The sequence below is a fragment of the Castor canadensis genome, chromosome 5 (genome assembly GCF_047511655.1).
Source record: "Castor canadensis chromosome 5, mCasCan1.hap1v2, whole genome shotgun sequence".
Classification (NCBI taxonomy): Eukaryota; Metazoa; Chordata; class Mammalia; order Rodentia; family Castoridae; genus Castor; species Castor canadensis.
In genome coordinates, this window is record NC_133390.1 from 99,145,299 (window position 1) to 99,206,287 (window position 60,989).

The 60,989-nt window shown below is 40.4% G+C and overlaps 2 protein-coding genes across 3 annotated transcripts; one reads left to right on the plus strand and one right to left on the minus strand.

The window, feature by feature from the left end:
- Window positions 1–1,016: 1,016 nt before the first annotated feature.
- On the plus strand, window positions 1,017–42,292 carry Lrrc31 (leucine rich repeat containing 31). Its single transcript, XM_074075243.1, has 9 exons — window positions 1,017–1,264; window positions 12,840–12,983; window positions 15,159–15,326; window positions 16,058–16,225; window positions 16,452–16,619; window positions 17,108–17,275; window positions 20,151–20,318; window positions 24,374–24,541; window positions 41,934–42,292. Exons 1-9 carry the CDS (start codon window positions 1,075–1,077, stop codon window positions 42,290–42,292), a joined length of 1,701 nt encoding a protein of 566 aa, XP_073931344.1. The 5' UTR covers window positions 1,017–1,074.
- A 2,628-nt stretch (window positions 42,293–44,920) lies between these two features.
- On the minus strand, window positions 44,921–58,326 carry Lrriq4 (leucine rich repeats and IQ motif containing 4). Of its 2 annotated transcripts, XM_020155221.2 has the most exons (5): window positions 57,300–58,326; window positions 52,352–52,525; window positions 50,833–50,971; window positions 49,020–49,216; window positions 44,921–45,465 (listed from the first exon to the last, which is right to left on the minus strand). In XM_020155221.2, exons 1-5 carry the CDS (start codon window positions 58,308–58,310, stop codon window positions 45,310–45,312), a joined length of 1,677 nt encoding a protein of 558 aa, XP_020010810.2. In that variant the 5' UTR covers window positions 58,311–58,326; the 3' UTR covers window positions 44,921–45,309. The 2 variants fall into 2 exon arrangements, with proteins under 2 accessions (XP_020010810.2, XP_073929913.1); XM_074073812.1 differs by lacking the exon at window positions 49,020–49,216 and having other exon boundaries at window positions 45,278–45,465.
- Between the last annotated feature and the right edge of the window lie 2,663 nt (window positions 58,327–60,989).

A 60,989-nucleotide genomic window follows, 5' to 3' on the forward strand; every position in this document is an offset into this window, starting at 1 on the left:
CATGGGTTTCTATGAATATATCTCAGCAGGTTTTCAAGTAGGTCCCTATAGGTGATACCTATGTTCAAGTACATATTCATCTATGTTTTTTCTACTTTGATACAAGCACCTAATCAAATTTTTACAGAAATAGAAACAACTACTAGAACCTGATTGGTGTTTTTTAGACTATCATCTTTTCTTCTCTTTATGATTTATGTTCCTTAATTTCACAGTTTCCTAACACATCCTTCTTCCCTTTTTCTCCAGCTCCATTGATCTTTTTTAGTTAGTTCCCAGTTCTTCAAAATCCAGGCAGTGTCACTCACTGCTTGGTTCCCTTGGGGACTCCTTGACTCCTCTGTCTCTCCTCCCTGACAGCCCTCATTCCATGTACTCTTTGGCACACAGGTCCATCTTCCTACCAGGTTAAGACTCCATCGAAGACAAGAGCTGTGTCTTGTTCATCATTGAGCCTCTTGCATCTAGAGCAATAACTGAACCTGGTAGTTTCTTTAAAAATATGGAATGAATGAATCCTGTACAGCTAACATTTTTCCAATGGGGTGGTGGTGCAGGGCTGGAATGGAAAAATATGAAGATTCCACAAGAAAGGGGAGCCATATGCAAAGAGAGGGGCTGGATCATGAAAGCAGCCTCCTCTGGGGACAGATTTGCAAATGGCCAGCCCTATTTCAACACATGCTAAAATCCTTCTGTACCAACATCTCTTAGAAAGTAACTCTAACCAACTGCAGTAATTTCAAAATGTATTAGCACACTGATGCCCTTGCCAAAGTGCTGTTTAATGGCCTGTATCTCACACAATAAAGTAGGGCCAAGTTCAACACTCAACTTTGCTTTGGACTTGTATCTGTTACCATCTGTTGGTTCCCGGATCCTGGTTACATCATCCTTATTTTTACGTTAAACATTACCAGCAATGAAAACAGAATGGGGTGGGGGGGTTACTTATGTAGGGTAGGATGTTTTGATCTCCCACAGATTTGATGAAGTCTTATTGTCTTTCTTTTCAGAAATCCTAAAAAACAAAAACAGGAAGCTGTCTTATTAAGAAAGACCTTCAACTTTACCATGAATCAAACAAGGAAGAAAAATTCCTCAAATGGAGAAATATGCCCCAGATTTGATTTGCCAACAAATTCCTCAGGGGTTCAAAACTCAGGTCCTCCAAAGCTGCAAGCAAAAAAAGAGAATGAGGACCTTAAAACAGCTGGTTCTCAGCCCAGGGAAGGGTGGCAGAAGACAGCCACCTTAGACACTGGTAAACTTCTGGCTGCTACTATTTCTTTGTTTTTTAGAATAATGTTTTCTTCTAAAGAGATCTTGTGTGCTAAACTATAATTAATAATGGTCTTTGTACTGAACATATATTGTTATTTAAATGCTTTTAGAGAGTTTGCAGTTTTATTTTTAGATTATAAAAGGCAATATAACATACAGAAGGTTTAGAGAGAAATCCCTAATTTCCTTTCATTATAACACAAATAATTTTAAATAATTTTTTATTAGGATATATTCATAATATGGGAGGGGGATTCATAGTGACTATTCCGATTAGACTTATAGTGTACATTATTTACATTGCCCCCATCGTTAATCCACCTCAGCACCCTCCCCACCCCTGCTTAAAGCAAAAGCAAAAAGAGGTTTCTTAGTTCTGTTTCATATAGATATATGAAGTCCATCTACCATATACAGTCACCTTAATCTCCTTAGTTCACCTTCCACACACTGTACCTATTTTACAGTCCTGGTTTTCATTATTAATATTTAAATTGATGTTCAGAAGGCTGTCTCAATGCATGCCCTCTGTGGGTGTATTTTACTTTGGTCTGTTCAACCCCTTCCATTACTCTCCCTTACTCTTTTACTTCCTATCCCACCCCCTATTTTTCAACAGTTTTTAATACACATCCTTATATCTTCTACCTTCACATATCATGTTATGTGATATGACTGATGCGCTATCATTCTCTTTTCCTTTCCCTCTTTCCCCAAGTTCCATAGAGTAGTTGCACTGTTCCAAATATGTTCTACAACTGAGTTTGTACAGGATCATGCTTGTTTTTGTGTATATGTTTATCTTTGGATCCATCTTCACATATGAGAGCTTTTGTGTTTCTGATCCTGGTTTACTTCACTTAACATGATGTCCTCCAATTGCATCCATTCAAACCACATGTCATTATTCCTTATGGCTGAGTAATACTCCGTTGTATATATGTACCTTAATTTCATGATCCAGTCATCAGTTATTGGGTACTTGGGTTGTTTCCAAAGCTTATTTATTGTGAATAGTGCTATGGTAAACATTGGTGTACAGTTGTCTCTACTGTATCCTGTCTTATGTTTCTTTGGGTAGATGCCCAGGAGTGGCATCACTGGATCATATGGCAGTTCTATCTTTAGTTTTTTGAGGATCTTCTGTACTGCTTTCCATAGTGGTCATACTAATTTGCATTCCCACCAGCAGTATATAAGGGTTCCTGTTTTGCCACATCCTCACCAGCATTTGTTGTTGTCATTACCCTGGATTATGGCCATTCTAACTGGGGTGAGATGAAATCTAAATGTTGTTTTGATTTGCATCTCCTTTATAACCAGGGAAGTTGAACACTTCTTCATGTATTTACTGGCCATTTGTACGTCTTTCTTTGAGAAGTTCCTGTTTAATTCATGTGCCCATTTCTTCATTGGGGTGTTGATTCTTTTGGGGCTGAGTTTTTTGAGTCCTGTAGATTCTGGATATTAGTCCCTTATTGGATGAGTAGCTGGCAAAGATTTTCTCCCATTCTGTGTGTTGTCTCTTGAGTCTGGTGACTATTTCCTTTCCTGTGCAGAAGCTCTTTAGCTTGATGCAGTCCCATTTGTTCATTGTTTCTCTTAGATGCTGAGCCTTTTGAATTCTGTTTAGGAAGTTGTTCCCTATACCTATATGTTCTGTTGTATTACCTACTACTTCTTGGAGTTGTTTCAAAGTTTCAGGCTTTATATTAAGGTCTTTGATCCACTTTAAATTGATTTTGGTACAGGGTGAAAGACAGGGATAAAATTTCAGTGTTCTACATGTGGATATGTAGTTTTCCCAGCAGCATTTGTTGAAGAGGCTGACTTTTCTCCATCATGTGAATAACACAACTGGGTTTTTTGAGATGGAGGCTTATGTCATTGCTCAGGCTGCCCTTAAACTTCTAGGCTTAAGTCATCTTCCACTTCAGCCTTCTGAGCAGTTGGGACTACAAGTGCAGGCTACTGTACCTAGCTCCCATAATTTCTGCAAGATTCTGTTCATTTTTTTCTCTTTTTGAATGCATGCATTTATATTGTCAACAAACATTTAAGTTCTTACTATGTTCCAGTCACCGTTTTAAATGTTACAAATACAGCCATGAAAAACAGGCCCTTACATAAACATAAAAATAAATGCAGCTATAATTACAGGTGGTGATAAGTGATATGAAGAAAAATGAAACAAGCTGAGGAGATGCAGAATGATGGAATGGGGAGCTAAAAAAAATAGACAGGTGACATTTGAGCAGAGATCTGGCTTAAATAAGCCATGTAGAATGAATGTGAAGCCAACACATACACACTGGTGGGAATAACCTTCCAGGCAAGAGAACTGTGTGTACAAATGCCCAGAGTGAAATCAAGCCCACATTGTTTGACAAGGAGCTAGGAGGTCCCTGAAGCTGAAGCAGGATGAGAGAAGTGGAGAGGGAGACAAGCAGGAGATGGCCAGAGAGATAGCTGGGACCAGAGAGGTGTTTTTGGTCTGTTTTGAATATTCATAGCAGTTTTATTTATTTTTATTTTTACGGTACTGAGAATTAAACCTTCTAGACAAGCTCACTACCACTTGAGCTCTTCTGCTTTCATTTATTGTTTAATTTTTGGTCTATTTTTGTGGGCACAAATTAATAATGCAAAGGAGTTTCATTGTGAGATTTCCATATGTGCACATAATGTAGTATGTCAAATTCACCCCCTCCATTGCTCTGTCTCATCCCCCACATTCCTCTGCATTTTCTTTTCTTTTCTTTACAGTTTTTAGTAGGTTTCCTCACACTACTTTTTACATAAATATAATGTACTTTGAGCATATTTACCCACTCTCTCCTTTTCCCCTTCCTCCTGCCCTCCTCTCCACTCAGTCTCCCTTTTACATAAATATCAATTTTTTGGTCTAGATTTTGCATATGAGAGCAGACATATATGTTTGTCTTTCTGAACTTGGCTTAGCTTACTAAACATGGTGATCTCCAGTTCCATACATTTTTCTGTAAATGACATAATTCCATTCCTCTTTATGGCTGAATAATACTCCATTGTGTATATATGCTACATTTTCTTTATCCATACATAGGCAGATTCCACAGTTTGGCTATTGTGAATAATGCTGCCATAAATATGGGTGTACAAGTAGCTCTCTTGTATTTTGACTTACATTTCTTTGGTATATGCCCAGGAGTGTTTAGCAGGATCATACAGTATTTCTATTTTTAGTTTTTTGATTTCCATAGTGGCTGCACTAGCTTACATTCCCAACAGTGTATAAGAGTTCTTTTTTCCCCATATCCTCACAAGCATTTGGTGTTTATTTTCCTGATGATGGCCATTCTGATTAGGGTGAGATGAAATATCAATGTCTTTTTGATTTGCATTTCCTTTATGGCTAGGATGTTGAACATTTCTTCATGTATTTACTAGCCAATTTGTACTCTTCTTTTGAGAACTGTCTGTTCCATTCATGTGCCCATTTATTGACTGAATTGTTTTTTCTTTTGTTGTTTAATTTTTGGAGCTCTTTATATATTCTAAATATTGTTCCTTTGTCTGAAGACTAGCTGGCAAAGATTTTTTCTCATTCTGTGAGCTGTCTTTTATTCTGGTACTTGTTTCTTTTGATGTATAAAAGCTTTTTAATTTGATGCAGTCCCATTCCTGAGCTGTTTCCTGAGCTCTTGGAGTCCTATTCAGGAAATCATTACCCATGCCTGTATCTTTTAGTATTTAGATCTTTGATTTGTTTTGAACTGATTTTTGTACAGGGTGAGAGATAGGACCTAGTTTCAGTCTTCCACATGTGGACTTCCAGCTTTCCCAACACTGTGTTGACTAGGCTGTCTTTTCACCAATATATGTTCTTGGTACCTCTGTTGAAAATCAGATGGCTGTAGCTGTGTGGGTTTATTTATGGGTCTTCAATTCCATTAGTCTACATGCCTGTTTTTGTGCTAAAGGCTTTTTCTGCATCTATTGAGATAATCACATAATTTTTTCCTTGATTCTGTTTATGCAATGTATTATGTTTTTTGATTTGCATATGTTGAACTATTCTTGCATCCCTGCAATGAAACAACTTGATTGTGGTATATGATCTTTTTAGTGTGTTGTTGAATTTGATTAGCAAGTATTATATGAAGAATTTTTGTGCCCTTGTTCATCAGAGAAATTGGTCTATAATTTTCTTTTTTGCCATTATTGTGGCTTTCTCTGGTTTTGGTATCAGGGTGATACTGGTTTCATAGAGTGAGTTTGATAGCACTCCTTTCCTTTCTATTTCATAGAACAGTTTGAGGGGCATTGGTATTAGTTCTTCCTTAAAAGTCTGGTATAATTCAACAATGATTCCATCTTGCGCTGAGTTTTCCTTTGTTGGGAGACTGCTTCAGTCTCACTGCTTATTATAGATTTGCTTAAGTAATTTAATACTCTTTGTTCAATTTTGGTAGGTCATAGATGTCTAGAAAATTATCCATTTCTTCTAGATTTTCCAATTTAATGAAATATAAGTGTTAGGGTGAACAAAAGGAAGCCATGTTAGAACTGGACCCCCTATCCCTTTGAAGGTGACTTACTGAAAACTCTCCACCCAACCCTAAAGAAAAATAGACATCCACCTTAAGCCATTTACTAGAAATTCCCCACTTGGCGCAGAAGGAATGACCCACCCATAAGCCATTATCTCAGGAGGGTCAGAAGGGCCATTGAGGATTAGTGACCTTCCTGGGGCTTCTCCACCCAACTCATAAATACCCCTAGTCTGTAAGTGCTGTGGGCTCCAGCTCTTTTGCTGGGGGCCCCTTCCGCAGGACTACTTCTCCACAATAAACCCTGTGTTGGTGTGTGAGCCATCTCCCCACCTATCCATTCCACACTTCTTTCATTTCTAACAATAAGTTTTCAAAATTTTCCCTAGTGATCCCCTGAATTTTACTGATGTTTGTTGTGATAGCCCCTTTTTCAGCCCTAATTTTATTAATTTGAGTCTTTACCCTCTTGCTTTTGGATAGCTTTGCTGAGGGTTTATTAATCTTAACTTTTTAAAGAACCAACTTTTTGTTTCATTGACTCTTTGTATTTTTTTTAGTCTCCATTTCATTAATTTCTGCACTGATCTTAATTTATTTTTCCATTTGGGTTTGGCCTATTCTTGTTTTTCTTAGAGTTTGAGGTACATTATTAGGTTATTTATTTGATATCTGCCTGATTTTTAAATTTAGGTGCTCACAGGTATAAACTTTCCTCTTAGCACTGCCTTTGTTGTATCCCAATGGTTCTGTTGTGTTTTCATTTTCATTTGATTTTGAGGGTTTCATGATTTCTCCTCTTATTCCTTCAATGTCTCACTGATTATTCAAAAGTCTCCATGTGTTTGAATATTTTCTGTAGTACTTTTTGATGTGGATCTCTAGTTTTATTTCACTGTGGTCTGATAAAATACAGGAAGTTATTTCAATTTCCTTGATTTGTTAAGAATTGCATTATGTTCTAAAATATGTATTTTGGAGAAAGTTCTACAGGCTGCTGAGAAGAATGTGTATTCTGTGGCTGATGGGTGAACATTCTGTAGATATCTGTTAACTCCATTTGATCAATAGTGTCATTTAATTCTGAAATTTCCTTGCTGATTTTTGTTTGAATTACTTATCTAGTGCTGACAGTGGGATACTGAAGCCTCTTACTATTATTGTCTTGTGGTCTATCCATGTTTTTATATCTGCTAGTGTCTGTTTTATGAGTTTGGGTGGGCAGATGTTTAGTGCATATATATACATATATATTTATTTACAATTATTCTATCATCTTGATGACTCGTTCCCTTTATCAATACTAAATGACCCTCTTTGCTTCTTCTGGCTAATTTTGGTTTGAAGTCTGCTCTGTCAGATATAAGAATACTCCTGCTTACTTTTAGGCTTCATTTGTTTGGAATATCTTTTTCTATCCTTTCACTTTGAGCTTTGCCAGTGAGGTGCATTTCTTATGGGTAACATATGGTGGTGTCTTATTTTTCAATTCCAGATAGACAGCTTTTGCATAGTTTTCATACCTTACAAATCCTTCCTGAGCTTACATGGAGCCATGATGCTACTTTTGGAACACATTACATTGCTGAATCCCAACATTTCTATATGGTGCTCATATGCATAATTTTCATAACTGCAGAATATCCCATTGCATGCATATGCCATAATTAATGAGTTTCTTTTTCCTCCTCCATTGAATGTCTTGGCTTTCAATCTCCCCTATTCCCTGATTTGCTGAATTTCAGCTAATTTTTTAGTATAGATTTCCAGAACAGGGATTAAAAATTCAAAGATTATGAGAATAAATATTGCCAAATCTTTCTCCGAAGTTATTTGTTATATGTGGTGTCATTAACATATTGTTCATCAGATTAAATGTATTCTTAAAACATTTTAAATTTTTTGTGAATCATGCACAAAAATAGAATAATATTGTCCCCATGATCACCTTCCTTTAGCAATTATCAACTTCATGTCAGTCTTATTTCATTGTCCTACCCTCACTTCTGTCAGGTTGTTTGGCATCAAATATTAAATATAATATCATTTTACCAGTATGTAGATTAAATGTATTTTTAAACATTTAAGAGAAAGTTAATGTCTTCCTTTAAAGGGAACAGATCATCTCTATCAGAAACATGTTCATTCTTGCTCTAAAGTATGATTTGGAGCTTAGGAAAGTAGTTTATGAATACCTGCAACTATGATTAAGGTAACAAGGCAAAGCCAAGCAGCTGGTCATCCCTGCATGGAAACACTGGCCACGTGAGTCATACTTGGTGTCTGCATCATCATTTCTTCCCAAATTCAATGCCTGTGAAGTGCTGTTGATTCTGCCTCCAAATGGCCCTCAATCCTAGTTCCTCATCTCCATTGCTGCTGTCTGGTTCCCTTTGACTGTTACCTGGTCCACTGCAATAGCTCCCTCACAGTTCTCTGCTCCAGGGCTACTCCCTTACTAACTTTCCTCCACTCTGTCACTGAGAACTGTTTCTAACCCAAATATGATGGTGTCCCTATCCTGCTTAAAATCCTTCACTAAGTCTCTCTTGTCTTGAAGAGAAAGTCTGCACTCACAAATATGACTTCTTACAGATTAGTCAACTATCTCTTCTTAACCTCTGGCTCCCTCTGACCTCCCACCACAGACCCATACTCATCTTGTACTCCTGATTTTACTTGCAATTCCCTGAACCGGTCATGTTCCCCTTGAGTGGTTCCCTATGTCCAGAAAGACCTTCTCTTGTGTCACCCTCCTCCCCTGGGCTGCTCCTGAATTTAACCTCCCTCCTGTCGACCCATCTGGTTGACTTCCATGCATCCTTAAGTGCAATTCAATACGACTTTCTCTTAGAAGCTTCTCAAGAGTCACCCACTACGCCAATACCAACCACACCTGAGGTTCTCATTGTCACTAAGGCGTTCTGCCACGTGCCCTCTGTGTGGTTCCACCATTGCAACCCTATCTTTCTGGTCTGTCTCCTTCTGTAAGAGGTAGCCCTTTGAACACAGGACCTTATTATCTTGGTTCCCTGGGCAGTACTACCCATGCTACCAACATGGAGTGATGTTTTGTGAAGCATTGGGGTTCTTGGTTATTAACAACCGAAGCCAACCCTGACAGATTTAAATTGGAAAGGAACTTAATGAGAAGACACAGCTGAGCTCACAGAATCACCCAGAGAATCAAGAGTTTCGTTCAGAGATAAAGTTGCCAGGAAGAGGCTTGGAATTGCACCAAAGAGCTGCTCCCATATGGTGAATTCTGTGCCCTCCACAGTGTGCCAGCCCTCCGCACAGACTTACAGCTCTGGCCCATCTGCTTTATGTACTGAGCCTGATATCCTTTGCAGAGAGTGTTCACAGATTAAAGTAAAAATTGAAATACATTGTTTTTGAAGAGATGTCCAGGGGTCTTATAAATTAGTATTCATTTACTTCATGTGTTTCCATAAAGATTTATCATGTTACTGAGCACAGTGGCACAAGTCTGTAATCCTAGCTAGTTGGAAGGCTGAGATCAGGAGGATCATGGTTCAAGGCCAGCCTTGGCAAAAAAGTTTGTGAGACCCCCATCTCAACCAATGGCTTGGTGTAGTGGTGCATGCCTATCATCCTAACAACACAGGGGAGCACAAATAGGACTGTGATCCAGGCTGGCTCCAGGCACAAAGCAAGATCCTTTCTAAAGGGCTATCTCTAAAACAATCAATGCAAAAAGGTCTTGTGGAATGGCTCAAGAGATAGAGCAACTGCCTACCAATTGTGAGACCCTGAGTTCAACCCTCAGTGCCACCGAAAAGAAAAAAAATTGTCATGCTGATTTATTTTGGTAACTGAGGAACTGTAAAGTCAATATTCAAATGTTTGTTCATTCAACAAATGTTTACCAAGTACCTCTCAACTCAAAGACACTGCAAAGTCCCCTGTCCCTAGGAGGCACCACTAAATTTCAGTCACTATGCACCAGAGAAATGAGTCAGGCAGGAAATACATCGATTCTGTAGTGAGCAAACCAAGACTCAGAATGAAGTGAGTGGTGCATCTGACAGCCCGTGATCTGAACCCAGTCTTCTGAGTGCTGCCTGGGCCTGTCAGTCATATCACACGCTGCAGAGCACCCATGTGTGTGCCAGACTGAGAAGAGTTGTCTGAATCTGACCATTGATAGGGCATTGTTGGTCCTTTGAGAAGTGATTTATTTGGATATCTGAGTGTGGCAACCAGAAAGTAGAGGGTTGACAATGAGTGTGGTGGAGAAGTTGGGCTCCAAGTACAAACTACTCTTTCTAAACATTTGACAGTATAGGAAATGATTGGGGAGAAAACAGAAGAAAGAGAAGGTTGGTGGGGCTGTGACTTAAGCATGATTGTAAGCTGGAGATTAAAAAAAAAACAAAACCCTTAAAACTACAGGGAGAAAGCAATGAGATTCAATGCAGAGAAATATTTTCAAATGCAAAAGCAACACACATGCACACATAATGGGTGTTGGAGCAAACTGTTCTGAGTTCAAATTCTGACTCTGCTTCTTACTATTAATTATTAGTCTAAGTTTCCAAAACTATAAGATAGTTTAACTGTGACGCCTATCATTAGGTTTAGACAAAATGTTCTGTTCTTGCATGCAAGTAAGAGGCAGTCCTTGCTTGTCTCTTACTCCACTCAAAATTAGTGTTGTCAGATAAAATACATGCAATATGGTACACACTAAAAAAATGATTCTGTGTTTATCTGAAATTTTTATTTTCACTTTTTAAAAAATTATTCATATGTGCATACAATGTTTGGGTCATTTCTCCCCCTTGCCCTCACCCCCTCCCTTACCACCCACCCACCCCCTCTTTCTCCCCCCCACCCCCTCAATACCCAGCAGAAACTATTTTGCCCTTATCTCTAATTTTGTTGAAGAGAGAGTATAAGCAATAATAGGAAGGAACAAGGGTTTTTGCTGGTTGAGATAAGGATAGCTATACAGGGAGTTGACTCACATTAATTTCCTGTGCATGTGTGTTACCTTCTAGGTTAATTCTTTTTGATCTAACCTTTTCTCTAGTTCCTGGTCCCCTTTTCCTACTGGCCTCAATTGCTTTTAAGGTATCTGCTTTAGTTTCTCTGCATTGAGGGCAACAAATGCTAACTAATTTTTTAGGTGTCTTACCTTTCCTCATATCTCCCTTGTGTGCTCTTGCTTTTATCATGTGTGTTTATCTGAAATTTGAATCAAACAGGCATCCTATTTTTGTTTTTCATAAATCTGAGTGCACTACCCCAAATAAAACACCTTGTATCCAATGTCATAATAAACATTTGCAGGCCAGAGTAAAAAGGTAAAATGGTGGATGGTGCTGCCTCCTACTGGTGAAATATGGTAACACCAACCATCCTAATAGATGTGCACCACCTGTAGTGGGTTTCTTAATGAAAACAGCCACTATAGAAAAATGAAATTTTATTATTCTTTTAATCTTTTAATCTAAACTTATTGCTACTTCAATCTACTGGTACCTATGTATTTCTTCCTAGCCATTTTTTGTCAGAGTTAGTAAAATACCACCGCACATTTGGAACTTAAAATTTTCTAATGGATTTCAATATATTCTTTCTGTATGTTTAAAATTACACATTTCCCTGGGCACCAGTGGCTCATGTCTGCTCATTACTTGTGAGGCTGAGATCAGGAGGATCATGGTTTGAGGCCAGCACAAGCAAATAGTTCATGAAACCCCATCTCAACCAATAGCTGGGAGTGGTGCCACACATCTGTCATATCAGGGATGGCAGGAAGTTTAAAATAGGATGATCTCGGTTCCAGGCTGACCTGGTCAAAAAGTGAGACCCTATCTCCAAAATAACCAGAGCAAAAGGAGCTGGAGGTTTGGCTCAAGTGGTAGTGGGCCTGCCTAGCAAGTGTGAAGCCCGGAGTTCAAACCCCAGTACTGCCAAAAAAAATTATACATCTTAACAAAACCACTTTAAAGTCACTGTCAGTACATGGCTGAGACGTGTTTCACATGTGTCTTACGGAAGAACTGGTATGTAAGAGGTGTGAATGATATCATAGCTTTTGTTATTATGGTGACACTGTAGTATGGTGGCATTACAGAGAAACCTGGTGAGGTACCACGTAAGTAGACCCTACTAACAGGAAGACAAATGAGGCGTTCTGAAGGCATTTTCTGACAGGAGTTGAGAAATTACAAAAGGTCCCCACACAATAGTCTCTCTGGACTTGTGTTTGTCAGTTGAATGGTCTAGGATCTGACCAGAAAGTTGGTTTGTTGCTGTTGTTGTATTGCTTTGGGGTTTTTGTGGGTTTTTTTTATGGTACCAGAGGCCTTGCACTTGTGAGGCAGGTGCTCTGTCGCTTGAGCCACTCTCCAGCCCTTTTTGCTTTATTTTTTGGATAGGGTCTCTTGATTTTTCCCCAGGTCAGCCTTGGACCATGATCCTCCTACCTCCACCTCCTGCCAGATTGGATTACAGGTATGTACCATCATACCCAGCTTGTTTGTTGAGGGGATTTCACAAACTTTTTGCCCAGATGGCCTTGAATAGCAATCCTCCTGATCTCTACCTCCCAGATAGCTGGGATTACAGACATGCACCACCATGCCAGGCCCACAACCAGCAAGTATTTTAATCATGCCTCATGGCCATCTGAAGTGCATTAATGGTGATCTCAATGCTTCTCCTCCTTACTTGTTTGGCTTTTAGAGGCAAACACTGTGCCTTCTCCTATTAACTGCACTTACCATAGGATCTGTGTTCTTTAAGCAGCCAGCATCTCAAATACTGCTGCCCAGGCACCCAACCCCATCTTCACGCTGAGAGGCCCAGAGCAGGCCAGGTTCTGCAGTGGCCTGTGTCTGAGCACATGGCATTAGGAACTGTGCTCAAGGTTTGTCCCCAGTCACTGCTTCCCCTTCTGAAGTGAGGCTTCACAAAGGAACCAGTCAGGGTCATTATCAGTCTTCAATGTAATCTGTCACTGACAGCAAATTCTTCTTTATTTTTATATAGCTGAGGCTCTCGGTTCTGAAATGGATTTGGGATCCAGGACGGAGAAAAATGATCAATTCTCACAGAAGCTGGGCAAAAAGGCTGTGGACAAGTGTCTAGACTTGAATAACTGTGGACTGACAGCGGCAGATATCGGGGAAGTAGGTCTGTGTACAGTTGACCTTGTACAGGGAATGCAGATTAGGCATATTCAAAAGTCTTCTGAGTGGTCCTGGTCAGTCTCAGAAAAGCCAGCTGTGCCATCATTTATAATAAATAAATAAATTGATTGATTCTTCCTCAAGCTTGAGTGTAGGAGATTGATTTGTTTTTATCCTAAGCAATTTTAGCTACCTAGTAAGTGCCTCTTCGTTCTTGGGAAACATCTGTTCCTGCAGATGATGCAAACTCATAAAATTCATCCATAAAACGGAGCCCTGCTGGGAATTTGAAGGAGTATCATGTTGTTTATTATTGTGGAATGAAAAGAATAACTTCCAGCAGTTATTGCTTACACCTTTCATAAACAAAAAGTATGCCTACACTTCTTACACCTGAGCAGAAGTTTGGCTGGAAGAACCCCCCTCCCCACACCATCTCTTTTACTGTTTCTCAGTACATTAAAACTTGAATCAGATTGTACGTATCTGCCAACAGAGAGGTATCAGGAAAACTGCATTTTGAGTGAGGGGTCCTTAACTAGTTGTCTTAGTCTATTTGAGCTGTTGGAACAAAATACTTTAGACTGGGTAATTTATAAACAATAGAAGCTAGTTCTCACAGTTCTGGAGTCTAGGAAGAGTCCAAAGTCAGTTTGATTTTCTCTATTGAGGGCTCACTCTTCTTCCTAGATGGTACCTTCTGTATCCCACAGGGGCAAACAAGCTCCCTTCAGCTGCTTTCGAAGGGCACTGATCCCAGTTGTGAGTGCTCCACCCTCACAATTTGATCGCCTCTTAAAGGCCCTACCTCTTAATACTGTTACATTGGGGATTAGGTTTTGAGGTATGCATTTTCGAGGGACGCACACATTCAGACTGCAGCAGTGTTTTAATTAAAATCCACACCGTTATATGCGGGACACCTCTCTTAATATGGTGGTTCTCCAGTGTCTGTAGTAGCCAAACCACTTGCAGAGCACATGGGAATACAGTTGCCTATGTCCAGCCCAAGCTTACTGGATCAGACTCTCAGAGTGGACCCCAGGTTTGTGCATTTTAATAGTGTATGAGACTCTGATGCAAGTTGAAATCTTACCACTGAGCTGTATTTTGTGTGTGACTGTGCATTTTCTTAATGAGATTACTAAAGGAAGGAGGCTTGATTTCCTTCATGCATTAAAAAAAAGTTGGAGTGGAAGGTTACAGCTGTCACCTCAATGTTCGGTGCTAGAAAAGCAAGCTCTAGTTTTTTCTTTTCCTTTCATGAAATTTTTGCCCTATGTATTCAATAGAGTTTTGTCCTTTATAAAGATTTGATTTTGGTGAATGGGGTGCAGTGGCTTAAGTGCTTTGAATACTGGTAGGAAAATAACACCGTTCTCACTGGTCACATGGTTTCAGAATCTTGGAGGGCTTGGAATTATGGTGTGTGGATCTGCAGGTGCCCAAATGCTGTTTCCAGGGCTGCCACCATTTTAGCCTTCAAGACTGGTGTTCAGAAGCAAGCAGGCAAAAATGCTTTGTCTCCTCTACTTGGGCATTTCCACTCTCAAGCCTTGTTGCTTCAGGAGATAAAGATGCTCTTTGAGTATCTTTGCCACAGACAGTAACTTTACTTTGAATGAACAGAGACTCAGACAAGGCGCCTTTGAGCTCTGAGCCTGGATCTTGGTCCATTCAAGTATAAGGTCCCAATGGCCATGTAAACAAGATAAAAAAGAAACAAAAAGGTACGGTTAGTCCACAAAGCATGTGTTAGGCCCTTCAGGATCCAATAGGGTGAGAAGTAAGGATTTCAGAGCGTTTTCCAGAATTAAAGGGGTGGTATGCATATCACAGAGCAGTGGTAGGAGCAGAAGCCGAATTATCACCACTACTATTGGGTTCAACTATAATAAAGAAAGTTCTAGAGAATCTTGTGGAGACACCACTATTTTCAGAATGCAATTATTTGGCAGAAATAAAAAATATCCTAAGAAACAGAGAAATTTAAATGCTGTAATTTCTCCAGCTGTCCAGAGACAGTTGAGAGATCCCTGCCTTGCTCAAAGTCAGCGTGTCAACCCTCTTCCTTTCTCTTACAGCACAAAGCTGTATCCTGTGCACATAGGTATTGAATTCTATTTGCTACAAATCACATTGCATATACAAATCTGCATTTTCTTCTATTCACTTCTAGTGTCTATGCTGCCTTTTCTCCCAGACTTGGAAGAACTAGATATTTCCTGGAATGATTCAGTAGGTGGGACCCTCCACTCAATCACTCACCAAATGTGTCTTGTCAGCAAGTTAAAGATCCTGAGGCTGGGTTGTTGCAGACTTACAACTGAGGATGTTCAAGCAATAGGTATGCTGAATGTTTCCTTTAAAAGATGGCTTCTCACATCAGGTTTTGTGGTTAACACCTGTAATCCCAGCACTCAGGAGGCTGAGGCAGAAGGATTGCGAGTTTGAGGCAATCCTGGGCTACATAGTTCATTTAAGATGCTATAACTCCTGGAGAATACTCATTTCAGTGAGGGACTCCGGGACTCCCAAAACTTTAACTCATGGAATGAATAAACAATGGTAGCAGTTCCTGCCAAGCAGTGGGCAGTGGCACAGAGGCTTCTGGAGCCAGGGGATTCTCCAGGGTCCTTTATTGTGCTATGGTTGACACTGTTCATTGAGGAAGTACATTTTCATGTGTGTTCCTCCACTAAGGCAGTCAAAGTCATTCCTAAGACTGATTGCTCCAGCACTTTCCCTGTTCCCTCCCAATCTCCACTCTAGTCTTGGATGCTTTCCTGTGGGAAATGGTTTCAGACAGGAAACGGCCATGTTTCACCCCTTTCTCACTGCAGCCCCTCTACTCTCAGAGGCTGTGAGGGATTAGAATTGCTGTGCCTGCAAATACAGAAACTCATCTAGCTGTGAGGGGCAGAAACTGGGTCCTTATCTTCTCTCTGTTTTTTGTCACCTAACACAGTACCAGCCCCAGCCTCCATTCTTCTTAAATAATGGTTGCACTGATTTCAAAATTAATTTCTTGCTTTTCTGAGAAATGATCAGCTGAATTTTCTGGCCATTTTGTAACAGGAGAAGCACTTGAAGCTACACCTGAACTTGAAGAGCTGAATTTGTCCTGGAATAGTAAAGTGGGAGGAAACTTGCCTCTGGTTCTCCACAGTTTCCAAAAAGGGAGTAAGATACAGAAGCTTGAGCTTGTGGATTGTGCCCTTACGTCAGAAGATGGAGCATTTGTGGGTAAGTGGAATTTGGAAGAGTCCTTCCTGGATTAAAAAAAAAATGTGAAGATGCTGTGATCGATAGCTTGGGACACTAAGTCAGCCGTGCTTTCTCTTACCCTGAATTTAAAGGGCGGCTCATTGTCCCCAGAGCACAAGAAGCTCACTGCCTCTTACTTGCCCCTGACTTCTCGCCTTGTGGTTTTATAGTGTTGCTACTGGCCTTTGGGTTTTCTTCCTTCCAGGTCAACTGCTACCGAAGCTGCAAAACCTGGAAGTACTTGACCTTTCCATTAACGGAAGCATCGGTGACAGTCTAGACAGTGTTGCTCAGGGTTTAAAAAGCACCTCAAACTTGAAAGTATTGAAGTTACATTCCTGTGGATTATCACAAAAGAGTGCCAAAATATTGGGTGAGTTAACAATGGTTGATCTTAAGATTTTATTTTTAATTCTGAAAAGGCCAGGATATATTAGGTATGATATACCTGGACACAGGGCAAAAAAAAGTTTTTATGATACTAAAGCTGGTGGTTTTCTGTTACTTTCGAAAACTTCAGCATTATTTTATGCTCAGTAGTAGGAAGAAATTGGTGTTGATAAAAAGTGCCTTCTGTGGTGACGATGGCTAACACTTGTTCCTCTGTGTTGACTGTCCTCATCATGGGAAACTACATCACTTTCTCTCCTTCTATTCCATCCGTCTCGCTGGCAGCTTGAGTAAGCCCACGATTCTACATAAACTCCAATGCTGGGCAGGAAGTTTGTAGTTAATCCTCCTTTTGACTTTAGTCATCACAGCGAATCCACTCAGCCTCCTTCTTCACTGCTGCCCCTTCCTTGCACCACTCCTTCCTACCGCCTGTGATATGTCAGAATGGGATTTTGACTTTCTTCATAGAAGCTGCTTTTTGCTACCTGGGTGAGCTGAGGAAATTAGACCTCTCCTGCAATAAGGAGCTGGGTGGAGGGTTTGAAGACACGCCTGCTCAGTTGGCCATGCTAACACATCTGGAAGTCCTAGATCTTCACCAGTGCTCACTAACAACCAACGATGTGGTGTCACTGAGTAAGTAAACGTCACAGAGCAAAGGAAAAGGTTTTGGAATAGGGCTTATGTTTGCAACTTGGAAACTTTGAGCTATACATTTATTTTTACATTTTATGAAGTTATTAGGAAAGTCCAATCATCAAAGTTCTGCGAATGCTCCAACAAAGTATTTGGCATGTACTGAATGTCCTGTAAATGCTAGTGAGTCTCATTCCCTTCTATACACATCTGAAAATGATAGGTTTGGCACTTGAAGGAAAAATGTTGGAATATATGTTACTGTTTAGAAATTAATCTTTAAAAAAAATAGAGCCAGTGGCTCATGCCTGTTATCCTAGTTACTCAGGAGGCAGAGATTAAGAGGATCACAGTTTGAGGCCAACCAGGGCAAATAGTTCAAGAGACCCTATCTCAAAAATACCCAAACAAAAAAGGTCTGGTGGGGTGGCTCAGGTGGTAGAGCATCTGCCTAGCAAGTGTGAGGTTTTGAGTTCAAACTCCAGTACTGCCCTCTCAAAAATACAAATGAATCTTAGTGTCACAAAGTCACCTATAAGCAGGTATGTATAGAGAGAAGATCAAAATGAAGGATATTGAGACTTTCAAACTACCAAGTGAATCCAAGCTACTTGGGTACAAATGAAGTTACAGAAAAAGAGACAGGAGGTTGTGCCTAATGTGTACATCACAATTGTGGGTAACTACACTTACTTTCCTACAGCCAACATAGTTCCAGAGTTGTAGCAGGTAATATAAATACAATTTCCCAGCAAACAGAACAGAGATTAAGAGTTTTATTCCATCCATGGCCATAATAAACCTTCAATATACATCTGGAATCTGATCACAGCTCACCATTCAAATCTCTACTTTCTTGGTCAGGCCCCTACCATCTCATGCCTTGATCATTGAAGGAGATCAGTGGTCTCCCAAATGGCTCCAATTACTCTATGCTTTTGTTCTTTCCCTCCCTTCTGCCATCGACCCCACTCTGGCCACACTGTCCTCACCGAGCCTCACACACACCAGGCTTGCTCTGCTCTGTGAGGAGTGGAGCGGTGGGAACACTTTTCTCTTGCTCTCTTCTGGATCATGGGCAACTCCAAGGCAGGGATGGGTCTTGTTCAGTGCCCGCCTCCCCCCTTGCTCAAGCACAGGCACCATTCATAGTTGGCACCCAATAAATACATGTTGAATATGTGAATGAATGACTAACAAGAATAAACACAATGTTTTCATTACTATTTTGGGAAGAAAACAGTACAGTAAGTTTATAGGTGTAACATAATATCTTTTAGATGTGCTAAATTATTTTCTGAGGCTCTTATTCCTTCACTTGGGAAAATGAGACGTGTCTATGGCTGTTATGAAGATTTTAAAGTAAACGAATCTCTCCTCGAGCTCCTCCTGGAGCATTGTGTGCTACCATCATCCCCTTTACTTATCCTAGCCTGAGAATCATGCCTAAGGAGACCCTCCTGAGTTATCGGGTTCCCAGAGTCCCTTGGTATGCCAGAGTAACATGAATGCCACATGTGATCTTGTTAGGGAAAGATGACAGTGCTAGAGGATATTAATTGTCACCATAGCACAACCCAGGGGTATGCCTTCCTCATCTGGGCCACAGCCACTGACTTGGGAGAATGGCCTTGGAACACTGAGGATTATTTAATAACTGCAGCAAATGCATTGTTCTCCTTTTTGCTTAATTTGGAAACAATGGAAAGGAGTGCCATTCTGCTTTCTACCCTATGCTATTAGCTAGCGGAACATTTGTTCATCTGATCACTGCAGATATCTCAGAGAAATGGAATCATTTAGCCAGTAACTATCAACTAATCCTCTGACTGTATGTGGCACTGTGTCATGGGCTACAGAAAAGTCGCACAGTTAGTCAGAGCTTCCATCTGTCAGGAGTAGGAACAAACAATACCTAATCAAATTGCATGGTGAGATTCAAAGTGCTGTTGGGATTAAAAGCAGGTGAAATGTTCGCACATACTGGGATTGTAGGCGTCCACCTGGCTTGCCTTCCCTTCCTTACTTTCCCCCGACCTCTTTCCCTCCTTCCCCAAACTTTAGTACCTCTGATGTTCCAGGTACTGATTCCCATTAATCCCCCACATAGAGCTTACCTTCAGGGAGGGAAGATGGAAAACAAATGCATAGGAAAATATGCAATGGTGGGTGCTGTGATGAAAATAAAGTAGGGTGATGTGATAAGTGACCAAGGAGTTACTTTGGCTTGAGTGGCCAAAAAGGTGAGCGACCTCATGGAAATCCCAGGATACTGTGTTTCCTGCCTTGCTGAGAGCTGGGCAAATGCCTGGAGGTGGGGAAAATAGCAGAAAGGTAGTGAACGAGGGGTAACTTCTGGCCCAGTGAGCCCCCCAGGACCCAGTCCAGTGTTGTTCCCGGGAGGGACCCTTTGGATTGCTGGTTTTCATTGCTTTACTGGTACTTACATTCTCAGTTAAGAATGCAATATCATATTAATATGTGCCAAGCACTAGATCAAGCATTTTACATAGACCAACTCGCTTTATCCCCCCAGTGATCCTGTGAAGCAGGTATTATGATTGAGAAAACTAAGGTTCAGAGAGGGCAAGTAACTTGTGCAAAATCACACAATTTTTAACTGGCAGGCCAGGATTACAGCCCACTTCTCTCTGCCTCCAAAGTCTTTGTCTTTACTTCTGATCTGGGGAGAGCCCCAAGAAGCACACTGGGGAGAAGGCTACTTTGCATGGTCTGCAATTGTGTGGAAGGGAGGACAGGGTCATAGTGGGGAGCTCTGTGACTGCCAGATAAAGAAGAGTATGGAACCCCAATACATATCCAGAAGATTCTGTGAGATGGTGCCTAAAATACATCACTATTGATATTTTAATAGCCCAGGTTATCCCTTTACTTTCGAATCTTCAAGAACTGGATTTATCAGCCAACAAAAAGATGGGCTGCTCTTCTGACAACCTACTCAGCAGGCTCCGATTTTTACCTGCATTGAAGTCATTGCTAATCAACAACTGTGCTTTGGAGAGAGACACTTTCACAGCTCTTGGTAAGAGAAGTGCCCAGCTCCCTGCAGCCACTGGGCAATAACCCATGAACCCCCTCCCCGCTTTTCTTCTCCTTACCCCTCCCCCCACTCTCTTTCTTTGGCTCTCTCTACACACAAATTATGTTCCAAGGCTCAGCCACAGGAAAGTACAAAGTACTAACTTGTCTTTCTTTCCAGAAATATACCATCTTAAAAGTGATCTTCTGGGCTGGAGGTGTGACTCAAGTGGTAGAGCGCCAGTTTAGCAAGCACAAGGCCTTGAGTTCAAACCTCAGTACTGCCAAAAATAGTCATAAAATGATCTTATAAGAGTGGTATGAAGGATGCTGGCATTTGAAGACTTAACTCTTAAATTGTATATAACCAACTCTTGAGGTAACGTGTAAATTTGCTGAGTTGCTATGACTTGATGCTGCTGCGAGTCTGATACATTTACTAACGTTTGAGTCCAGCTGACTCCCAGCATTCGCTTCCCCACAGGACTTCTTGTTCTCTCTCAGGAAACCTAAAGGTCAAGGATATACCCAGCCTAGATCAAGGGTCTACTGGATCTGAAATTTCTGTCCATTTGGGGGCAAGAGCATGGCCAGCAAGTAGAGAGAGATGTTTTGAGGCAGAGGGACTTTGTAGCATTTTCCCAAATATGTTTCCCAACCCAGGAAACACATGGTGCTTGGGGTCCCCAACACCAACTGTAGGTTCAGGACTCCCAGGAGGACTCAGGTCTCAGAACATAGTTATACTTGTGATCAGGATTATTTTACAGTAACACAAAGCAAAACCAACAAAGGGAAAGGTGCTTGGGGCAAAGTCCAGAGGAAACCAAGCTTCCAAGAGTGGAGTCTTGGTGGAGTCAAACGGGACACCACAGTTCCCCCAGCAATGAGCTTTGATGACACATGTGAAATGCTGTCTCCTGGGGAAGTTCCTCTGAACATTTGAGTCAGCCATGCAGGCACCCTCTGCCTGGCACATTCCAGAACTCCACACTCACAGAAGGGAAGTTGGTGCCCAGCACAAATCTTATTAGAATAATCATGCTAGGCACTGTAAACCACCCTCACCAGTTAGTCAATGCTGAGAACACCCCCAAACTCCATGTTCTCAGACTCCAGCCAAGGGTCAGCCTTTTTGGTCTTTCTAGGGGTAGTGGTCTCATGTCTACTATCTTAACTCCTTCCTTTTTCAGACAGGGTCTTACTATGGAGCCCAATATGGCCTTGAACTTACAATCCTCCTGTCTCAGCCTCCCTGGTGCTGTGATTACAGTCACGTACAACCTCACTTGGCCTTCATGTCAACTCTGTTATGGTTTGGATATGAAATGTCTCTCAAGGCTCATGTGTTGAAGACTTGGTTCTCAATGTTCAGAGGTGATTAGATCATGAGGGAGGGCTCTAACCTTCTCAATAGACTGATCCGTCGATGGATTCAGGCTGAATGGAGTATTTTTGGCGGTGAGAAACGTAGGAGGTGGGGCCAGGTTGGAAGAACCAGTTGACTGTGAATGTGCCCTTAAGGGTATATCATGTCCTGGTTCCTCTTTCTCTCTCAAAAAAAAGGCGGGGGCGAGGATTATATTGCAGACCAGATAAGGGCTACTATTAATGAAATAAATAGTTTATTAATAAAATAAATATTAATAAAAATAAATGTGTATCACCCCCAATTCTGTATGTAGGATAAACTTGCCCTCCTTTTCAACCTGAGAACTTTGTTCGATTCACATAGACTTGGTCCTTCTCCCAGCACAGCCCCAGCAACATTCATGTGGTTCCCATGTGTCTGGATAGGGACAGTGCCAGGGATGTGTAACTTTCAGACCTGGTGTTCTGAATCTGGGGACCCAGAGGGGCAATAGGCATGCATGTGGGGGCCTGTGAATGCCTTAAAGCTGGTCATACTTATTCTTTGGGAGAGTGTTTGGTACACTTCCTGGCTCCACAGCACCTGTAATCAGACCCCCAGAAATCAAATCTGGCTGGTTCTTATGACTTTTGGGACCTCAAGTACTTAAACATGTCTGAACTTCAGTTTCCTCATCTATAAAACATAACGTGGAATAATAGAACAACCCTCCTGAGGTTGTAAGAATTGAGAGTTTATTGCGTGTAACATTCTTAGAAAGCTGACTGGCACACAGTAAATGCACAGTAAATGTTAGTTGTCAGTGTTGTTAGGGGGAAAGCATCTATAAGTTTTAGCTATAAAAGCAAATTGGATTTTGTCAGCTTAAAAATAGTGGCTTTCCTATACAGCACCTCAGGTGAAATCCATGTTCCCTCATGTTGCCTACAAGGCCCAGGTGAGCTGGTTCCAGTACCTCTCTGCCCTCTTATCTTTCTCCCTAAACCAGCCTCAGTTGGATTCTTTCAGGTCTTTCATGTTTCCACATTCTCCCTTGCCCCATGGTCATCTTGTTCTCTGGGATGCCCTACTTTCCTGGGGAGTTCTGACCCAATTTTCTGGTCCCAGTGCAAGTGTCCTTTTTTAAGACAGCCCCTCACTAAACTGGGACAGCTTTTGTGTTGTAGTTTGAATATGAAATATCCTCTACAGGGTCAGGTGCTGAATGCTTGGTCTCTGGCTGGTGGTGCTATTTTGGGAGGTTCTGGAAACTCTAGGATGTGAGGCCTGGCTGGAGGAAGTAGGTTGCTGGGAGCGGGTCCTTGGGGTCTATATCTTGGCCCAGCCCCTCTCTGTCTTTTTCTCTCTGCTTACTGTTCTCCATAAGTTGAAGAACCTCCTCCCACTGCCATGATCTTCTGCCCAAGTGCATGTGGCCAACCAACCAGGGACTAAACCCTCTGAAATCATGAGCCAAAAGAAATCTTTCCTTGCTGAAGTTGTTTCTGTCAGGTATTCGGTCATAGCGATGACAAAAGTGATTAATACCCTGTGTCAGAATTTGTAATTATGTGCTTATTTGTGCTTTTAATGTCAATATTTCCCTTAGATTATAACCTCTTTGAGGGCAGGGATTGTGTTTATTCTTTATTGCAAACCTGAATCAAAATTTAAGTATTATCTACAAATGAGTTAAGTAGGTAAACAAACTTCTCAAAGGTGTCTATAATTCATCCAATAGTTAGGTAAACACATAAAGACATGAAGGACACTTTTCACTGCTCAGACAAATGTTCACTTAGGAATGGTCCACAAAAAAATAAATTTGGGGACAACATGATGTTTCACAAATATATTTCCCAGTTGGGAAAAGTTGAATACTTTTGTAACCATGAGAAGACATGGCTCTTATTCTAGCTGTATAATCAAGTAGCTATTATACTAAATTATATCATCTAACACAACTCAACTATTCAATTGAAATTAAGCAGATCAATACACAGATAATATTCTATATCACTTCTATAAGAGAAAGAAAAGGTTTGGTTTCTCTCTTATTATAGGTCTCTGTACTGTGAGTAGAAGAGGTTTCTTATTAGATATTACAAAAGAGTAGATACTTCCTGCTTGGACACATATTATTCTTCAGAAAGAAAGCAGAGTAAAGTGTGTATACTATGCTTGGGAATGAGTTGTTCTGCTTAATTTTAACTGTGAAGGTCAACTGAGAATTAAGCAGAAAATCTTTCAATTTAAAAATCTTTGCAAAATACATTAGTCCCCTTCCTTGCCTCATTAAGTCCATGAAGTAAACACAAATATCTCTCAGTATTCTAGAGTCTCAGAGAGGCTTGACCTCATCTGAATTTCAGCAGTGACCACACAATGGACTAGTACCAACCAAGGGACACTCTGAAAATATTTACTACTGTCTAAGCACCTTGCTTCTTTCTGTTTCCTAAACACCAAGCAAAGAAGAGAAACCCAGTCAATAGTGAATTCCATTTAATCAAGTCTTAATATTCTAAAGTTTCCAGTAGTTCCCTAAGTACAGATAGTCAACATAATTTGATGCCATGAATCTCAGGCAGGAGAAAAAGAGACTCTACAAGGCTCTCAACCTTTCTTATATTAATATGTTGCCCTGGCCACTTTCCACAACTCAAGGAAGTCTAAGTTATTCTTGTCATTGTCATTATTACTTTTAGCTGAAGCCTCCATTCACTTCCCTGCTCTGGAAATAGTCAACCTTTCTTGGAATAAGTGTGTTGGTGGCAACCTGAAACTGCTTCTGGAAACACTAAAGCTGTCAACATCTCTTCAAGTGCTAAGGCTGAGCAGCTGTTCCCTGGTGACAGAGGATGTGGCTCTCCTCGGTTTGTATGAACTCCTTCCAAGCAGTCTTGGCAGAGCCCAGAGCGCCTGCCTGTGGAGCATAGGGGCAGGAGGGGCGGGAGGCAGGCTGTGTGCAGCACCATCTCCCCAGCACCTGAGACAGACCTCCCAAGCCAGAGATCTCATTAAAACAGAGAAGGGCAATCTAAAACGAAACAATGGGAGGGGGGGTCTCATAAATGATGGGTGTAACTAGGTGACAAGGTTCCTGGTAGGCAGGCTCTGCTCCAACCTCCCCCATACATGGTCTTTGAGTTCAGACTTCCATCATCTACATTTCACCATCACAAATTTTACCCTCTCTATATGGTACTTGCAGCATTACTTAACTTTTCCTCTAGATTGGCTGTTGAATGCTTTTATTCAAGTAAAAACCTGAGGGGCTGGGTGTGTAGCTAAACAGTAGAGTGATTGCGTTCTATTCATAAGGCCCTTGGTTCAATCCCCAGCATCAAAAAGTGAACTAATTAGCAAACTAATTATCACCATGACTGAAATTTGAGTATAAATTCTTATTGACATTAGACATTGAACACTCTTTAGATTTTCTGGATATAAGTTCTTTATCAACATATATTTTTCCTGACTCTGTCCTACAGGCATTTTAATTTTCTTAAGTGTATTTTGCAGAGCAAAACCTTCAATTTTTTTTTTTACTTCTTCATTTTTTTAATTGTTTATACATTTATTCATAGGTGCATACATAGTTTGGGCCACATCTCCCCCCTGCCCTCCTCCCCTTCATCCCTCTCACTTCCAGACAGAACCTGTTCTGGCCCTCTTCTCCAATTTTATTGAACAGAAAATGTAAGAGATAATAAGAAAGACATAGTATTTTTGCTAGCTTGAGATAAAGCTGGGTATATAGAGAGATCCCTAGCATTGCTTTCATGTACATGTGTGTTACAACCTGAATTTATTCATCTCTACCAGACCTCTTCACTACTTCCCAGTCACCTTCCCATAGTGGCCTCTGCCAGTTTAAGATTACTTTATTAGCTCCTATACGGCTAATAAAAACATTCAAGTTTTAGTTTTCATTCCCTTTCCCTATTCCTTGTGTGCGTGGTCTCCCCTTAGTGTGTGATCCATGTCCAATAATATTACTGCATTTGTTTTGGGTCTATAATCCACATATGAAAGGGAACATACAATTTTTGGCCTTCTGAGCCTGGCTAACTTCAGATAAGATGGTGTTCTCCAGTTCCATCCATTTACTTCTGAAAGACAAAATTTCATTCTTCTTTGTGGCTGAGTAAAATTCCATTGTGTATAAATACCACATTTTATTTTTTTTTAATTTTTATTTTATTCATATGTGTATACATTGTTTGGGTCATTTCTCCCCCCTTCCCCCCACACCCTCCCTTACCCTCCCCAGTCCCTCCCTTACTCCTCACTACCAGGCAGAAACTATTCTGCCCGTATCTCTAATTTTGTTGAAGAGAGAGTATAAGCAATAATAGGAAGGACCAAGGGTTTTTGCTAGTTGAGATAAAAATAGCTATACAGGGAGTTGACATGCATTGATTTCCTGTACGTGTGTGTTACCTTCTAAGTTAAATCTTCTTGAACTAACCTTTTCTCTAGTTCCTGGTTCCCTTCTCCTATTGGCCTCAGTTGCTTTAAAGTATCTGCTTTAGTTTCTCTGTGTTGAGGGCAACAAATGCTATCTAGTTTTTGGGTGTCTTACCTATCCTCATACCTTCCTTGTGTGTTCTCACTTTATCATGTGATCAAAGTCGAATTCCCTTGTTATGTTTGCCCTTGATCTAATTCTGCATATGAGGGAGAACATACGATTTTTGGTCTTTTGGGCCAAGCTAATCTCACTCAGAATGATGTTTTCCAATTCCATCCATTTACCCGTGAATGATAACATTTCATTCTTCTTCATGGCTGCATAAAATTCCATTGTGTTAAATACCACATTTTCTTAATCCATTCGTCAGTAGTGAGGCATCTTGGCTGTTTCCATAACTTGCCTATTGTGAATAGTGCTGCAATAAACATGGGTGTGCAGGTGCCTCTGGAGTAACCTGTGTCACAGTCTTTTGGGTATATCCCCAAGAGTGGTATTGCTGGATCATATGGTAGATCTATATTTAGATTTTTAAGAAGCTTCCAAATTTTTTTCCAGAGTGGTTGTACTAGTTTACATTCCCACCAACAGTGTAAGAGGCTTCCTTTTTCCCCTAATCCTCGTCAACACCTGTTGTTAGTGGTGTTGCTAATGATGGCTATTCTAACAGAGGTGAGATAGACTCTTAGAGTGGTTTTAATTTGATTTGCATTTCCTTTTTTTTAATTTTTATTTTTTTATTATTCATATATGCATACAATGCTTGGGTCATTTCTTCCTCCTGCTCCCACCCCCTCCTTTACCATCCACTCCACCCCCTCCCTGTCACCCCCCACCCCCTCAATACCCAGCAGAAACTATTTTGCCCTTATCTCTAATTTTGTTGAAGAGAGAGTATAAGCAATAATAGGACGGAACAAGGGTTTTTACTAGTTGAGATAAGGACAGCTATACAGGGAGTTGACTCACATTAATTTCCTGTGCATGTGTGTTACTTTCTAGGTTAATTCTTTTTGATCTAACCTTTTCTCTAGTTCCTGGTCCCCTTCATCTATTGGCCTCAGTTGCTTTTAAGGTATCTGCTTTAGTTTCTCTGCATTAAGGGCAACAAATGCTAGCTAACTTTTTAGGTGTCTTACTTATCCTCATATCTCCCTTGTCTGCACTTGCTTTTATCTTCTGATCAAAGTTCAATCCCCTTGTTGTGTTTGCCCTTGATCTAATGTCTGCATATGAGGGAGGACATATGATTTTTGGTCTTTTGGGCCAGGCTAACCTCACTCAGAATGATGTTCTCCAATTCCATCCATTTACCAGCGAATGATAACATTTCGTTCTTCTTCATGGCTGCATAAAATTCCATTGTGTATAGATACCACATTTTCTTGATCCATTCATCAGTAGTGGGGCATCTTGGCTGTTTCCATAACTTGGCTATTGTGAATAGTGCCGCAATAAACATGGGTGTGCAGGTGCCTCTGGAGTAACCTGTGTCACAGTCTTTTGGGTATATCCCCAAGAGTGGTATTGCTGGATCAAATGGTAGATCAATGTCTAGCTTTTTAAGTAGCCTCCAAATTTTTTTCCAGAGTGGTTGTACTAGTTTACATTCCCACCAACAGTGTAAGAGGGTTCCTTTTTCCCCGCATCCTCGCCAACAACTGTTGTTGGTGGTGTTGCTAATGATGGCTATTCTAACAGGGGTGAGGTAGACTCTTAGAGTGGTTTTAATTTGCATTTCCTTTATTGCTAGAGATGGTGAGCATTTTTTCATGTGTTTTTTGGCCATTTGAATTTCTTCTTTTGAGAAAATTCTGTTTACTGCACTTGCCCATTTTTTTTATTGGTTCATTAGTTTTGGGAGAATTCAGTTTTTTAAGTTCCCGATATATTCTGGTTATCAGTCCTTTGTCTGATGTGTAGCTGGCAAATATTTTCTCCCACTCTGTGGGTGTTCTCTTAAGTTTAGAGACCATTTTTTTTGATGAGCAGAAGCTTTTTAGCTTTATGAAGTCCCATTTATCTATGCTATCTCTTAGTTGCTGTGCCGCTGGGGTTCCGTTGAGAAAGTTCTTACCTATACCTACTAACTCCAGAGTATTTCCTACTCTTTCCTGTACCAACTTTAGAGTTTGGGGTCTGATATTAAGGTCCTTAATCCATTTTGAGCTAACACTGGTATAGGATGACAAACATGGATCTAGTTTCAGTGTTTTGCAGACTGCTAACCAGTTTTCCCAGCAGTTTTTGTTGAACAGGCTGTCTTTTCTCCATCCTATATTCTCAGCACCTTTGTCAAAGACAAGTTGGTTATAGTTGTGTGGCTTCATATCTGGATCCTCTATTCTGTTCCACTGGTCTTCATGTCTGTTTTTGTGCCAGTTCCATGCTGTTTTTATTGTTATTGCTTTGTAATATAGTTTGAAGTCAGGTATCGTGATACCTCCTGCATTGTTCTTTTTACTCAGTATTGCCTTGGCTACTTGTGGCCTCTTGTGTTTCCATATAAATTTAATGGTAGATTTTTCAGTCTCTTTGATGAACATCATTGGGATTTTGATGGGAATTACATTAAACATGTAGATTACTTTTGGGAGTATAGACATTTTTACTATGTTGATTCTACCAATCCATAAGCATGGGAGATCTCTCCACTTTCTATAGTCTTCCTCAATCTTTCTTCAGAAGTTTATAGTTTTCCTTGTAGAGGTCATTAACATCCTTTGTTAGTTTTACACCTAGGTATTTGATTTTTTTTTGAGGCTATTGTAAATAGAATTGTTTTCATATATTCTTTCTCAGTTTGTTCATTATTAGTGTATAGAAATGCTAATGATTTTTCTATGTTGATTTTATATCCTGCTACCTTGCTATAGCTATTGATGGTGTCTAGGAGTTTTTGAGTAGTTTTTTGGGTCTTTAAGGTATAGGATCATATCATCTGCAAATAGGGATATTTTGACAGTTTCTTTACCTATTTGTATTCCTTTTATTCCTTCTTCTTGCCTAATTGCTCTGGCTTGGAATTCCAGTACTATGTTGAATAGGAGTGGAGATAGTGGGCATCCTTGTTTGGTTCCTGATTTTAGAGAGAATGGTTTCAGTTTTTCTCCGTTAAGTATAATGCTGGCTGTAGGTTTGTCCTATATATCTTTTATGATGTTGAGGTACTTTCCTTCTATTCCTAGTTTTCTTAGAGCTTTTGTCATGAAGTGGTGTTGGGTCTTATCAAAGGCTTTTTCTGCATCTATTGAGATGATCAAGTGGTTTTTGTCTTTGCTTCTGTTAATGTGGTTCATTTCGTTTGTTGATTTTCATATGTTGAACCAGCCCTGTATTCCTGGGATGAAATCTACTTGGTCATGGTGAATGATCTTTATGATGTGTTGTTGAATTCAGTTTGCCATTATTTTATTGAAGATTTTTACGTCAATGTTCATTAAGGAGATTGGCCTATAGTTCTCCTTTTTGGAGGTGTCTTTGCCTGGTTTTGGGATAAGTGTAATACTGGCTTCATAAAATGTGTTAGGCAGTTTTCCTTCCCTTTCTATTTTGTGGAACAGTTTAAGGAGGGTTGGTATCAGTTCTTCTTTAAAAGTCTGATAGCATTCAGCAGAGAATCCATCAGGTCCTGGACTTTTCTTTCTAGGGAGACTTGATTGCTTCTTCAACTTCATTTTGTGTTAAAGGTCTATTCAGGTGATTAATTTCCTCTTGGTTCAGTTTTGGATGATCATATATATCTAGAAATCTGTCCTTTTCTTTAAGATTTTCAAATTTATTTGAATATAGGTTCTCAAAGTAGTCTCTGATGATTTCCTGGACTTCCATGGTGTTTGTTGTTATCTCCCCTTTTGCATTCCTGATTCTACTAATTTGGGTTTTTTCTCTCCTCATTTTAGTCCGGTTTGCCTTGGGTCTGTTGATCTTGTTTATTTTTTCAAAGAACCAACTTTTTGTTTCATTAAATCTTTGTATGGTTTTTTTGGTTTCTGTTTCATTGATTTAAGCTCTTATTTTTATTATTTCTCTCCTTCTATTTGTTTTGGGATTTGCTTGTTCTTGTTTTTCTAGGAGTTTGAGATGTATCATTAGGTCATTGATTTGAGATATTTCAGTCTTTTTAATATTTGCACTCATCGCTATAAACTTTCCTCTCAGGACTGCCTTTGCTGTGTCCCATAGGTTCTGGTAGGTTGTGTTTTCATTTTCATTGACTTCCAGGAACCTTTTAATTTCCTCTTTTATTTCATCAATGATCCATTGTTCAAAAAGCAATGAGTTATTCAGTTTCCAGCTGTTTCCATGTTTTTTGTCTTTATTTTTGTTGTTGAGTTCTAGTTTTATTGCATTGTGATTGGATAGAATGCATGGTATAATTTCTATTTTCTTATATTTGCTGAGGCTCACTTTGTGCCCTAGGATATGATCTATTTTGGAGAAGGTAAGGTTCTGTGGGCTGCTGAGTAGTTGGATGAAATGTTCTGTAGACATCAACTAGGTCCATTTCATCTATGGTATCTTTTAGATCTAGGAGTTCTTCATTGATTTTTTGTTTGGATGGCCTATCTATTGATGATAATGGGGTGTTAAAGTCTCTCACAACCACTGTGTTGGCCTTAATATATGCTTTTAGGTCTTTCAGGGTATGTTTGATAAAACTGAGTGCATTGACATTGGGTACATACAGGTTAATGATTATTATTTCCTTTTGGTCTATTTCCCCTTTTATTAGTATGGAATGTCCTTCTTTATATCATTTGATCAATGTAGGTTTGAAGTCTACTTTGTCAGAGATAAGTATTGCTACTCCTGCCTGTTTTGGGGGGCCATTGGCTTGGTAAGTCTTCTTCCAGCCTTTTATCCTAAGCCTATGCTTATTTCTGTTGGTGAGATGGGTCTCCTGTAAGCTACAAATTGTTTGATCTTCCTTTTTAATCAAGTTTGTCAAACGGTGCCTTTTGATGGGTGAATTAAGTCCATTAACATTAAGTGTTAGTACTGATAAGTATGTAGTGATTCTTGTCATTTAGTTGTCTTAGTTGTTTGAAGGTTTGATTGTGTGTACCTAAATCGAGGTTACTCTCTACTTTCTTGCTTTTTCTTTTCCTATAGTTTGGTGCTGCCTGCCCTTTCATGGTTATGTTGGGTTTCACTTTCTGTGTGCAGAATCCCTTGAAGAATCTTTTGTAGTGGTGGCTTTGTGGTCATATATTGTTTTAGTTTCTGCTATCATGGAAGACTTTTATTGCTCCATCTATTTTGAATGATAGTTTTGCTGGGTAGAGTATCCTAGGGTTGAAGTTATTTTCATTCAGTGCCTGGAAGATCTCACCACAAGCTCTTCTTGCTTTTAATGTTTCTGTTGAGAAGTCTGTTGTGATTTTGATGGTTTTACCTTTCTATGTTATTTGTTTTTTTCTCTCTTACAGCCTTCAATATTCTTTCTTGAGTCTCTGTATTATGTTGTTTTAATGATGATATGCCATGGGGTAGTTCTATTGGTCTGGTCTGTTTGGTGTTCTAGAGGGCTCTTGCATCTGTATGGGCATAGATTTTTCTAGATTTGGGAAATTTTCTGTAATTATTTTGTTATATTACACATTCCCTTTGCTTGCACCTCTTCTTCTTCAATGCCCATCATTCTCAGGTTTGGTCTTTTGATGGAGTTGGTGAGTTCTTGCATTTTTTTCACAGGTCTTGAGTTGTTTAACTAATAGTTCTTCGGTTTTTCCTTTAATTACCATTTCATCATTGAGTTCTGAGATTCTGTCTTCTACTTGTTCTATTCTGCTGGATTGGCCTTCCATTTTGTTTTGCATTTCTGTTTCGTTCTTTTTCCTGAGGTTTTCCATATCCTGAGTCACTTCCTCTTTAATGTTGTCTATTTTTGTTTGAGTTCATTTATCTCTTTATTAATTGTGTTCTTTGTTTCACTTTGGTGTTTATACAGTGCTTATATGGTTACTTTTATTTCTTCTTGTGTTTTCCCAAATTCTCTACTTTTGTTGTCTTGGAATTTCTTGAGTGTCTCCTGTACATCTTGGTTGACCATATGCAGCATCATCTCTATAAAATTCTCATTGATTAGTTGGAGGATTTCATCTTTCAGATTATTCTTGTAGGCTTCATTGGGTTCTTTGGCATAGTTTATCTTCGTTTTGTTGGAGTCTGGATCTGAGTATCTGTTTTCTTCATTTCCCTCTGGTTCCTGTACTAATTTTTTGCTGTGGGGCAACTAGTTTCCCTGTTTTTTCTGTCTTCCCATCATTGCCCTTGGTATTGTTACTGTCCCTGTACTGTGTGCAATTAAGTATTTTCTAGCTTGTAATAATAACAATGGTGATATTTAGAATGGAAGGGTGAGAGGAGAGGGAAAGCAAAGAAGGTAAAGAATAAGGGAAAAACAAATAAACAAGTAAAAAAACCCAAAAGAATAAAAAAAATTGTGTCAAAGGTATAAACAGGGAGAGATAGTGTACTGATCAACAGTAAGCTAAACAGGCATTAGAGAGACAGAGAGAGGATAAAATAAATAAATAAATAAATAAATACATAAATAAAATAAAAATTTTAAAAACCCTCCAAGGTCAAATGCAATAAAGTTTCAGTCTTAATAATTTTGGTGTTAGTCCTTCAGCCTCCAGTCCTGGAGATGGTGTCTCAGAAGTAGTTCTGTCATTCTCATCAAAAGGGAAAAAACCAAAAAAGAAAAAAAAAAAAAAAACCCAAAACACAGCAAAGTGTCCCAAGTTCAGATGCAATGCAGTTTCAGTAAGTTTTTCAGCATGCAGGTGTAGTTCAGTTTTTGTCTCATCAAAGGAAGAGGAAAAAAAAAATCTGGAGACAGCTTTGTGAATGTTTATCTGAAGCTGCGGCTCACCTGCCCACTGCTGTCAGCCAGCTGTTGCTGGAGGCTTTATTGATTGTAGATCTCAGGGACGAGCTTAACACTCACCTAGCCCCTCAGGCTTTGTTTATTCTGAGTTCTCCTGGGCATGACCGCCACTGCTACAAGCTTTTCCCTCTCCAAGCACACTGGGGGAGGTGACACTACACCCGCCTTCTCCAGCCTGGCTTGTTTACCTACAGTTCCGTGAAGGATTGCCACTCCCCCCTTCTTCGGTGCTCAGGGTGCCCCACCCTCTTTGCTACGTGTCTTTTTTATTGTTGTTGCTTATTTGTTTGTTTTTTTCTCTTTTTTCCCTGGGTGGGGGTCAGTCTGTCTAGGGAGCTATGCTGATCTGGCTCAGGGTTGTCTGTGGGAGTACCGCATGCCGCTTAGCTCACCTGGTGGTCTGCTTCTCCCAAGCAGGTTAGGTGCTGGCGTCTGGCGGCATGGGAGCCCTCCTGGATTCTCTGTTTAACGTGGAGTAGAGATGCTTTGTGTGGGCTGGGGTTGTGGTGGTATTGGAGTTTTACCTCTTCTCAGTGGTTTTTCCTGCAAGGTGTATCTCCAGTGTCTCTCCAAGATTTTACTTTAGGAAGCACTCTTTCTGCTTTCTCCCACTAGTCGCCATCTTGGAATCCCCCCACATTTTCTTAATCCATTTGTTGGTAGTGGATTACCTTGGTTGTTCCCATAACTTAGCTATTGTGAATAGTGCTGCAATAAACATGGGTGTGCAAGTGCCTTTGGAATAACCTGTGTCACATTCCTTCAGGTATATCCCCAAGAATGATATTGCTGGATCATATGGTAGATCTATGTTCAGTTTTTCAAGAAGCCTCTATGTTGTTTTCCAAAGTGGTTGTATTAGCTTACATTCCCACCAGCAGTGTATGAGGGTTCCCTTTTTCCCCACATCCTCACCAACATTTGTTGTTGGGGGTGTTTTTGATGATAGCTGTTCTAACAGGAATAAGGTAGAATCTTAGTGTAGTTTTGATTTGCATCTCCTTTATGGCAAGGGATGATGAACATCTTTTCATGTGTTTTTTGGCCATTTGGATTTCTTCCTTTGAAAAAGTTCTGTTTAGTTCAGTTGCCCACTTCTTTATTGGTTCATTGATTTTGGGGGAGTTTAGTTTTTTGAACTCCCTGAATATTCTGGTTATCAGTCCTTTGTCTTATGTATAGCCAGTGAATATTTTTTCCCACTCTGAGGGTGGTCTCTTCAGTTTAGAGACCATTTCTTTTGTTGTGCAGAAGCTTTTTAATTTCATGTAGTCTCTTTTGTTCATCCTTTCTCTTAGTTGCTGGGCTGCTGGAGTTCTACTGAGGAATTCTTTGCCTGTACCTATTGCTTCCAGAGTATTCCCTGCTCTTTCCTGTAATAACTTCAGAGTTTCAGGTCTGATATTAAGGTCCTTAATCCACTTTGAGTTGATACTAGTACAGGGTGATAGGCATTGATCTAGTTTCAGTTTTCTTCAAGCAGATAACCACTTTTCCCAGGAACATTTGTTGAAGAAGCTGTTTATTCTCCATCATGTTTTTGGTGACTTTGTCAAAAATAAGATGGGCATTGCTGTGTGGATTCATATCTGTGTCTTCTATAAACTTTCCTCTTAGGACTGCCTTTGCTTTGCTGTGCCCTTAGGTTCTGGTAAGTTGTGTTTTCATTTCATTAACTTCCAGGAACCTTTTAATTTCCTCTTTTATTTCATCTACGACCCCCGATCATTGAGCAGCTTCCAATTGTTTGCATATTTTCTGCTGTTGTTTTTGTTGTTGAGTTTTAGTATTATTGCATTGTGATCAGATAAAATGCAGGGGATTACTTCTATTTTCTTATATTTGCTGAGGCTTGCTTTGTGCCTCAAGATATGATCAATTCTGGAGCAAGTTCCATGGGCTGCCAAGAAGAATGTTTATTGTGCTGATGTTGGAGGAAATATTCTGCAGACATGTTAGGTCCATTTGATCGATGGTGTGATTTAGTTCTAGAATTTCTTTATTTTTTGTTGTTGTTGTTGTTTGGATGACCTATTGGTGATGGGGGGGGGTATTTAAGTCTCCCACTACCACTGTGTTGTAGTCTATATGTGCTTTTAAGTCCTTTAGAGTATGTTTGATGAAATTGGGTGCACTGATGTTGGGTGCATATAGGTTGATAATTGTTATTTCCTTTTGATGTTTTGCCCCTTTTTTTAGTATGAAGTGTCCTTCTTTATCTCATTTGATCAATGCGAGTTTGAAGTCTACTTTGTGAGATATAAGTATTGCTACTCCTGCCTGTTTTGGGGGGCCACTGGTTTGGTAAATTTTCTTCCAGTCTTTCACCTTAAGCTGGTGTTTTTTTCTATCAATGAGATTGAGAATCTGTAAACATCAGATTGTTGGATTTTCCTTTTTAATCCAGTTTGCCAAATGGTGTCTTTTGATGGGGAAGTTCAGTCTGTTGACATTCAGTGTTAGTATTGATAGGTATGTGGTGATCCTTACCATTTAGTTGTTTTTGTTAAGGGTTTGATTGTGTGCAGCTGAATCAATGCTATGCTCTGATTCCTTGTCTTTTCTTCTCCTGTGGTTTAATACTGCCTGTCCTCTTGTGGTTTTGTTTGCTTTCATCTTCTGTGTGCAGAATTCCTTGGAGAATCTTTTGTAGTGGTGGCTTGGTGGACATATTTTGTTTTAGTTTCTGCTTATTGTGTAAGATTTTTATTGCTCCATCTGTTTTGAATGATAGTTTTGCTGGGTAGAGTATCCCAGGGTTGAAGTAGTTTTCATTCAGTGCCTGAAATACATCACTCCATGTCCTCCTTACTTTTAGGGTTTCCATTGAGAAATCTGCTGTGATTTCGATTGGTTTACCTTTATATATTATTTGCTTTTTCTCTTACAGCCTTCAGTATTCTTTCTCTATTCTCGGTGCTTGTTGTTTTAATGATATGCCATGGAAAGGTTCTATTTTGGTCAAGTCTATTTGGTGTCCTAGAGGCTTCTTATACCTGAATAGGCAAAACTTTCTCAAAATTTGGGAACTTTTCTGTTATTATTTTTTTGAATATATTATGAGGTCCTTTTGCTTGGACCTCTTCTCCTTCTTCAATACCCATGATTCTCAGGTTTGGTCTTTTGATGGAGTCAGTGAGTTCTTGCATTTTCCTTTCTCAGCTTTTGAGTTGTTTGACTAACATTTCTTCAGTTTTTTCTTTAATTTCTGTTTTATCATTGAGCGCTGAGATTCTGTCTTCTACTCGTTCTAGTCTGCTGGAGTGGCCTTCCACTGTGTTTTGTGTTTCTGTTTGATTCTTTTTTTCTGAGGTTTTCTATATCTTTGGTCACCTCCTCTTTAATATTTTTATTTTCACCTTTAATTCATTTATCTCTCTATTTATAGCATCCTTTGTTTCATTTTGGTATTTATTTAGAGTGCCTCTGAGTTCATTTACTTGCTTCTGTGTCTTCTCATGTTCTTTACTTTTGGTGTCTTTGAAATTTCTTGAGTGCATCTTGTACATTTTGGTTAACCATGTCTAGTATCTTCTCCATGGAATTCTCAGTGATTTCTTCTTTGAGGGTGTTTTTGAGGGCACTGCTGGGTTCCTTAGTGTTGTTTATCATTGTTTTATTGGGGTCAGGAACTGAGTATCCATTTTCTTCATATCACTCAGAATCCTGTATTGAATTATTTTTTTGAGGAGAGTGGTTTCCATCCATTCTTCTTCCCATCACTCCACTTGGTGCTGTGCAACTATGTTCTTGACATGCTTGCTGGTGGTTTTAATTGCCTGTTTTCTTTCCCTTGATTTAATTTTTGCATTGTTAGCTAGGTTGGTGTGCTATTTCTGTCCCTGGCCGGGAGGTATAACTTAGCAATAACTAATTCACAGGGTCAATAGCAGACCAGTTGTTCATATGTTATAGAGAGGACCCTTGGTGGTAGTGTTATAAGCAGTGGGAGTTGAGGGTTAACACTTGTTAGGCTATAGAAATTTGGGAAATTGGTTAAAGTGGCACTAAAAGGGGAAGCAGGAAGTGGGATGGGTTAGTGGGAAAAGCAATGTGGGGGCTGCTGGGTTTTGTGTCCTTGTGTGTGTTTGGGTGTGTTTCTGTTGTTATAGTGTAGGGTGCTTGTGTCAGGGATTATGGGGTTTGGGGTTGTGTAAAGTTGGCACAGTAGTTTGGTCAGCAGGTGGTGAGTGGGTAGGAGGGAGGGGTAGTGTGGTGACAGGTTGGGGGAGGATAGGAGGGAAGGTGAAGGCTGGGGAAGAGAGTGGATGAGAAGGGGCAGAGAGAGTAGTTAGGAAGGAGAACAATGGATTGCAGCACAGGAAAAGGAGGGAGACTGAAGGGAGTAAGAGTAGGGAGAAGAAGATAGTGATGGTGAAGTTGATAGTACAGAAAGAAAAAATAGAAATAAAAATAAAAACTCACATAATATAACAAACAAACGAAAGAAAAGAAAAAAACAGGGAAAAAACCCCACATACCAGGTTCAGGAACAGTAGAATTTCAGGCTTAGTTTAAGTTCTTGAGTTACTCCTCCAGCATCCAGTCCTGGTATTGGCATATAAGCAGAAGCTGTGATGTGGTCTCACCAGGTGATTGGCTGGTGAGCAGTGTTTTGTTCTTCTGTCTACCAGTTTAATTGAAATTGTGAGGTGAGGTAGGTTTGCCAGATCATGCAGGGTGGTCTGAGCTATTGTTTTCCCCAGCTGATAGCTGTGTTATCCTTCAGTTGTAGCTGCTTGGTCAAATCCTCCTCCAGAGGATTATTGGTAGGATTCTGTAGGATTTTCTATGTTGATAATAATATAGACAATCTATGATTAGAGACATACTTGTTTTTTCTTCCCACTCTATATCTTTTGTTTCTTTTTCTTTTGCAGTATTGGGGTTTGAAACTCAGGGCCTTCACCTTGAGCCACTCCACCAGCACTTTTCCTGTATGATGGATTCTTTTGCAATAGGGTCTCATGAACTATTTTCCCGAGATCCTCCTGACCTCTGCCTTCTGAGTAGTAGGATTATAGGCATGAGCCACCAGCTCCCAGCTGTTTCTTTTTCTTGAGTAGTTAACGGACTAGGATTTCCAGCAGACATTGAATTGAATGAGAGCAGATATTCTTGCCTTACCCCTAATCTTAAGGGGAAAGCAGTCTTTCACTATTAAATATGCCAGCTGTGAGGTTTGTGTGTGTGTTGCTGTTTGCAGCTACAGGTCAGGTTTTGTTAGATTTGTCAAGTTTCATCAAGTTAAAGAATCCTAATTTGCTAAGCATTCATATACTGGATTAAAAAATGGTTTGGGAATTTTTTTCTGTACCTATTGAGATGAGCATATGTTATGGTTTTTAAAACATTTAGTTTGTTAACATAGTACATGAATCAATTGCTTTTCAAAAGTTAAACCAGCCTTACATCCCCAAGACAAACCCCATCTGGTCATGATGCATTATCCATTTTATATATTGTTGGTGTTTTTTTTTTCAGTGCTGTTATTGAACCGAGGGCCTTTCCCATGCTGAACAAGTGCTCCATCACTGAATTACACCTCTAGCCCTGTTTGTACCTATCTTCATGACAGTTAATAGTCTAATAGGTTTTTTTTTCTTATAATGTCTTTGTCTGGTTTTGGTTTCAGGGTAATGATGACCTTATACTGAAAAGATTGTACTAAATTAGTGTTATTTCTTCCTTAACTCTTTCACAGAATTTGCCATTAAAGGCATCTAAAGTTGAAGTTTTCTTAGTGGAATGTTTTAAATAGAGAATTCAATTTTAAAATAGATATAGGACTATTCAGATTATGCTTCTGCTTGAATAAGTTTTGATAATTTGTATCAAGGAATTGGCCCATTTCACCTAGGTTGTTGGATTTATAGAAATAAAGGTTTTTCCTTATTATCCCTTAAATGTCTTTAGTGATACCACTCTCTCATCCCCAACATTAGAATTCATTTCTTTTCCCCTCTGACTAAAGATATTAGTTTTTTATTACTGTGTAACAAATAAAATTTGTGCCTTACTTTCTCCATGTTTACTCACAGCTCTGTGGGACAGAAGTCTGGCATAGCTTGTCCAGGTTCTTTGCTCCTGGTTCCACAAGGCTGAGAACAAAAGCATCAGCTAGCCTCTGGATGACACTTCTTGTTGGTAGAATCCAGTGTCTTGCAGTGGGATTCCTAATTTCTTGTTAGGCCTCAGCTGGTGGCCACTCTCACCTACGAGAAGATACCCACATTCTTTGATACATGGCCACTTCATTTTCAAGCCCAAAGTGTCAGGGCTTCTTATCCTTCTAACCTCTCTGACTTCTTGGATGATCTCCTTCCTCTTCTGTCCCCAGTCAGAGGACACTCTCTGCCTTTAAAGTGCTGTGTTATTAAGTTAATCACACACAAATAATTTCTGTTTTCAAAAGTCAAATGTACCATATGACAAAAGCTACTCATGGGAGCAAAATGTACTGGGTGTCTCAGGGTGCCCATCTTAGAATTCTGACTACCACAGAGGCTTATCAGTGCTACCAATCTCAGCAAATCAACTTTTGGTTTCATTTACTTTTTCTGAATTGGACACCACTAAGTATATCTTTATTTAGAATGCAAACTTTAAGTTTATTAATTAGTTAATTGTGTAATTTAAATTTGCTTCTTCAATTACTTTTTTTAATCAGCATCAAATTTATGAATCATAGCTTCAGTCATTGTATATTTTTTCTTATTTTTTTCTGCCGGTTTTTTTCCTTGAGTCAAATTTATACTTTTACAATTTGTCAGGAATATTTTTTCTTTTTTTCAATTTTTAGTTAGTAACAGTATTACTATGTGTGGTTTTAGCTGTTGCTACTTATATATTGCTTTATTTCTAACTGAAACATTCTTTAAGAATTTGTTAAACACTAATATCATATATATACATATATATATATATATACACACATATATATATGTGTATATATATATATACACACATATATGTGTATATATATATGTGTATATATATATATATATATATATATATGTGTATATATATATATATACTGTTATTTGTAATATAGACTATTAAGAAAGTATTTGGTCCACAATTCTACTTCCCAGATTTTTAAAGATATAATGAATCTAAACTACTCATATATGTACTATTGTGAATAGGGTGCTTATATAGTGAGCAGTACAAAAAAGTGAAATAATGTCTGGGATTTGCTTTAAAATACTAAAAAATAAAAACAAAAAGGAGAAAAAGACTGGTGTGATGAAGACTGTTGAAGCTGAATGATGGGTAGGTGGCAGTCATGCTCTCCTTTCCTCTCTACATTTTGTGTACATGAAAATTTCCATAATAGGTTTTGCTATGTTGCCTAGGCTGGGCTTGAACTCTGAACTCAAGTGATCCTCCTGCCTCAGCCTCCCAGGTAGCTGGAACTATAGATGTACACCCAGCTACAACCTGTTTTAAGAGAAAAGTGTGCACACTGTCTTTCACACTTAATCTTAAGAATATTGTAATGTTGCAAGATAAAGGCAGAAAAGAAGAGACACACTGACAGGGACACCTAGAGACAGCAGCTGTTGTGTGTGGACAACTGACCTGTCCAGTGCTCCGTGAAATTGACTGTTGGCATGGGATGATTTGAAGTATCCTTCTCCATCTGAAATCCATGCCTGGTGTGAACTGATTGCAAGACCAGGGCCATGGTCACAGAGGGAAAAACGAGAGGCAGACCTCAAGGATACACTGTAAGGCTGTTGTCCAACACTGCAGCACTAGAGTGAGAAGAAGGAGCTGAGTTTTCCACCTGGCTGAGGCGGGTAGGGGGGTGGGGATGGGTGAGAGTCACTGGAGACAGATGGGGACCCCAAGTAGGACTGCTTCCTGCTAAGAGCTACTTCATAGTGAACCTAGAAAGGATGGATCAGGTAATCACAGTGGTCACAATCCTCTGACAGTTGAAGGATTCCTTTCTCATTATTGATCTGGAGATTGAGTGAGGAGTTGTCCAAGACCCCTTAAGACTCTAAACGCCTTCCTGGGTTTAATCGGAGAGGGAAGCAGGTGCCATTTACCTTGGGTATCTCTCCTTCCTGCTCTCGCAGAAGTTATCTTCTCCTAGTTTAATCATGAACTAAAATTTATTAAGTGCTATTATAGCACAGAGTGTGATGTGGGCTATTTAAAGGGGAAATTGTCCTGTGTAGTGAGGGGTCTCTAAAGTGAATTAGAAAACATCCATGAATGTTTTGTGTATTGAAAGTGCTCAGTTAAGCTGGTGACTTGGGTCAGGTAGTAGAGCACCTACTTGACAAGCTCAAGGCCTTGAGTTCAAACTCCAGCACTTGACTGTGGCTCAAGAAGTAGAGCACCTCCCTTGCAAACTTGAAGCCCTGAGTTCAAACTCCAGTCCCACCAAATCCCAGTACCATCACAAAAGAAAAACAATCAACAGCAACAAAATGAAAGTACTTAGTTCAATGATTGTTGGATGAAGAATAATAGAATGAATGAGCAATGAATAATTAAACAGCATTAAGCAGCAAGACCACAGTGTACAAAGGTCCTTCAATGAAGCCAGTGAGCCATTATTCTATACACTTAATTAAAGAAAGCTGCAGGGGAGCAGGACCTCCAGCAGAGCAGGGTGCAGGAACTTGACAAAAGTGAAATTCCTTGAGTTAAGGCTTAAAAAGAGAGAAAAAAAAATACATGGAGAGACAATTTTGTTAGTAAGGTAATTTCAGATGCCCTAAGTAAAGCTACTAGCTGAAACTCAATCATCACCAATTGCTAACTTGTCATCAAGAATCCTAGATCACTGTGGTACTGGAATCAGGAGCTAGCCACGGTAGGATGTATGGATGTGTTTTTATATTTTATCATTTGGGGTGGTTTTGTCTTCCAGCATCAGTCATACGGATGGGTCACCTGGCCAAACTGCAGAAGTTGGACCTGAGCTACAATGACAGCATCTGTGACACGGGGTGGGCTGCCTTCTGCCAGAGCGTGCCGTTTCTCCAAGAGTTGGCTGAGCTGGACATTAGCCGTCGGCCATCCCATTTTCGGGACTGTGGCCCATGGTTTAGACACTTGTTACGTGCAATGACCAAACTCCCTGCGATCACTGAAATAGGAATGAAGAGATGGACTCTCTCAGCTGCACAGGAGGAAGAGCTACGATCCTTTACCCAAGACCAAAGGGGCATTCACTTTGACCATGGTGGGGCTCAGGAGGCTGAGTTTCCATGTCTTACTAAGCTGTAAACAATCCTTAGGAAGAGAAGAATGAATAAATTACAATGTCATCTGAATATCAGCTTGTGGTTGTTTAGTGGGACTTACATTATTTGTAAATATATGTATACAATAATCCAATAGGATTGATCTCTCCTCTCTCTCTCTCTCTCTCTCTCTCTTTCTGATCTGTGGATACTGGAGTTTGAACTCAGGGCTTGCCTTGCTAGGCAAGTGCTCTACCACTTGAGCCATGCCCCCAGCTCTTTTTGCTTTAGTGACTTTTCAAATAGGTTCTCATTGTTAAGGTACGAGGCCTGCCACCTTCTGAGAGGACAAAGGACACTCGAGACAAAGGAGGTCACACGGCGAGGTTTATTTCTAGCCGGCTAGGGTCTGAGCATCCACCTGACACAGCAGGTTTCAGCAAGGACCCTGAGAGAAAAGTTTAAGTAGATCTTACACTCTTTAAAACATCAATCATCGTCACATAGGAATTCCTCATGCCCCTGGGGTCACATTTTCCTGATCTTTCCCACATCCTGATCTTGCCCACATCCTGGTGGTGGGGTAATTATTATTTATTGGGAACTGGGGAAACACCAGAGGCTTACTTATCAGGTTACAAGGAATGTGTTCTCCCATAAATTAGGGGCTAGTAGTGGAATAGAAACCTAAGGTTTAGATAAGAACAGCAGGGAGTCCTGCTTTGGAAAGTTTATTTACAAGTGGAGACAAAGAAAGGCAGGAATGGGTGCTTATCTCTACATGGTGCCTTTCATCTCAGTCCTGAACTTTTGCATGGCTCTAATGAGCAATTCCTCACAGCTCTGTCCGAGGTTACAGCTTTTAATTGACAGTTTACCATGTTTTACAACCCTGTTTCAAGGCTATCTTCCTCTTCATGAGGTTACCCAACGGTCATGCCAGTTATAGCTGATTTCTAGGCTAGGTGGGCTGCCAGTTAAAGGCCCCAACATCATATTTTTGCCTAGGGCTGGTCTCAAACTGAGATTCTCCTATCTCCTGCACATCTGGGATAACCAGTGTGTGCTGTAAGGTACAGCAAATTTTTGAGATGGTGGTCCACTAACTTTTTGCCCAGGCTATCCTTGAACCAAGATCCTCTAGTTCTCTGCCTCCTGAGTAGCTAGAATTACAGGCGTGAGCTACCATGCCTGGCCTTTAGCATGCCTATTTTCTAAGGAAACAAGGATGATATTTTAAAGCAGAGTTTTATTTTCTTTGGATGCATAATTATTTACTATTTAGAAAGCCCATGAAAAATGTTAGATTTTGGTAATATATGTTTTTTATCTTGCACTGAAATTTGCTGCCTCTTGTTTTCCTGTGTATGTTCTAAATATGTGTGTGTGTATGTGATCCTAATGTGAAAGAAACTAGCTGTGTAACAGTTTTATGTTATCTTTATTATTATAACATATAAAATACAGTTGAATTTTTATTGTAGATATAAACTATGAATACTAACAATGGTCATTGATCCAAAAATCTTAGTAAAAAGTAACAAGAATTTAAAACTCAGTACCCAAATCACATCCTGTTAAAATAAAGTAAAACCTTTTATAGCTGGAACAGTTTACATGTTGCCTCTGGGTGTTTCTTAACCACTTGTTCATTAATGAGAGCTTTTGTTTTGCTCTAAGCATTCTTTGAAACTTGCCTTTCTTTTACTAAAGTATAGAAGCCATTTCATGGCAGGGATAGTCGCCTGCATGCTTGTGTCCTGATACACTCAAGTCAAATTGGGTTTTGCTTTTCTCTCCTGACACTAATAATTGGGACTGAGGCATTGCTTGAAAGACATATAAACTTAAGATTAGTACTACTTCAAAAGTCATCAGGATGAGGTGGCGTTGAGATTGTGGAAGGAGGTGCTTTAGGTAGCATGCTGTTCTCTTCTCTGGGCATTACATGAATTCCATAAACATCTATGCTTATGCAAAGACCTACACATGAATGCTTTAGTCATAATAAATGAGCCTTCAAGGAGTGAATGTTCTTTATCGAATAAATGCAATATACTCAAGTGGCAAAAAGAATGGACTATTGATATAGGCAACAACTTGGGTGGAGTACAGCAAAGTATGCTGAAAAAAAAAATCCAATCTTGAACTGGACACCAGTGACTCACGCCTGTAATCTAGTTACTCAGAGATCAGAAGGATGATAGTTTGAGGCCAGATGGGACAAAATGAAAGTGAGACCTTATCTCAAAACTATCCAATACACACACACACACACACACACACACACACACACACACACAAAGGGCTGTCAAAGTGGCTCAAGTGGTAGAGAGCCCGCCTAGCAAGTGGGAGGCCCTGAATTCAAACACCAGCAGTGCCAAAAAAAAAAAAATCCAATCTCAGTTAGATATTGTATAATTACATTTATGTGACATTCTTGAAATAACAGAATTTTAGAGATGGAAAACAGGTTAAGGATGGGGCTGGGAAGTGGAAGGTACGACTGCCCAGGAATGCCACCGGGGAGATCTGCAAAGAGCGATTCCATATCCTGATTATTGTGGTCCTTATACAAAGCTACATGTGACAAAATTGCATTGAACTACACACACACACACACACACACACATGCACACACAAATGAGTTCACAATAGCTGATTAGCAACGTCAGTTTTCAAGTTTTATTATTGCCCTGTAGTTATGGAAGATGTTAGCATTGAGAGAGTGAACAATGCTTGAGTCTACCTGTATATTACTTTGGAACTTCCAATGAATCTATAATTATATTTTTTAAAAAATTAAAGTAGACAGAACAGGATAATGAGCCCCTAAAATGCCCATTGCGTGTTTCTACTGTTGTTAGTTTATGACCAATCTTGTTTCAATTGTACCTCTGTCTCTTATCCCACCCCCCCATTATTCTGAAGCAATTCCCAGGTGTCACAGCACCCTTTCCATAAATATCTCAGGAAAGGTATGAGCTTTTTATCATTTATTATTAGATACCTACTTCCTGGGCATTTTGCTTTTTATTCCATTAGGGTTCATTACCATCATTACTTCTTCTTTCCCTTCACAGGTTGTTTTGCCTTTTCTGGGTTCTTTCCTTTCTTGTCCTTTAGAGAGGTCTTTACTTTCTTTCGTACTTTTAGTAGTTCCTCAAATTTCCCAAGTCCTTTCCATACCATGAGTCCACGCCACCATGACTGAAGCTGAAACGAGATAAACCCAAACTCAGCATCACCTGCTGTCATGATTGCTAGGGTTTGTCCCCTCTGAGACTCATGTTGAATTTGATTCTCAATGGAACTGAGGTTTGGGGTTATGAGGGCTTACTGTCACCCTCACGAGCTGGATTCGTTCTCAGGAGTGAGACCTTGCTCTTGTGAGATGAGATTTGTCACCACAAAAGGCAATCGTTGCCAGGCGCCTGTGGCTCATGCCTGTGATACTAGCTACTCAGGAGGCAGTGATCAGGAGGATCAAGGTTTGAAGCCAGTTCAGGCAAATAGTTTGTGAGACCCTAGCACATAAAACTCATCACAAAAGGGGCTGGTGGAGTGGATCAAGGTGTAGGCCCTGAGCTCAAACCCCAGTACTTTTTTTTTTTTGGCCACCACCAAAAAAAAAAAAAGGCAATCATTAAAAAGGAGAGCCACCACTTGTGTTCAGTTCCTTTGGCACATGCTTGCTTGTCCTTTAGCCTTCTGTAATATCAGGACACTTTCACCACTGCTACCTTTGGACTTTGCAACTTTAAGAACCATGAGGTAAAGTAAACCTTTACTCTCTATGAATCACTCTGTCTCTTTCAGTTACAGCAACAGAAGCTGGACTAAGATAACAATAAGGTGGAGATTGTTAAATTGTTCTCTTCTGGTCTGTGGTCTTAAAAATATGGAGAAGAGGTGTGGCTAGAACTCCAAACTTCACCTTATCTTTCACAATCATCCAGTCATTCAAGCAAAAAAAAAGTATTTTGTGTGTGTGTGTGTCTGGCACTGTTCTAGACATTTGAAAAACAGAAGCTAAATATCAGTGTCACTGGTTGTGAAGAACTATGGAGAATGACTGCATAGTAAGGGGAATGACAGTGCATATCCCTGCCTTCTCTGTTCTTACTGGACTGCCCCCTCTTTTCCCCTGGATCCTTCCTATTCTTCCACCTACTCAGGAGCACCCCTCCTCTAGTAGTCAACATTTCTCAGAACTTTCCAGGGGCTCCCCATTTCTCCCCCCACAAAAAGCCAAAATTCGTATCATGGCTTCAAGGCCCTCTCTGATCATCCCCCTCCTTCTCACCTCTTGGATCTCAGACCTCTTAACTACTCTCCTCCTTTCTCATCCTGCTCCAGCCATGTGGGCCTCCCACATGCTCAGATACACCAGGCACAATCTTAATTCAGGGCCTTTGCACTTGTTGCTTCCTCTGCCTCAAACCCTCTTTCTAGTATTCACATGGGTTCCCCTTTCCGAGTGTTTGCTCAGCGGTCATTGCCATGGACTGAGCTGTGTTTCCCCAAACTCACATGCTGGAGCCCTACTTTTCCAAAGTGATGGCATTTGGATATATGGCTTTGGACAGATAACTAGGTTTAGATGAGGTCATGAGGGTGGGACTCTCCTGCAATGGGATTAACGCCCTCTAAGAGGCATCATAGAACTTGCGTTTACTTGTCTCCCTGTACCCCAAGAAAGGACACAGTGAGAAGACAGCTATCTGAAAGCCAGGAGGAAAGCCCTCACCTGATCCCACCAGTTCTGAAACCCTGAACTCAGCCTGCCAGACTTCAGAACTGTGAGAACATAAACTCCTGCTATCTAAGTCTCCCATTCTACAGTATTTTTATAGTGGGTCACCTTTTCAATGAGATCTACACTGACCATCTCATGTAAAACAACACTCTTCTCTGTACACATACCCACGTCTTGTGGCAATATAATTTCTCCTTAGCTTGAGCTTTTTTTTCTCAATAGCACTTATCACTCTAACATAGTATAAAATTTTGTGCTTTGTTGCTCATGTTTTTTTTTTCTCTCCCACTAGATTTTAAGCAACATGAGGACACAAACAATCTGTTTTGTTCACTGATGTAGCTCTAGTGCCTAGAACAGTGCCTGGGAATAGCAGAAACTGAATAACTATCTGTTGATTAAATGACTAAGTTGGTAGGGTGAATGCTGTCTTTTATAAGGTAGATCAAGGAAGGGCTCTCGGTAAAAGGATGTGTGAGCAGAAACTAAATGAATCTTGCCAGTATCTTGGGGGAAGTATCTCTGGGCAGAGGGAAGGCCCTGCTGCAGGGATGTGCTCAGTCCTTGGAGAACACCCAGGATCTGTTTGCACCTGAAGCCAAGTGAGAAGGGGAAGGGTGAGCTAGGACTAGAAAACATATCAGTGAGGGCAGCCATTTTTCAGGGACTAGGACTGCCCTCTAGAGGCGTTTTGGAAACTTACAAGGCCTTTTGCACTGCTAAAAAAAGTCTGGAAAATAATTTAAAATATTAATCTAATAGCTCTATTTTAAAATGTCAACATTTAAAATGCACTGGAAAGTGCATCTGCTGCAATTATTTAAACTTTAAACAACTTTAAATATCAATTTTAATATGTGCAAAGGGGTACATGATTTTTCAAAATGCTTTTAGGAAGTAATCAATAAAAAATACGACTTTCATTTCCACCATAGTCATTTTTGAGTATATACACTTTGAAATAAATATGTTTTTAAGTTTTAGAAAGGATTTATTTTAGTATAAGAGGATAAAGTAGAGAAGATGGGAAAAGTTAGAAACATTTCTTCCTCCCCACACAGGAAGTGGAAATATAGACTCCTGAAATAAATATTTTAATATAAAGTACTTTTTCCTTTATGTTGCTGCTTTGAAATTGTTTTTGACTTATTAAAATTAATTGACAGGTTACATTAGCTATGATTTTAATTTTAGAAGATCAAAGGAGTATGAAATGTTTATTATGAAAGGAAGGGTGTTAGGTCTGATAGGGTTGAAAGCCATTAATAAAGCATCTTGTAGCTCAGAAACTTTGACTTTTCCAGGTGAATGGAGAATTGTGAGTTTCAGCAGCCAGAGGCATGATCCAACCTGTGTTTTAACAGCCTGCGTGTGACTATGGAGTGGAAGTCATATTGTGGGGGGGCGGGGGTAGGCATGGGAGCAGGAGTGTTGGGGGACTGGTTAGGAGACTAATGCAGTCACATGAGTGTGAGATGATGGGAACTAGGACCAGCTAAAGAATAAAGAATACTGACTGAAGTGGATACATTCCTGGCCTGCCCGGACACCCTGTGTTCCCCTGGAATCAACGCACAAGATCAGGTTTACAATGATCTTAGCTCTTTGGTCCACTGGATCCATTGGATATGGTATACCACTGAACACTCTCTCTAGGCTCTGATCCATAAATGCTCTTGCTTCTAATTTTCCAACCTTATCTGACTGCCTCTGCTAAGACCAGCTTTTTTTTTCCAGTTTAATAAAAAAGTCCAAGAGTTTTTAGATGGTCTTGGGATGTCAAGGGTTTTGGTTTCTTTTGCTTTGTTGGCCTCTTATTTGACAGAGAAAGGCACATAAAGGACAATGCTAGGGCCAAAATTTAAGACTTCTCTCACTTAGCTGTGGGGACATAAAAGTAAATGAGAGTTTCCTCTCGAGAAGGACAAGATGTAGCTGTGTAAAGACCAGCTGAGCACTAAAGCCCCTCCAAAGGAACTGTGAGTGTATCAAGAACTGGTGCTAACTTTACCTTCACTGCCATTCTTTTCATGGCTTTCTTTTCCTTAAGGTACTCCCATATGGCCTCATTGCCTTCAGCGCACACTTTCATTGGGGGATCTTCCATGGGGTTGCCAGTCAGTGTCAGAACTTTAAGCTTCACCAAGCAATCCAAATCCTCTGGGATTTTCTTGAGCAAGTTGTCCTCCAGTAGCAACTCTTTCAGACCTGGAAAGGTTTTTGTTTTAAATGGTGGATTTATCTTGAAAACAAGTCACAGTAACTTGGCACCTAACCTGCGCAGGTGTGTGAGGGTTCCACCTCTGCATTGCAGAATGAGAGGGAGGATGTATAAAAACTCACAAAGCTTTTTATACCATCTAATCAAAGGTCTGTCTCTATGTCTGTCGTTCCTCACAATAAAGAGAAGAGGAATTCAATATTCAAATATTGCTATCCCTCTAAGAATGGATGTCTTTTGGGGGTACTTTTGCTTGTGTGCTTGCTTTGTTGTTGTTAGTTTATAGCAGCAGTTGCCAAATGGAAAGAAAACACTGTTAAGCCTGTTCCTTAGGTCAGCAGACTTCACTACTTCCTGTTATTTCTCCAGCCTTGTGCACATCCCTGTGACCTGCCTGGACAGTGGAATATGTGGTACCTGGCTCACTAGTCATTTTTCTAGTATTCTCAAGTTAATGAGCAAATTAATTTTTTTTAAAAAAAGTTATTCTCTGGCATTAAAATAAAATACATAACCTGGTATAAACAGAAATGTATGCATACCAAAATGGCTAAGAAGAGATAAAACTAATGCTCCTTTCCCTCCACCTTCTCACATCTTAGTTGTCGCAAGGAACCACTGTTACTGATTTCTGTGAGTCCTTGTGCAAAATACCTTGGCACCTGCAGGCCTGCAGATTTGTGGGCATAAAACTTTACAAATCAAATGGCATCACTTTATAGAGAATGGTCTGGATCTATATTTCTAACATAAGGAGCTATCTTAAATAGCTTGCTGAAAGAGACATAAAAATGGCTGAGGTTGGGGGGGGCTGGTGGAGGGACTCAAGGTGTAGGCCCTGAGTTCAAGCCCCAGTACTGCAAAAACACAAAAACAAAGAAATATGGCTGGGGAAGGAAGAGGAGGAGAAGGGGAGGGAGAGGAGGGAGAAGGAGAAGGAAATGTTTGGGCATGTGGATGGAAATCATATGTGATTTTCCAAGTCAATCATGTAGCTCCAAAGTCCCCCTTGCTGATTTCATCACTCTGAGTCAATACTTTTCCTTTTATTCAAGTGACTTAGTGACCTAGATGAAAAATTTACTTAGGACCTCAACTCCAAATTCTAGCCCACAGTATGGATTCAGAAAACTATTGCTGGTGGTGGATGTAATGAAAGTGTAGATTTTCTTGGAAATTGCTAGTTTCTCTTTTTTTGGTGGGGGAAGGACTGGGGTTGGACCTCAGGGCTTCACATTTTCATAGCAGGTGCTCTACTGCTTGAGCCACACCTCCAGTCCATTTTGCTCTGGTTATTTTGGAGATGCGGGGAAGGTTCTCTTGAACTATTTGCCCAGGCTGACCACAAACTGCAATCTTCCTAATCTCAGCCTCCCAAGTAGTTTAGGATTATAGATATTAGTCACAGGCACCCAACATTCAAATTACAACTTACTATGCAAAACTCTTAGCCATACTATCTAGGGCACCTGGCCTCCCTGCAAGGAGGTCAGAGCTCAACTCTCCAAACACTGAGGCTGGTCTTTAGCAAGGCAAGAAAGCCATCCACCATGGGAAATGCTGGCCTCAACCTCTATGAGGCTGTCATCTACTGCTTCCTCACCTTGTGCTTGGCAAATGGTATCTGGCAGTTGCTTAAGCAAATTGTGTCTGCAATCAAGAACTTCCAGATTAGGCATTGACCCCAAAGATTCAGGTAGGTACTCCAGATGATTGTTTTCTATGTACAGCTCTTTCAGATTCTGAAATAACACGAGAGTACCACAATGATGTTGAGAGATGAAGCATAATAACCAAAAGCATCTGTAAGTGTCCATGTACTTTCAATGGGAAAATCAATTAGGCATTGGAATACAGGGAAAAGCACAGTTAAAGAACCAACATCAAGAAGTAAAATTGCTTTTTTTTTTTTTTAGTAAAGCCATTAAACTGAGTTTCCCTTTACATAAGGAGAGGAGAATGTGGGAGCTTTGTTTTGCTAGAACTTTATGAAGAAACAAGGTGGATCATTTGACTGCATTTATCATTTGCTCCCTTTCAATACTAGTTCTCTTTGGCTACAGAATTACAATTGCTTCCACTGCCAGCCCAACATGGTCTAAGTGGAGGTTGCCTAATGCACAACAGGTTTGAATGCTATTCACTTGAATGATTTTCAACTTTACTGGGCAAAAAAATTAATGTTTGTATTTTGTGTTATGATTTTGGTATGTCATTGCAAAGGGCAAGGTGACAAAAGGTTCTAGGAACATAGGGCAAGGATGACACAATAGGAATAAGACTTCTATGTCACAGTTAGAATTACCTGTGCTGTACCCATCATTGCTCTGTCCCATGACTGGGGGTTATGTGGTACCCCACATCTATTTTATCATTAATGGGAACATGAGAAAAAACAACAGATCTTTAAAGAAAAAGAATGCATATATCAGGGCATGCTAGTGTGGGTACTGGTGGCTCACACCTGTAATCCTAGCTACTCAGGAGGCAGAGATCAGGAGGATCATGGTTCAAGGCCAGCCTGGGCAAAATGAAAGTGAGACTCTATCTCAAATATACCCAACACAAAAAAGGGCTGGCAGAGTGGATCAAGTGGTAGAGTGCCTGCCTAGCAAGCATGAGTCCCTGAGTTCAAACCCCAAAACCACAGGAAAAAAAAAAGACATGCTAGTAAAGCTATTTTGAATGATGTTATCTTGCTGCTTTGCTAGAATTCAGCACAGAACTATGCACCCGTCATCAGCATGAACCTGGTGCAACATGGTTTGCCTGTCTCCATAGAAGAAGAGAGGTTCCACTGTCTTTTACTGGGAATCCTGGGCACCAGGATTAACTTCAAAACAGTACAGTTTTCAGGGGCTAGTGATCAAAAATGGAAAAAGGTATGACTCAATTTCCACAAATGAAACATGCCAGAACACACAGTGGGAAGACATATGGCAGGATATATGCAACAGCAATCATGACAATGTGGGCGTTCTTCAGTGACCGTGAAAGACTCAAAATGTAAAAATGAAAATCTAGTATGCTTGCCTGGGGGAGGCAGCTCGTGTGCTCTGGATATTGGTCAACTTAAGGAGTCAGTGGCCTATGCTTCTCCACTGCAAATCGGGGAGGCTTACCTGCAGTTTCCCAATGTTTTCCGGCACACAGGTAAGCTTGGATCCCTGGTCTTGCCCAATGTATAATTTCTCTAGAGACTCTAAAGCAAAAACTTCCTCTGGGAAGGAAGCAAACTCATTTCCTGTTAATCCAAGTATCTTCAGTTTTGAAAGTGCGCTCAGTTCTGAAGGTAACTAGAAATGTTCCAAAAAAGATAGTTTCAGTTTCAGATCCAGATTGTTTTTAACAGTTAGAAAAGAAATTGAGCTTTTTTTTTTTTTTCTTCCCAGTGCTGGGGTTTGAACTCAGGTCCTTCACCTTAAGCTTCTCTACCAGCCTTTTTTGTGATGGGTTTTTTCAAGATAAGGTCTCATGAGCTATTTGCCTGAGCTGGCTTTGAACCATGATCCTCCTGATCTGTGCTTTCTGAGTAGCTAGGATTACAAATGTGAGCCACTGGCACCTGGGTGGGGTTTTGGTTTTGAGGCAGCTCACTAAACAAAAATAGAGCAACTTCACATGTCTGACTTTTGCACGCATACTATATATACTTGTAGAGTTCTACTTTTTTCCCACCACCTTTCTGCTTTTCACTTTTGTGCACTGTTTTAAATTGAACCAATTTTATCCTACTTAACTGCAAATTTATTAATTGTAGTATGGCAGAGGCTTGACACCATTGGAAAAAAGTACTAACATATGTGTACTATTACAATGCCAATATTCAGAGTAAAGTCACTGATAGATTTAGTGACAGGGCCCACTTTCACACTAGAAGGCTTTAACAATTTCAAAACTGCAAATTGAAATCTCAGTTGGAGGCAAATGTGTTCAGCCATTTGTAACAAGAGCATTCAGTGAGGTTTTCCTCCATCCCATCTTTCTTCCAGTAAATACCAAGGTCACGTGCCCTACATGGGAATTAGGTAGGTATTTCACAGACTGTCAGCCATTAAGAGTTTAGAAAGTCTTAAGAAGGTCTGCTATTCCAACCTTCTACCACAGTGGCTGTAGCTAGCCATCAAGCCCTTTTTTCATTTACCACCTCCTGGAAAGAAAAGCTCATTACTGTCAATGGATACCTCTAATCTTCACATTTCCTTCTTTTCTCAAGCCACAATCTACACCTCTATCATGTTCACCTACTGGTTTCTTTCCGGCCCTCTGGAACTACATAGGTTTTTTTTTGGCGGTACTGGGGTTTGAACTCATGCTTGCTAGGCAGGCACTCTACTACTTGAGCCACTCTGCCAGCCCTGAGATAATCTTATTCTTAAAATATATGACATTGACAGGTGCCAGTGGCTCACCTGTAATCCTAGCTACTCTGGAGGCAGAAATCAGAAGAATCATGTTTTGAAGCCAGCCCAAGGAAATAGTTCAAGGGAACCTATCTTGAAAATACCCAACGCAGAAAAGGGCTGGAGGTGTGTGGCTTAAGTGGTAGAGCACCTGTCTAGTAAGCGTGAAGCCCTGAATTCAAACCTCGGTGTCACCAAAAAAAAAAAATCTATATATCTGTATATACATATATACATACACATATATACATGACATCATCATATATATCATTGATTTGGGGATGCTTTATTTTCTTGTAGAACGAAGTAAAGCCATACAACTCAATGACTTCTTAATTCATACATTCTTTTATGTGGTTTTATTCCTAACTGAAAAATGCAGAGTTCCCTGCATGTGCCCTTGGGCCTTCCTCCCACCCAGTCCAGTATCTGCCACCCTACTTTCCATTCTGGTTAGACCAGGCTCAGCTTGGCACTCCTCCCCCATCCCCTTGTATGGCAGAGCATTGGTGAATGGGCCATTCACAGTCAGAGCAAAAAGGAAGCCTACCTTATGAATAACCTATGTAAAAGTTTTGCACAACTGGAATCTTCCAGAAGACATTTTTCTCTGTTTTTGTATATCATGAGGGCTCATTTTTCTTAAAATGCTATAAAATATTTTCAGTTTTATTAATCCATTTATTTTTTGTTTTAAATCAGACCAAGTTGATGTCCACAGCAACTGACGTTTAAGCTTTTCTCCTTGACTATTTCAAATTTCAAAATTCTTCACCAGGCAGTTCCCATCAGTCAATACAAAGCACCTCCATTCAGTGCAGTCCAAAACAATGGGTAAAGACTTTTCAGTTGAATCACTTCATTATAACCCACTAATTTCACTCTTGTTTACTTGACTTACAGGTTTAGCTTTTCTTTTTCAAAGCACATTAAATGTTCAAATTTTTTCAGGATGTTTGAGATCAACTATTTAGTTTCCTCTTAGTCATACTAAAGTGTAATGGAAGCTAATCCTAGCACTTGGGAGGCTGAGCCAGGAGAATCACGACTTTGAGGGCAGCCTGGGCTACACCCAAGCAAGCAAAAAAGTACAATGGGAATAAATCTGGGAACACAGAGCATGTGCAGAGCATTAATTGAGGGCAATTACTGCTGACACTATAATTGAACATTCTGAGGCTGAACACATTGTTTTGGCTTTCTTCTTCAATAGTACTAAAAAGTACAGTCCATCTCAGTCCAAATCAAAAGTAAGCCATTTTTGCAGCTTCCTAGGCAAGGAGAAGCTTCTGGCCAGGCTTTAGGAACAAGAAACCCATCTGCTGAGGCTTTAGGGTGGAGCGATAGGAGCTGCCTTACAGGCCATGTTCCAGTAAGGAGGTAAATTGGCTGGAGGTTTATAGGAGGTATTAGCATAACAGAAATTGAGAAGAGAAAAGAAAAGCACAAAAATGCAATCAGAATAACTAGTGACTCAGGAGGCAGAGATCAGGAGGATTGAGATTCGATGCCAACCTGGGCAAATTGACAAACTGTATCTTGAAAAAAACCCATCACAAAAAAGGGCTGGTGGAGTGGCTCAAAGTGAAGGCTCTGAGTTCAAACCCTAATACCGAAAACAAAAAAGAAAAAGATAAAAAATATAAGGCCCAGGACTTTTAAAATGCATGGTGAGCACCCAAGACTGGTGTCCATGGCCAGTTGTTCATTTCCAGATCTCCCTTTCTCTCCCTCTAGAGTTTGAACAGCAAACTTTGTTCTTTTCAATTTTCAAATATTAAAAACTAAAGAAGCTGGGTGTGGTGGTGCACATATGTAATCCTAGCACTCAGGAGCCTGAGGCAGGAAGATTGAGAGTTTGATGCCAGCCTGGGCTGCACAGTAAGGTCCTGTCTCAAAAACAAAACAAAACAAAACAAAACAAAAAAAAACAAAGAAAGGAAAGAAGGAAGGAAGGAAGGAAGGGAAGGAAGGCTTACTGCACAAATCTTTTAATAAATAAAATACTACAATTAAAGTTGGGTGCCAGTTGCTCACACCTGTAATCCTAGCTATTTAGGAGGCTGAGATTGGGAGGATCACATTTCAAGGCCAGCCCTGGGGAAATATTTTGAGGATCCCCATCCCCAAAATAGCCAAAGCAATATGGACTAGAGGTGTGGCTCAAGTGGTGGAACACCTGCTTAACAAGCACAAAGCCTGAGTTCAAACCTCAGTCCAATCAAAATAATAAAAGATTTAAAAGTTGAGTTCCTCTTGATCTCTTCCTTGTTTACTGACTTTCTTCTTGTCTCTCCTAGAGGGAGCAACTATCAGTAATTTAGTGAGTTTTCTTCTAAGCCATATTTGCTTTTAAAAATCTATTTATTTTTATTGTTGTGCTGGGTGGCGGTACATTGTAGCATTTACAAAAATTCTTATAACTTATCAAATATATCATACTTGAATTCACTCCCTCCACTACTCTCCTTTAGCACCTCTTCCCCCATTCCTGAAATGATTTCAAAAGGTATCATTCTTGCATTTACATACATGTGTACACATTTTTTATAATCTATTCACCCTCCTACCCCTGATCCCCACCTCTCCCCGATCCCTGGTACCAACCCCACCATGAGCAGGACCTGTTCTGCCCTCCTGTTCTCTGTGTAGAAGAAAAAAGAAAAAAAATAACATTCTTGTTTGTTGAGATAAAGGTAGCTAAATAGGGAGTTTCCTTGTGATATTTCCATGTATGTATGTACTTTTATTACACATGACTATCCATTAAATGTGTGGTATATATTTCTATGTGTAGTTTTGTATGATTTAAACATGAGTAAGTGAGGGCTGGAATGTAGCTTAGTGGTAGAATGCTTTGCTACCATGCATGAGGCTCTGGGTTCGATCCCCAGCACCAAAAAAACCCCAAGGTATAAAAAAAAAGACTAAGTGGTTTGATAAGGTTTTGCAATTTGCTGTTTTTCTTTTGAGCAAACATTGTGATTTTGAGATCTATCCACAATGGCGCAAATGGCTCCAGTTCACTTCAGTTGCGCACAGTATTCTATTTTATGAGCACACTACAGTTATTTCTGTCTGCGAGACTCCATCTCAGCGGAAAAAAGCTGGGTGTGGTGGTCAGCACAGCGAGAGCAGGAAGCTTAGACTAATAGGATCTTTATCCAGACTGGCCTGGGCAAAAAGCAAGACCCTACCTTCAAAATAACCAGAGCAAAAAGGGCTGCAGGTATGGCTCAAGTGGTGGAGCATGCACGAGGCCTTGAATTTAAACCCACTACTGCCCAAAATAAAAAACCTTGCTGTTTGTAGAAACCTTGTGAGGAATGGTATTTGTTAAGAATATAGATCCGGAGCTCAGCAGCTCTCGGTTGCAATCCTGGCTGGACTGCCATCCACTTTCCTCCTACCTCACTGAAGACAAAAGTCCCTGTGAGGACTACATGAGATGACCTCCACAAAACACTGAGCTCAGTGACTGGCACATACGTGTTGTAAATAACCATCAGCTACTAGTTATGATTACTATTGCTATTTAGGAGAATGTATCCATTTGATAACCCTGAATTTTCATCCATAAACTCGGCTCACATTTGCTATGTCCACACACAGCCACACCGAGAGGAGCCCTTGAGAAGGGCTTGACAGCCAGAAAGGGAATCGGTACCTGCCCTATTTTATTGTCATCCAGCGCCAGGATTTCCAGGTTCTTGAGCGTGCAGAGAAGTGGGGGCACTTGGTCCAGGTGGTTCTGGCTGAGGTCCAGGTAGCGCAGGTTGACCAGCCGCTTGAGCGATCGGCGCAGCGCGTGCAGGCGGGTGTCGCGCAGGTAGAGCAGGTGCAGCGAGGTCCACTTGCAGACCGGGCGCGGCACCTTCTCCAGGCGGTTCCCGCTCAGCCCCACCTCCGTCATCTCCGTGAGCGCCTCCAGCGTGCGCGGGATGGAGTGCAGGAGGTTGTGCGACAAATCCAGCACTGACAACTTGCTACACTGGCTCAGCAACTCGGGCAGAAAGGACAAGCAGTTATACGCCACGTAGAACTTCTGCAGCCTCGTCAGATTCCCGATTTCTTCTGGGATGACTTTGACTTTGTTCTCGTCCAAGTCAATGATCTCCAGGTTGTAGAGAACGCAGAGCTCCTGCGGGAAGACTTGGAATTCGTTTTGCTTCAAGTAGATCTCCCTCAGTTTGGTCTGGTTCACTATTTCCCTGGGCAGAGATTGCAGGTGGTTTTTGGTCAGTCCGAGCAGCTGGAGGTGGTGAAGGGTTTTGCACATCACAGCGGGAATGTCCTTCAGGCCAGTGTCGTAGAGCCGCAGCTCGCGCAGAGTGCGGAGGCAGCTGATGACCGGCAGAGAGGAGGTCACCAGGGGGTTGGAGCTCAGGTCCAGGCCCTCCAAGTTGCTTAGGGTCCCCAGCTCCGGGCACAGGCGACGCAGGTTGTTCTTATTCAGGTAGAGGATCTTGACATTCTTTAAATGCTGAATATCCGGAGGAATTTCTTCAATCTGGTTGTTTTCTAAATGGATTTCTTCTAATTCTTTCAATGCCAAGATCTCGGACGGAATGGCAGTCAGGCTCTGACTAGAGGCATCAATGAAAAATGTTCTATCAGTGGCCTGATGGGGGTCATTTCTGTGATGAGCGTTAGGTGAATGTTCTTCTGGTTTTAACATCTCCTTTGACGTTATTTTGAAGGAAAGTTGAAAATTTCAAAAGCTGAAATACTGTAGGAAAAAAAAAAGGCGGGGGGGGGGAGGGAATCAGAATTCCCTTGCCTCTGAATTTATTATCCTTAAAAAAGAAAACATTAGCCATGCGCCGGTGGCTACACCTCTAAGCCTGACTCCTCCAGAGGCAGAGATCTGGAAGATACGGTTCAGAGCCAGCCCTGGCAAATAGTTTGCCAGACCCTATCTCGAAAATACCCATCACAAAAAAAGGGCTTGTGGAGTGGCTCAAGGTGAAGGCCCTGAGTTCAAGTCCTAGTACACAACACACACACAAAAAGAAAACATTAAAATCCAATTGACTAAAGTGTTGAAATTATACTGCGACATAAAATTTAGGATTTTGCTTTTCATGTTAGAATAAGATTTAAAGTGTAGGCTCCTCTTTCTCCTAATGTGATATATACACATATACACACACTCAAGCACACACATGTTCTCTAATTATTTTTTTAAATGATTGTTTTGATTTTATTACCAGCAAGGATGCAAAAGATCATTGTTCATAACCATAACCCTCAGAAAACACTAGGAAAAGGGCTGACAGAATGGCTCAAGTGCTAGCATGCCTGCTTAGTGAATGTAGGGCCCTGAGTTCAAACCCCACTGCCACAAATGAACCACTAGGAAAAAAATATTTTAAGATGAATGTCTCTTTAAAGCCACCAGAGAGTTGCAGATACAAAGAAGGCTAAGAGAATGGACTGGTAAAGGTGGACCAGCCCTTTCTATTTAAGTACTCCAGTGTGTGGGTCCCTTCATGCCTAGTGGCATTTTCAAGTTTGGCAGAAAGAGAAGCAAGCCTCCCATAGGTATAGGCAAAGGAACTTCTGAGACAAGGCAAACCAACCAAGGAAAGCAAACTTTCAACAGCCACTTGTGAGTTGGCCTGGGATTTGAATCTGGAGTCATCTCAAATGTAAGGTCAGTGCTTCCCACTAGTCAGCTCATCAGACTTCAGTTAAGTGGCCTGAGGGAAAACTACAGGCTGGACTAAAAAGCAAAGAGGTCTTGTCTTGTGATTTTAGATCTCTAAAGCCTGGTTGGAGAAGGGGCTAGGCAAGAGATTTTTAAAATTGCAGTTGGGGGTAGGGATGTAGCTCAGTGGTACAGTGCTTGCCTAATCCTAAGTCCTAGGATCCATGGCTAGCACTGCAAAATAAATAAAAATAAATTTGAAGTGACCTGAAATGAACTAATGCTGCAATCCAGAAAGTGGAAACCTAAGTAAATGGAGATATACATCATGTCCATCGATTAGAATACTCAGTGATGTTAAGATGTCAATCAACTCCCCCAACTTGATCTGTAATTTCAATGTAACTCCTATCCAAATCTCAGCAAAGTTTTCTTTTTTTGGTAGAAGTTGACAAGCTTTTTTATATGAAATTGCAAAGGAACTAAAGATGATCTTGAAAAAAATCAGTAGACTTACAGTGCTAAACTTATAGATCTTATAAATTCAAGATGTTAGTATTTTATTACAGAAGACTAAAGCCTTTAATATACACACACGTGAAGTCCAAGGAGGAGGGCAGAGAAGACCATAACATGACGGTGGCCGAGTGGACTGCAGCATCTTTGACCTCTCTAGACCAGGGGCTTTCTTACATCACAGACACCCAGTCCCTACATGAAGGGAATGCATTTCTATCACCACATGAACTTCGCCACTCCTCAAAATTCAACGGTATGTGATTCAGGTCCTTGTTACTCTATTCCAACCTCAAAAAAGAACTCTGAGGGACTGGGAGTGAGTCCTTGAAATCAAACCCCAGTACTACCAAATTAAAAAGACAAAACAAAACAAAACAAAAACCCTGAGACAGTGTTGCTTTCAGTTATTTAAAGAAAGGAAAAGATTTAGCATCGATGAAATTATAGCTCCAACATTTTTGTCTTTAGTCACCAGATAGGTTAATTTAGTACTGTTCAGTCCTATTGGATAAAATCTCCAGTGTCTAAGCACAAATTTCTGAAAATGCTGACGAATGCATAGAACACTTATTATATTAATTAATTTAATCCTTGCAACAATCCTATGAAGGAGGCACCATTCTTATTCCTTCTTGCAGATAAATGAAATAACTAAAAAAGTCTTGCTCAGAACATGGCAGGAAGTTAAGAGTAGAAGCAGGAATTTAACTAACCTTACCTAGAGTTTTAATGCCATCCGTTTGAAAGAAGCCTGACCTTTGTTAAAATCGTTTTCTTTGGGTTTGACTAATATAAGGGCTAGACAGAGTTGGGAAACCTGATGGCTGAGCTTCTAGGCTTGGGTGTTGATAAGGAATCATATCCTAGACTGCTGAATTTAACAGAACGGCTTGCGACATATAATAGGGTCTTACTGACCCACAGCCCATGGAGCCCATAGGAAAATAATAGCCCCATTCTGACCATCCATGGCCTGACTTGTGGGAGGAGTTGGTGACACATAACCTGGTTTTCCAGGACTGACCACCCTCATGTCTACAGACCCCAATAAAAGCTGAGGTTTTGGGACTGCACTGTGGAGAACAGCCCTCCTTCGTGAGCACACCCACCATCTTGTCTGAAGGGTAAAATTTTGCTTTGCATTAATAAACCTACTCCTGCTTAAGTCTCCTCTGTGTCCATCCAGGA

Bases quoted from the DNA above. Each gene is read 5' to 3' on its own strand.
- Lrrc31 (XM_074075243.1), top strand. From the start codon at position 1,075: ATGAATCAAACAAGGAAGAAAAATTCCTCAAATGGAGAAATATGCCCC. The intron at 17,276-20,150 runs GTAAGTAAACGT...ATATTTTAATAG, and splicing joins CAACGATGTGGTGTCACTGA to CCCAGGTTATCCCTTTACTT. The intron at 20,319-24,373 runs GTAAGAGAAGTG...TATTACTTTTAG, and splicing joins AGACACTTTCACAGCTCTTG to CTGAAGCCTCCATTCACTTC.
- Lrriq4 (XM_020155221.2), bottom strand. From the start codon at position 58,310: ATGTTAAAACCAGAAGAACATTCACCTAACGCTCATCACAGAAATGAC. The intron at 52,526-57,299 runs GTACCGATTCCC...GAACATTTCTAG, and splicing joins ATGACAATAAAATAGGGCAG to TTACCTTCAGAACTGAGCGC. The intron at 45,466-49,019 runs GTAAAGTTAGCA...ATCTCGTTTCAG, and splicing joins TGAAAAGAATGGCAGTGAAG to CTTCAGTCATGGTGGCGTGG.